Source organism: Mytilus galloprovincialis, chromosome 4, assembly GCF_965363235.1.
Source record: "Mytilus galloprovincialis chromosome 4, xbMytGall1.hap1.1, whole genome shotgun sequence".
Taxonomy (NCBI): Eukaryota; Metazoa; Mollusca; class Bivalvia; order Mytilida; family Mytilidae; genus Mytilus; species Mytilus galloprovincialis.
In genome coordinates, this window is record NC_134841.1 from 18,304,540 (window position 1) to 18,376,628 (window position 72,089).

Here is a 72,089-nt window from a genome sequence, read left to right on the forward strand (position 1 = left end):
ATATTGGACACAGATAATCCCCCAGCATATAACTCTATAAAGAGTCATTACACAAGAACGATAACAGTGACGCCACCCAAAATCGCACTTGATCTGTGTTTTATGGTATTAAGCATTGTGCAATTTGATTGAGGCAAAATTAAATTAAAAGAACGCAAACTAATTGGTGGAACGTACGTAAACGTACTTACGGACGGATAAGGGTAACACTTAATGTCCCCTATGCTGCAGCGAGTGATATATAAAAAACAGATGTTTTTTTTATACTGGAATTGTACATACCCGACCAATGCCTGACTATCCCTACGACCCCTATACGATCAAGTCGATCTTGTCTGACCGAGATCAGGCTGAGATCGAGGATATTTGATTTGGTTGAGCTAGTCGGGTAAAGATCGTGTAGAGATCGTGAATTGGTCGGAATCATCGAATATGTATTAAATTAGTGGTCGGGTTGACGTCGTGAATGGTCGAGTCAAGTTCGTGTACAGTCGGAAAGCAGTCGGGTAGAAGTCGTAAACAGGCCCGATCAAGAATTTGGTCACGCTTGGTCGTGGAAATTTGGACAATCGGGATCATCGAGTTGATCTGATCGGCAGTGTAAACCCAGCTTAAAACGCTTTCAGATTTTACAATTATATTAACCAGACGAATTACGTTCCATTGCCCTACAACTCTGGTTTACTCAGTTAAAAATGTAAATTGAACTCTAATAAATAAGTTAGATTATTATATGATTAAAAATATTGCATGAACAGTTACTTACTTCCTGGCAATTAGTCGTACATGTTGAATTTTAAATAGTAGGTCGTTTGTCACGCATTCTTATGTTTTTCAACGAATTCCTGAATAGATTTATGGGGTTTACAGACGAAAGAATAGTTTATCAAAATATAAAAAATTAAGAAAAATAGGGAATTAAAAAATAATGAACAAGTGGGTGCTAAATTATATAAAAAAAAAGAACAGAAGAATGAGTGAAAAATAGGAACAGAGACTATGGCATGCATGGAAATCATTGAATATAATTAAAGTCCACACCTATCGAGAACCTCTAAAATGTACAATGTTGAAACTTACAAAGTTACAAATCTTTTCTCTGCTCTATCGAGTTTTTGTTGTTCCCGCACCTTTAATGTGATTTTTTATTTAAAGTTGGGTTTTTTGTTAAACAATGAACACCAATATAATATTGTTAGCCAACAGTTTTTATTTGCGGGTCGTATTTCCATATTATAGAATAAAGTATTGTATTCACTAAAATGCATAACAATACCCGCAGTTGTACGGAAATTACTGAACTAATAGATTAATACGTTTGATACGGTGCTTTTTGTCCGCAATTCGCTTTTTGTCCGCTTTTGCTTTTTGTCCGATAATTTTGCTTTTTGTCCGAAACTTTTGCTTTTTGTCCGTTGCTTTTTGTCCGTTTTGCCTTTTGTCCGATTATTTTGCTTTTTGTCCGAAACTTTTGTTTTTTGTCCGTTGCTTTTTGTCCGTTTTGCTTTTTGTCCGATAATTAAGTCTCCCAAACAAAGTTTGGAGACTTATTGTTTTTGCTCAGTTCTTATTATTTTTATTATTCTTCTTCTTCCTCTTCCTCTTCCTCTTCCTCTTCCGCCACTTTAAAAAATGAACTTGTCCGCAGCGTTTCTCCAAAACCGCTTGTCAGATTGACTTAGAATTTCATAAAATGGTAGACTAATATGTCTAGGTGAGCCATCAATCTTTCGTTTGTGCATTGGGGTCTGTTAAGGGGTATTTGGGGGGTAGAAAGGAGGAAGGGGTTTACTATAGAACCCTATGGGATTTTATTTTCTAAAATTTTCAAATGAATATAACTTAAAAACTGTAAGTGATAGATACCTGCAGTCTTCAGAATTGATTATAGGACAATAAAACAAATCACATGAAATATAGGGGGAGTCCCTGGGAGTTCATCCCCACCCCCTTCAATTTGAGAACATGCTTATATTTTGTAAACGGTCCAGATCCCTACCCCTAAACCATATATATTCTTGAATGGGATGATAAAACAAATCAAATGAAATTAATGGGAGGTCCTAGGGGGTCATCCCCACCCCAGTCAATTTGAGAATGTGCTATTATCTTGTAAACGGTCCAGATCCCCACCCCTAAACTACATATATTCTTGTAGGGGACAATAAAACAAATGAAATGAAATTAAAGGGAAGTCCCTAGGGGGTCATCCCCACCCCCTCTTGTTTGAAAACTTGTAAACGGTCAACATCCCCACCCCTAAACCATATATATTCTTGTAGGGGACAATAAAACAAATGAAATGAAATTAAAGGGAAGTTTTTAGGGGGTCATCCCACCCCCTCTTATTTGAAAACTTGTAAACGGTCAACATCCCCACCCCTAAACCATATATATTGTTGTAGGGGACAATAAAACAAATGAAATGAAATAAAAGGGAATTCCGTAGGGGGTCACCCCACCCCCTCTTGTTTGAAAACTTGTAAACGGTCAACATCCCCACCCCTAAACCATGTATATTCTTGTAGGGGACAATAAAACAAATGAAATGAAATAAGAGGGAAGTCCCTAGGGGGTCACCCCACCCCTCTTGTTTAAAAATTTGTAAACGGTCAACATCCCCACCCCTAAACCATATATATTCTTGTATGGGACAATAAAGCTAATCAAATGAAATTAAAGGGAAGTTCCTGGGGCTTGCCCCACCCCGTTCAATTTGAGAATGTGCTATTATCTTGTAAACGGTCCAGATCCCCACCCTTAAACCATATACATTCTTGTAGGGGACAATAAAACAAATGAAATGAAATGTAGGTGAATTCCCTGGGGGTCATCACCACCCCCTCCTGTTTGAATACTTGTAAATGGTGGAGATCCCTACTCATAAGCCATATATATTCTTGTATGGGACAAAAAATCAAATCAAATGAACATGGGACCATATGAATGGCGAGTTATGGGAGCTTTGTTTGGGAGACTTCGTAACAGCATCCTGTTACAATTACTTCTTGTTTTGCTTTATGTCCGATATAAAATGTGTATATTTTTGGCAGGTTTCATTTTGAACTTCAAAATACCATGTCCTTTTAGGAGTTAAATACAGACCATACTCACATTATAAATGATTTGTACATGAAATTTCATGTCTTTTACAATATATCGCATTACCTCTAAAATGGCTCGAAGCCCTTATATCCTAGACCCGTATGTGTTGGTCAACAGAGGGCAAGGGGAATACTCTTGTATATCCCTAAGTCTAAAAAACAACTATTGAAAGCTGGCTAAACTAAGACATACTCCAGGTAGGCCATTATACCAGAAGAAGAGGTAGTCAAACCCTTATAAATGGCTTATAGCACTTATGTCCTGGATCTACACGAGTTTATCAGCAACGAATTAAAAGGGGCATGAGTTTCGCCGGTATATCACGAAGTAAAAATAAACCTCATTATTGCCAGCTCTTCAAACTAAGAGATTCTCCACGTTGGCCATTATACCAGAGGTATAGGTAGGCAGTGCCTCTTAAATGGTCCATGGGCCATGGCACTCATGTCCTCGACCCGTACGAGTTGGTCAGAAGAGGGTAAGGGGAATACTCTAGTATATCACACAGTCCACCAAAAATAGTGACGGCTGCCCAAACTAAGACATTTTTAGTGCGCCCTTATACTAGATGTTGGAGTAGTCATTCTCTTAAAAATGGCTCATAGCACTTATGCTATAGACCCGAACGAGTTTGTCAACAATGAGTTAAAAGGGGGATGAATTAGCCCGGTATATAACGAAGTTGAAATAAACTGTTGCCCGCTGGCTAAACTAAGAAATTATCCACGCGGGCCATAATATGAGAGGTAGAGGAAGGGATTGCCTCTATAAAATGACCATGAGCACGTATGACCTAGAGTTAGTCAGCAAAGTGTAAGGTTGGTACCCTAGTATATAATAATAAAGTCGAACTAAACTATTGCTGGATGGCTAAGAGATTCTCCGCGTGGGCCATGATACCAGAGGTACATGTTGTCATTGCCTCTAAAATGGCCTAAATCACTTATTCCCTAGAGAAGTACGCGGTATCATCAAAGGGTTTAAAAGGGAGTTGGAACCTCTGTTTACAAAGAAGTCGAAATAAATTATTGCCGGCTTGCTTAAGTACGAGTTTCTCCAAGTTGGCCATTAATCCTAGGTTAAATGTGTGCATTGCCTTTTAAATGGCTGATAAAACTAACGCCCTAGACCTGTACGAGTTTGTCAGCAAAAGGTTAAAGGGGGGATGCGATGCCTCTTTTTACAACGAAAATATAAATTAAGCAGACTGGCCTAACTAAGAGATTCTATACGCGGGGTATTATATCAGAGGATGAGGTAGGCATTACCTCTAACATAGCCATAACACGTATGTCCCAGACCCGTGTAAGTTAATCAGCAAAGAGTAAGGGGGTACCTAAGTATATCACAAAGTCGAAATAAACTATTGCTGGCTGGCTAAACGAAGAGATTCTCCACATGGGCCATGATACCAGAGGTAGAAGTGGCGCCATAGCCTCAAAAATGGCCACTTATGACGTAGACCCGTACCAGTGCTTCAGCAAAGTGTTAAAAGGGGGAGGTGGTATCTATGTTTACAACGAAGTCGAAATGAATTATTGCCGGCTGGCCAAACAAAGAAATTCTCCACATAGGCCATTATTACAAAGGTAGTGGTGGACATTGCATCTAAAATGGCCCATACTTCTTATTCCATTGATCTGTACGAGTTTGTCAGCAAAGGGTAAGGAGGGTACCCTGGTATATAACAAAGTCGAAATAAACTATTGCCGGATGGCCAAAAATAAAAGATGATCCACGTTTATCATGATACCAGAGGTAGAGGTGGGCCTTGCCTTTAAAATGGTTTATAGCACTTATGCCAGCAAAAGGAAAGGAGGGTATTTTAGTATATCGCAAAGTCGTTATGAAATATTGCCGGCTGTTCAAACTACGAGATTCACCACATGGGCCATGCTACCAGAGGTATAGGTGGTCATTGCCTTTAAAGTAGCCTATAGCACTTATATGGCATATACCCGTACGAGTTTTTCAGTAAAGAGCTCAAATGAGGAGGTGGTACCTCTGTTCACATTAAAGTCAAAATAACTGTAGCCGGTAGGCCAAACTCCGGGATTCTCTACGTGGATCATTATACCAGAGGTAGAGGTTTATTTCGACTTCGTTGTAAACAAAGGTAACACCTTTTATTTTTAACCCCTTGCAGGCAAAATCGTACAGGTCTTTGGAATTAGTGTTATATGCCATTTTAAAGGCAATTACTATATCTATCTCTGGTAAAATGGCCTACGTGGAGAACCTCTTAGTTTGGCCAGCCGGCAATACTTTATTTCGACTTTGTTGTAAACAGAGGTACCATCTCCCCCTTTTGATTCATTATTGTCAAACTCGTACGGGTCTAGGGCATAAGTGCTATAAGAAATTTGTATGGCAATGCCCTCCTCCATCTCTGGTAAAATGTCCTACGTGGAGAATCTTTTAGTGTGGCCAGCCGGCAATTATTAAAGTGTATTTCGACTTCGTTGCAAACAGAGGTACCACCTTACCCTTTTAATTCATTGTTGTCAAACTCGTACGGGTCTTGGGCCTAAGTGATCTGTGCCTTTTTTTAAGCCAATGTCTACTTCTACCTCTGGCATCATACCCCACGTGAAGAATCTCTTGGCCAGCCAGCAATTGTTTATTTCGACTTTTTTATATACCAAGGTACTTCCCTAACCCTTTGCTGACTTACTCGCTGGCTTATCCCTTATTGTAAGTAAGTAAGTTCAATAAATATAAGACTATATGCCAGGTCTTTCTGACAACCAATTACAAACAAATTGGGGTTTATCTAATGAGGCTTTTCCCAGGATGCAATTGCTCGTAGACTGTATACAGTTGACCAAATAATCCACAAATTCCGCAAAAGGATCTTTTAATTATAGGCCATGTCCATTTAGACATTAAGCAACAAAAGCCCAGCATGACCGATGCATTTGTCTTTAACATCTCCGATATTGATTCCGCGTGGCCTTCCAATTGACATGAGTGTCCATTGGTGTTCATTGTTAAACCTTTGGAGCTATATCAGTTTGTGTGGAAATTAAGAGCACGATGACCTTCCCTTGGTGATAACAACATGACCAACAACCATATCGTGTGTTACCAAAAGCCGTCAGCGATAGTCACACCGACAATTTGCTACCTTCGTGGACAAAAGCCTGGCTTTTCGCTGGATCCTAATTAACATCTAGTGTTGTCACTACCATTTGCTGTAGAGATTTAGTTGCACAACATAACAGAAACATTCTTTGTAAATACTCTATGTTGATATTTTAACATTTGGATGGTTCATATACCAATTGTAGCCGAAAAATGATAATGAAACATTTCTGTTTAATATCGATCTATTGTTGGAATTGTAAATTTTCATATTCAATTTTTGTTTGTTTAAAGATGACCATTTTAAATAAAGATTTTAATTTTTTAAAAAGCAAGTGTTAGATTTGTGCTTTTATTGCCACTCAGTTCATATAACCTGTCATTTTAGTCGAGCCTGTAACTTTTGTTGCAGAAAGCTCGACATATGAATAGTGATCCGGCGGCGGCGTAAGTTAACTTCTGAAAAGCTTAATATTTTAGAAGGTGGAAGAATTGGATGCTTCATACTCTGTATATAGATGCCTCATGTTACGAAGTTTCTGTCAGTCACATGTTCAATGTCCTTGACCTCATTTTCATGGTTCAGTGATCACTTGAAAAAAAAGTTCAGAATTTTTGTAATGTTGAATTCTCTCTTATTATAAGTAATAGGATAACTATATTTGGTATGTGCGTACCTTGCAAGGTACTTATGCCCGTCAGACAGTTTTCACTTGACCTCGACTTCATTTCGTGGATCAGTGAACAAAGGTTAGAATAAGTTTTGGTGGTCAAGTCCACATCTCAGATACTATAAGCAACAGGGCTAGTATATTCGGTGTATGGAAGGACTGTAAGGTGTACATGTCCAACTGGCAGGTGTCATCTGACCTTGACCTCATTTTCACGGTTCAGTGGTTATAGTTAAATTTTTCTGTCTTGGTCTGTTTTTCTCATACTTTATGCAATGAGTCTACAATATTTGTTGAATGGAATGATTGTAAGGTGTACATGTCTAGCGGGAAGATATCATCTGACCTTTACCTCATTTTCATGGTTCAGTGGTCAAAGTTCAGTTTTTGAGTTTTGGTCTTTTTATCTAATATTATATGCCAAAGGTCACTATATTTGGTGCATGAAAATATCTTATGATCTATATATAAGTCTCCCAGGTTTTATTTGACCATGACCTCAATTTCACGGTTCATTGCACAGTGTTAAGTTTTTGTGTTTTGGTCTGTTTTTCTTAAACTATAAGTAATAGGTCAAGTATATTTGTTGTATCGAAGAATTGTTAGCTGTTCATGTCTGCCTGGTATGGTTCGTCTGACCTTTACCTCATTTTCATAATTCATTTGGTCTTTGTTTAGCTATCTTGGTTAATATTAAGTTTATGTGGCAGTTGTAATAAATCTTTATACTTAGGGCTATCAACATAATATTAATGATGAGTAAAGTAGGCGAGACATTTCAGTGTGCGCACTCTTGTTTAAATGTGCTTATTTATCCGAGTACTGGACTGCATTCCAGTGGCTTTCATTCGTTTACTTTTTGACCAGACACAAGTTGGTTCCTTTTTCCTTTTTCCTTTTTCGATATTCAAATTTTGAAAAATAAAGGAACCAACTTGTGTCTGGTTTACTATTGTGTAAATTTTATACAGATCAGTATTTTTTCAAATGTTTTACCAATATTTTAGCTGCATGTAACATCTTGAACACTCAGAACAGCAAAACAAAATTTAGATTTCAGAAATAAATAGCCTTGAGTCATCGACGAATAGCCGATGATTTTAAGAGTTGTTTCCGTTAAAGGATGATTCCTTTTTTTTTGTGCAATACTTGCTCTTTCGGAGGCTCGAGGGTAATTTCAGCAAAAATTTTATCATTTTTGTTTTCATTACAAATTTTATTTATTACACTATTAGTTATAACTTTATGAATTGGCTCAAAAATCAACCCAAAAAATCGAATGATTTTGGCCTCAGATTTATTTTTCAAATGTTTATATCACTGTAAAAGCTCCAAATTGTCTCCCTTTAGTGCAATAATGACATTTTGTTTTGGCATTAGAATTAAAATGTCTTTTTCAACTCATCGGTGACCTATAGATATTTTTCAAATATGCTTTACGTAAACTAAACAGTTGTAAAATTAAATCGATTTCTGTAATTTAGTTCTTTTTTTATTTCGATATATATATCTCTCTATTTCTCCTATTAGTTCAACTTAAAAAAAGTACCTTAACAAAAATGGTTGCTTCTTTCGAGGGCAGATTGTGAGCTTAAGTGAACGATAACCCCATGTTTTTATTTGATTTTTCTATTTAGTATATGATAAAAGTTCATCTATAGAAAAACAAGCAAAATCCTACATGTATATTTAAAAAATAATGGATTAATACCCTCCAGTCCCCTTAACGACAAAAAAATAAATAGAACATTACGTTTAAGTATCACCTACAGTATTTTACAACCTCCATTGGTGATACATTATATTTATTTCTGCTGTTGTTTTATATAAGTTATTGTCCTGAATAAACATCTTTATGCGTTTTTGCGTTTTTGCGTTTCAGTTTTTATTGTGAAATTTCTTCAATCAGCCAAGACAAACTTTAAATTTCGCCTTAACGATGTTTTCGCGAGAAATCCATGTATTATTATCGAATGACTACATTTAATCATTGTCTAGTGCCCTAAAATGAGATTTTCCGAGACGCTGGGTTTGAAATGGGATACCCTATTTAATTTAAACAATATTTGCAATCTTTTCAAAAAGATGAAGATGGGAATTTTCGTTCCTTATGAAAGTGTTCGCAAGGAGTTAAATTATAAACTCCTTATAGGATTACCAAAAAGCAACTATTAAGGACCCCCTTGGAATAAAGATCTTCCAAGACAACGTGTTCGAGAGTTTGAGTTTAATACATGACTTTTTAAAACTTAATGGACGGAGCAGGATTATCTTACTCTTCCAGTTAACCATACATCATCACAGTTGCATTGGTTCTTGTTGCTCAGATTTTAAATTTCAATGATTTCGTCCGAGACCACAATTGTCGTCCCTTGATTTTCGTTATTAGTCCCTAGTGATAACAGTGGGTTACTTGCCAATAATTTTTATACCCCTTCCAAATTTATTTCTCCTTGTTTAATGCCTCACATTGTAAGTAGGGGGGGAGGGAGAAATTACACTGTAAAAAAATTTGGGTCCAGAATTTTACAGGAAAGTAGTGATTTGGTCCAGCTGAAAAAGGTTAAAAATTAGCACTTCGGAAGCTGTCAAAAGATTTCAAGACACCCTAAACACAAAATTGTCCATATTTTGAGTTAGACGCGATGAATTTTTCTATAATTTTGATATAATTTGTCCCAAAATTAGTACAACACACTGTAAAAGTTTCATTGAGAAAGCGCAGGTGGGATTTTTTTGATTTTCATTTATGTTCTAAAAGAAATGCACTACGAATTAATTGTGTTCTCGGACCATTTGTTTTGTGGACTGTTGTGTATCTTGTTGTTTTTCATTCAGCTGCGGCTTTGTTGGTTTGTTTCAACCCTTTTTAGTGTGATTATCCTTTGGTACACTTTGCCTCTCTCTTATATATGATATCGCAATAATTATATATATGTAAGCGTTCATATACATTTATATGGATACAATATTGAATTAAAATAGATATAATAATTAGATGAGTGAAAAAAAGAAAATGAAGTAATAATTGTACGTGTAAGGAGTTGGCATTCTTATAAAAAAGAAGATGTGGTATTATTGCAAATTTATGAGACAACTATCCACAAAAGACCAAAATGACACAGACATTAACAGCATTAGGTCACCGTACGGCCTTCAACAATGAGGAAAGCCCAGACAGCATAGTCAGCTATAAAAGGCCCCGATAAGACAATGTAAAACAATTCAAACGAGAAAACTAACAGCCTTATTTATGTCAAAAAAATAAATGAAAAAACAAATATGTAACACATAAACAAACGACAACCACTGAATATACAGGCTCCTGACTTGGTACAGGCACATACATAAATAATGTGGCGAGGTTAAAGTCTTTTACACAAGAAATATTTTAGATCTTGTTATATAGACTAATTCTTATTCATTCTGGTCGTAAGTTAGTCTGTCATCCTCAAACGTGTGAGCAATGGTGTACGTACACCAATTTGTAGAATACATGGGATATTCAAAGACTTAAACGAACGTTAAGTCTCAGAGGCATGACTTTTTATTAGTTGTTAGTGGATTTGAAATAGCTGTCAGATAACTGCGAGTACTCTCAGATCTGTTCATTGTGACTTTTTGTGTCGGGATGTATAAGTACCCGGCCACGTCCACTTGTATTTGTGTCTATCTGATGAGTTAAGCCTTTTTCAACTGATTTTTATAGTTCGTTCTTATGTTGTACTGTTATACCACTGTCCCAGGTTAGGGGGAGGGTTGGGATCCCGCTAATATGTTTAACTCCGGCACATTATTTAAATCTGTGCCTGTCCCAAGTCAGGAGCCTGTAATTCAGTGGTTGTCGTTTGTTTATGTGTTACATATTTGTTTTTCGTTCATTTTTTTACTTAAATAAGGCCGTTTGTTTTCTCGTTTGAATTGTTTTACATTGTCTTATCGGGGCCTGTATAGCTGACTATGCGGTATGGGCTTTGCTCATTGTTGAAGGTCGTACGGTGACCTATAGTTGTTAATGTTTGTGTCATTTTGGTCTTTTGTGGATAGTTGTCTCATTGGCAATCATACCACATCTTCTTTTTTATATGTTCGAAACTTTAGAATAGTTTAGAAATTTATCAAATCAAATAATCCTTGAGTGATGGTTTCGTTATTGAAATTCTAAATTGATGTTTAACCGCGCTAAATATTATATATGATAATCATACGAATAAGTCAGGAACGGAGTTATAATCTGTAATTCAATAGTTGTTGTTTGTTTCTGTATTTGTTTGTCGTATATTGTTTTGTAAATCAATGGTTTTCTCGTTTGAATAGTTTTATCATTATGTTAAATGGTGTCGGCGTTTGCTACATGTGGAAGTGCACACATTTACGACATGTTATTGCTTAAACGCACAGTTTCTTCTTCCCGCTAATAATATATAGTCACCATTTGCACTTATATGCGAATGGCCGATTGACAGTCGCTCCAAAATATTTTGCAACATTTCAGTTAAAAAAAAACTTTTTTAAGTCTGGTAATATTTTCGTCATATTTCCAACAACTTTATTTTTCTTAAATATTACAAATATAACAAACAAACAAACTTCATTTTTGGAACACTATCACAAAGTTTACGTAATACATGTGTAGCTATTTATTTAGATAAACTGTATTAATCCATACATTTCGGAATTATTTAGCAACTATATCCAAATGACGAGGAATTTCGAGGTTATTTAAGTAATAAGATTAAGGAAACTTTGGTTAACACAACAGCATTTTCAACAAAGTAGTTTATTTTTGTTTGACAAACTCGAAAAGAGGGGGAAAAGTAATAAAATGGTTACTTAAGCATTTACTTAATTTCTATCACGAAATAAATGCGTTTAATATTTTAGATACAGATACAATATAGTGCATTCGTAAATGTAAAACACTTTTTAATAGAAAATTTAAAAGAGATACATCAACAGTGTTTATTTTAAAATTGCTCTCAAGTCTGTAGGGCTTATTCCCGATTGTCCCACTTTTTTTTTAATTAAGAGCTCATATTGTCCCACATGAAAAGTTCTGACTGGTCCACATTATTTTATGAGGCGAAATGTTCTTATCCCTTGTTAGATTGTCTCTATGGTTTTGTTTCAGATATATAAGCCAAAATCTACATTTTATGCGATGCTCTTCTTTTAGACATTGCGGCCATCTTAATTATTGGGCGGGGTCATCGGATACTTTTTTGAAACTAAATACCCTAAGGATGATTTTGGCCATGTTTGCTTTAATTTTGCCAGTAGTTTCAGAAGAGAAGATTTTTGTAAAAATTAATGACGACGACGAATAATGAGAAAATGAGAAAAGCTCACTTAGTCCTATGGTCCAGGTGAGCTAAAAAGCAAAACGGACAAAAAGCAACGGACAAAAAGCAAAAGTGTCGGACAAAAAGCAAAATTATCGGACAAAAAGCAAAACGGACAAAAAGCAACGGACAAAAAGCAAAAGTATCGGACAAAAAGCAAAATTATCGGACAAAAAGCAAAACGGACAAAAAGCAACGGAAAAAAAGCAAAAGTATCGGACAAAAAGCAAAATAATCGGACAAAAAGCAAATCTCGGACAAAAAGCACCGTATCATACGTTCTCCGTCCGCGTTAAAAAATATATCGGAGGTTATGCATTTTCTACATTTAACTTGCACCTTGATGGATACCCATGTCGTCGACTTGATATCTAATTGTTCTGCTTAATAACTATGTAATAGATAAATTGAAAACTTATGCAAATGGTGTTTTTTAAATAAAACACCTCGTAATTTTAAAATTTTTGTTACTATGGTAAACATTACAGTAAGCATTTATCGCCTTCTCTAACAGGGTCCTACTAAAAAGTGCCCAGGAGCGCCCGGGTGAAGAAAAAGCGCCCGGTGAAGAAATCAACGGCCTCATCATAACAGGCTCCATTTTCCCACATAAGGAAATACATAAAGTAACATGGAAATCCCCTGATTGCAAAACAACAAACCAAATAGATCATATAATGGTACGAGGGGACATGAGGACATCAGTATTGGATACAAGAGTAATGAGAGGAGCAGATGTGTATACTGACCACTACTTAGTAAGGTCTAAGATCAGACTCAAACTGGCAAGAAATAAAGGTGACAAGAACAAATGCAAAAGAGAGAGATATGACCTAAACAAGCTAAAAAATATGGATGTAAGGAAAAAGTACAATATTGAAGTGAGAAACAGATTTCAAGTACTAGAAGAAGGTAACATCGAAGATCCAGTGTTGAAATATGAAGGTGCAGTAGAGATATACACTGAGGCAGCTAAACAGGTATTGGGGAGCAGTAAAAAGATCAGTAAACCATGGATAACCAACAATACATGGAAAATGGTTGATGAAAGAAAAGAAATTAAAAAAAGATTAGAAGGAACAAGATCGGAAAGATTAAAAGTGAGACTCAGTGAAGAATACAAGCAGAAAAATAAAGGGGTTAAGAAAAGTGCCAGAGAGGATAAAAGGAAGTGGTACAATATGATGGCTGAAGATGCAGAAAAAGCAGCAGAAAATGGCAGAAGCAAAGAGCTTTATAACATCACTAAAATACTAACAGGTGAAAGAAAGAGGCAACACACAGGAGTAAAAAGTAAAGAAGGAGAACTGAAAAGTGAAAGAAATGATATATTGAATAGATGGGTAGAACATTTTAGTGAAGTTTTAAATAGGCAAGATCCTCTTCATCCAATTTCAGAGGAAGATGTAGATATGGCAGAAATTATAATAGAGGAGATCGATCTAGGAGAATGGACAGTAGCTGAAGTTAAAAGAGCACTAAAGAAGACACAAAATGGGAAGTCAGCAGGAATAGACAGTGTAACACCAGAGCTTATAAAGGCAGACATCGACCTTACAGCAGAGAAAATGGCAGAAATATTTAACAGCCTATGGGAAGAAGAAAATTGGCCATCAGACTGGAGAAAGGGATTGATTTGTAAAATCTTTAAGAAGGGAGATATGACAGATTGTAACAACTGGAGGGGAGTGACTCTTTTACCTGTTTTCAGTAAAGTTTTCTGCAGAATGTTAATAGAAAGAATAAAGGAAGGAATAGACAAGAGATTGAGGAATGAGCAGGCAGGATTTAGACCAAAAAGAGGAACAACTGAACAGATTTTTATCCTTAGAAACATACTTGAGCAAACAAATGAATGGAGGGCAGCTTTAATAATACTTTTTATAGACTTCGAAAAAGCATTTGACTCTGTCCACCGAGAGTCTATGGTATATCATGAAGAGCTATGGAATACCAGACAAGATAATAAGAACCATAAAGGAGATATATAAAGGATTTAAGTGTTCTGTCATAGATCAGGGAGAAACATCAGAATGGTTTGAGATAAAATCAGGAGTGAAACAGGGATGCGTAATGTCAGGTTTTCTTTTCCTTCTAGTCATAGACTGGATCATGCGGAAAACAACTGCAGACAAAGCAAGAGGGATACGATGGAACTTTAATACTGTTCTAGAAGATCTTGACTTTGCTGATGACATCGCACCTCTTTCCTCAAAATTTAGCGACCTTGATGAAAAAACACAGAAATTAACAACTGAAGCTGAAAGAATTGGAATGAAACTTAACCCCAAAAAATGTAAAACTCTGAGATCCCAGCAAACAAAGAATAAAGAGTTGATAACGTTATACGATCAGAAAATAGAAGATGTAGACAAATTCACATACCTGGGAGCAGTCATGGACAAAGAGGGAGGAGGCAGTTGTGACATCAAAAACAGAATACAGAAAGCAAGAGGGACATTCCATCGCCTAAGAAATATATGGTATGCAAGAGGAATTGGCCGAAAAACAAAAATACACCTATATAAATCATTAGTAAGACCTGTATTATTGTATGGATGCGAAACATGGAAATTAACAAACATTGAAGAAAAGAAACTAAATACTGTAGAACACCAATGCCTAAGAAAGATCCTAAAAATAAGATGGCAAAGTAAAACATCGAACAAAACAGTAAATGAAATAGCTAACACCAGAAACATCAGTTGCGAAATCAGAAGGAGACGGTGGACATGGATATGACATACATTAAGACGTGAAAGAGACAACAGCTATGTAGCTCTACAATGGGCACCTGAAGGGAAAAGAATTAGAGGAAGGCCACAAACTACATGGAGAAGAACAACAGAGAAAGAAAGGAACCAACAAGGATGGACAAGTTGGAACGTAGCCAGAACAGCGGCAAAAGATAGAAAAGGGTGGAAAAACAGCGTGGAGGCCTTATGCGACTTCTGGCGCGGAGAGAATTAAGGTTAAGGTAAGGAAGGAGAAAAGGCGCCAGGGGGAAATAAAATATAGATTTTTTATTGGCATGAGATAAATTTGTGTCAATGAAATAAGTTACGCACATTGATTTTTTATTTTTTTATTTTAGACAATTATTTTGCAAATTCAGATGATAGACATTTGTAATAAAGCACATCAACAAGTATGAATGTTTCAATTTTATAACAATAATATGGATGTCAAGTTGGTTCAATATTCAACATTCAACATTCAATTTTATTTTTTTTATTTTTTTTTCTTGTTTCCATTTTCAACATTCAACATTCGATTTCAACATTCAACATTCGATTTAAATATTCAACATTCAACATTCAATTTTTTCTTTTTCTTGTATCCATTTTCAACATGCAACATTTGATTTCAACATTCAACATTCGATTTCAACATTCAACATTCGATTTCAATATTCAACATTCAACATTCAATTTTTTTTTTTTTTATTCTCTTTCTCGTTTCCATTTTAAACATTCAACATTCGATTTCAATATTCAACATTCAACATTCAATTTTTTTTTTTTTTTTTTTTAATTTTTTTTTTGTATCCATTTTCAACATTCAACATTCGATTTCAACATTCAACATTCGATTTCAACATTCAACATTCGATTTCAACATTCAACATTTGTTTTCAACATTCGGTATTCAACTTTCAACATTCGTTTTTAACATTCAACATTCGTTTTCAATATTCAACATTCGTTTTCAACATTCGATTTTTAACTTTCAACATTCGTTTTCAACATTCAACATTCGTTTTCAACATTCAACAGTTGTTTTCAACATTCGATTTTCAACTTTAATCATTCGTTTTCAACTTTCAACATTCGTTTTCAACATTCAACATTCGTTTTCAACATTCAACATTCGTTTTCAACATTCGATTTTCAACTTTAAAACATTCGTTTTCAACATTCAACATTCGTTTTCAACATTCAACATTCAACATTCGTTTTCAACATTTGATTTCCATATTCAACATTCGTTTTCAACATTCAACATTCGTTTTCAACATTCAACATTATAGTTTTCATCATTCAACATTCAACATTCGTTTTCAACATTTAACATTAGTTTTCAACATTCAACATTCAACATTCGTTTTCATCATTCAACATTCGTTTTCAATATTCGATTTTCAACTTTCAATATTCGCTTCGAACATTCAAAATTGCAATATTAAACATTCGTTTTCTTTTTTTTTTTTTTTATCTTTATTCAACATTCAACATTTGTTTTGAACTACGGTGATAAAATTCAACATTCGTTTTCAACATTCGATTTTCAACTTTCAACATTCAACATTCGTTTTCAACACTCGTTTTCAACATTCGATTTTCAACTTTCAACATTCGTTTTCAACTTTCAACATTCGTTTTCAACTTTCAACATTCTTTTTCAACATTGGTTAGTTTAAACATATTTATTTATAGTGGATTGAAAATTTTCTACCCGTAACGGGGATCGAACCAGGAACCTTTTGAGTTTGTAGTCTGATACTCTAACCTATGTGGCTATTGTATAATGGGTATGAATGGTCCGGTTCCGAGTTGAAATCAAATTTCAACATTATAGACCCAATGGGTCGGGTGTATTTTATTGTGTATGTAATATTTTTGTACTTTATTGAAATGTGATTACACATGTCACTATAATAAACATTTACTTACTTACTTACATTCGTTTTCAACATTCAACATTCGTTTTCAACATTCAACATTCAACATTCGATTTTCAATTTTCAACATTCGTTTTCAACTTTCAACATTCGTTTTCAACATTCAACATTCGTTTTCAACATTCAACATTCGTTTTCAACATTCGTTGTCAACATTTTTCTACCCGTAACGGGGATCGAACCAGGAACCTTTTGAGTTTGTAGTCCGATGCTCTAACCTATCTGGCTATTGTATAATGGGTATGAATGGTCCGGTTCCGAGTTGAAATCAACATTCAACATTCGTTTTCAACATTCAACATTCGTTTTCAACATTCAACATTAGTTTTCATCATTCAACATTCACATTCGCTTTCAACATTCAACATTAGTTTTCATCATTCAACATTCAACATTCGTTTTCATCATTCAACATTCGTTTTCATCATTCAACATTCGTTTTCATCATTCAACATTCGTTTTCAATATTCGATTTTCAACTTTCAATATTCGCTTTGAACATTCAAAATTGCAATATTAAACATTCGTTTTCTTTTTTTTTTATCTTTATTCTCTTTTTTTTTAATCTTTATTTTTTTTTTATCTTTATTCAATTCTTCAACATATATATACAACAGATATATTACATATTACACAAAAATATCACAAAGCAATGTTTTAAGTATAATCACATATATATAATCAGCACAATAATTAGAAATTAAATGTTATGACACCTTCGGTTTCTTGTACCAGAATATTATTTTTTAAAAAGTGTTTCTCAAAAACATTTCTCATACATTTTGCATCACATAAATATTCATACAGGTAAGTTATATAATGTTTTACAGTGAATTTAAATAGTCTAATAAGATCAACATTACTGTTTAAATTTTTAAGTAAATTCCTTCTTCTGAAGATACAATATCTCGCTACAGATAACATGAAATTGACAAAACTTACATTTTTTTAATCTTTATTCAACATTGGATTTTGGACTTTTATCATTTGTTTCAACATGCAAGCTCGATTTTAACATTCAACTTTTGTTTTGAACTACGGTGATAAAGTAATCAAAGACTTTCAAATTACATGTTTTATATCTTTGATAAAGAATTAATTGTTACATTTAGATATTATACAGATCACAAATTTAAATTGTACAATATAATATTACATAAAGATGGTACAAAAAAATAGATTGATTACAACATGACACTTACAAGGGAGGTAATTACTTTTAAAACTGACAAGAAAACTAGCCCGTTAAACTTAAAGTATAAATGCACAGGTAAGAGGTTTTTAGATCAATATTATTTTAATCGGAGATAATGTCGACGGATGCAAAAGTATTTTTCAATTAAACAATAAGGGTGCGTGATCTTTACTTTTAAGTTTGGAGAGGATCTAAGATGATAAGACATAACAGTGACTATCCTCTATTACAATTAAAGCATACCTATATTTTTGGCGAGGGTAGAACTAAAAGACCCCAGAAGAATTGGAAAAAAATGACGCAAAATTAATCTTGCATTTGGAAAGTTTCTTTCGGACCCTCTATAAATCTAAAGCGCAAGTTTTGTTTAATTTATTTTTTTATATTCTGGTCTCGGAGCAAAATATATAGATACAGTGTTATAGACTAAGTATTTACATATAGGATCATATAGGAACAATATCAAAAGACATATGTAGGATAAAGAAAAAAACGTGTAATCCACATGGTCAAGTGTATGGCTATGGTTAGTTTAAACATATTTATTTATATTGAATTGAAAATTTTCTACCCGTAACGGGGATCGAACCAGGAACCTTTTGGGTATGATGGGTATGGTTCCGAGTTGAAATCCCTCCCAGAGGCGGATTTAGGGGGGCAGGGGCCGCGCCCCCCTTTTTGGGAAAAAAAAATGGTTGCTTCTATAGGGAATCATTGAAGCGTGACTGGAGCGGGCCCCCTCTTAGGTCAGTCAGTGGGCCCCCACTTATGAAAATTTCTGGATCCGCCACTGCCTCCAGCTACTTTCAAGATGAAGAACAGGAATAAAAGCCCTGCTCGTTGATAATTTGTATTGTTTCCATGTATTGATTGCGATTTTGTCCCGTGTACATTTAGTCCGCATCTCTTTATTTTCTATTTAGGACCTGGACACCGCTAAATGCAAGTTTACAACTCAAATGATGTTAAAATCGGCGCAAATGAAATGCAGATCGGCGCAAATGCAAAACGACGTAAAGGTCATGTGCTTTTTCTTTTTAATTATTTGATGCCGGACTCAGAATAAAGTAGGCGAGAGAATTATATACATAGAGAATAATACATGGCAAAATCCGTATCATATGTCGTATCATCCCGAGACATCAATATCAGCCCAAGGGCCTTTAGGCCCGAGGGATGATATTGATCGAGGGTGATACGGCATGTGATACGGATTTTGCCATGTATTATACGCTTTATCATATATTTTAACAGAAGAGTATTATATTATATGAACTGTTTTCTGATCCATAGCACTGGGTTACCTTCAGTTCTACTTTTGTCTTGTTTCAAAGGCATTAAAAGAACTGCTCAATTACTTATCCGAAGCACCTGGGTTACCTTACAATTTGTGTGCTGTTGTTTTAAAAATATTTTGTTTATTATTGTATTAATTTGTGTGTTTTGTATTTTTCATAGTTGCATTTAGTGTGCCAAAAAATATGAAAACTTGACGTTCGTGACGTCACATACAATGTGAAAACTCGACGTTCGTGACGTCACATACCAAACAATGACGTCATTCAAAAAATTTACCTATTTTGAGGAAAAATTTTCTTAGGTAGCAATACACAGTTAGGAAAAAAACTTAAAATTGACACTCATAATTTTTAAACACCCTCTTTCCCCTCCTGTCTAACAAAGAAGGCTTTATATGTGTGTTATGCATGTATATACTTAAAGAAAGAGAATCTTCCATAGATTTGAGTTCTAATGGTCATAAGGGTGAAATATAATCCCTCTTGGGTGTAACCATGGCAACAATCTGCATTTCTTAGATACAAAATATAGCAAAAAAGGGGGGTGAACATGTCACAAAAGTCTCCAAAATTTGGTCTTAAGGAAAATTTCAATCAATTACAGTCATACCTTTCCTGAATCCATAGGTTTATATCTAACAAGTGGTCCCAAAAAAATCATATGCTTATCTGCTCGTTTTTCCATAAAATTGAATTGAAAAGATCGAGCGCAAAATCTTTGTTGATAAACACTACAATAATGTATGGACCTATGAACGGTACGGATAGGAAAATACGGACTGTCAATCATATAAATGGCCTATAAAACATGTTAAAAACAATCTTAATGTTCATATAAACCCACTAAGAAGGCTATATTATTCTTCAATTATCTAAAAATCAATTTTATTGTACAAAAACTTTCATATTTAAAAAATTCACAGGGGCCATAATGCGAAACTAAACTTCTAACTGTGTATTGCTACCTTAAGCAAAAAAAAAACTAAAACTGACTGTTATGTAAAAAAAAAAGAAAAAAAAAAGTAGGGGTGTGATAAAGGGTATGCGATAAAGGGTGCGCATCAAAGTTGCGCGATATGGATTAAACAGCAGGCTATTTATCACATATGCAAAACTACTGTATTTACTACTAAACATATGATAAATGTATTTATTTGCATCCCTATTTCACTTCAGATGACATATCAAACCACGGTGTTAGCATATTATTTACTATAACTGTGCACTGAACATCTCCATATAATGATTTCATTGCATTAAAACATTGGCCAGGAATTCCCATAAATTGAAGCTTGTAAATCCCGTCTTACTGTATTAAAATGCTTATGTTCTAATAATATAACATGCTAGTAAATAAAATTGTCAATTGAATTTAACCCTTTAAAAAAAAGTATTTAAACTTTGGATATTAAATGAAGAATATCATGGTAACCTTTATGTGTAAAATACAAATATGCACACAAAGAAAGAAAAATTAGTACTGAACGTAAATACATATGGTTTGCAAATCATAATTTTATAAAAACTTGTTTCTTCTAAGAAAAATCTATTCAATGGAAGGGCTTAAAACGTGTGTATGTATTTGCAAGTTTATAAGAGCAATACATCTAATCTATGTATTCATTCTGTCAATTAAAGTCATCAATAAGTTCAAGTGATTTAAAAAAAAAAAAGGTCGTATCGGATGTCTGTATAAAGCTATTTGAGTTAAGGAAACTCCGTCCTTTTTATCTCAGTGGTATGCATAAAAAGTCCTAAACCTAAGACTACTATAACACTATGGTAGTCTCAGCCTAAACTAACTAAAGTATTTCCTTAGAAAAATCTTAGATGTTAACCCCCCTAATACTAAGAAAGCGCCTAAGATTTCACTTAACTCTAAGGTACCCATTGAGTTACCTCAAATTTTCAGAAATAGTTTAAAATCAGTTGAAAGTTTGCGTTTTTAATATCGGTAATAAAATACTAACAATTCTTTTGTTTATTGTTAAATATTAACGATCATCGTGATTTTCATCAAATCACGTATAAAATAAAAAAAAAAAAAAAGATATCATAGGCATGATAGGGTGGTAACGTACTTTATTATACAAATAACGTTATATTTCCCAATCTCGTTGTTGTATATACTAGTACTGAAAAGTGCTATTTTTCTACACGCATGGAATTCATGCTACTATTTTCTTTTGTTTACTCTCTATGTGCATGTTTGCACAAATAACTTTGAATTCAATTGTAACCGTTAGTATAAAAAAAACAGTATAAAGGAAGGAAGAGATGAGTAACTTCGGGCATGCAAATGCAAAACCCTATTTTCTATGTATACTCTGGGACTATTATTATTTAGTATAATAGTCCGAAATATACTGATTTGTATCACTACTACAATATAATAGTTATTACGGTGCAATTGAATTTCCTGTCATTTATTTATCATCCAGACACGAACTTGTCTCAGAAAAAAAATACATCTCTGTACATTAACCTCAGTTATAGGTATAGAGATGTGATCTTTTTCTGTGACATGTGCTTTTGACCATCCACATGCAAGAACTTGCGGTCATCCGATGTTCAGTACTTCAGTACTTTGATTATTTTTTTATTTTGTTTTATAAATGATGAAAGAAATCAATATAAATGTTCCTCTCCATACTATCTTTTGATTTTCAGAAGCTTCTGTCCAAAAAATAGAAAACAACACGTTTAATAATTTAATGCGTCCGAAGCGCTTTTCTGGATTTACCTTCATCAGGATCGCTCAAAGCCAAACATTTGAAGTTGGCTTAAGATGTATAAGTACCGAAAATCGTTGAAGAGCTATATGTCAAAATTACCTAAAATAAATAGCCAAATTCATCTAAAGCCAACTTTGCCTGAGGGAGTTGAAACCTTAGTTTCATAATAATTTTAAAATTTATAAACGGACATTTTGATAAAGTTTGTTAAATCATGTCAGTACCGAAGCACTGACTACCGAGCTGATGATACCCTCGGGGACTGATAGTCCACCAGCAGAGGTATCGACCCAGTGATGTAAAAAATAGAAAACAACACGTTTAATAATGTAATGCGTCCGAAGCGCTTTTCTGGATTTACCTTCATCAGGAACGCTCAAAGCCAAACATTTGAAATCCGAAGATGTATAAGTACCGAAAATCGTTGAAGAGCTATATGTCAAAATTACCTAAATTAAATAGCCAAATTCATCTAAAGCCAACTTTGCCTGAGGGAGTTGAAACCTTAGTTTCATAATAATTTCAAAATTTATAAACGGACAATTTTAATAAAGTTTGTTAAATCATGTCAGTACCGAAGCACTGACTACCGAGCTGATGATACCCTCGGGGACTGATAGTCCACCAGCAGAGGTATCGACCCAGTGATGTAAAAAATAGAAAACAACACGTTTAATAATTTAATGCGTCCGAAGCGCTTTTCTGGATTTACCTTCATCAGGAACGCTCAAAGCCAAACATTTGAAATCCGAAGATGTATAAGTACCGAAAATCGTTGAAGAGCTATATGTCAAAATTACCTAAAATAAATAGCCAAATTCATCTAAAGTCAACTTTGCCTGAGGGAGTTCAGTTTAGTAAAAATCCATGATAGTTTAAGGATCTTAAAAATGTTTAAAAACTTTAACTGCAGACTTTATGTAATGTTATTAAACTGGAAGTCCCTTTATAAGTAAATTACGGGGGAAATGGGATTATTTTTTTTTTTACAAAATTTACTTCTGGATACTATCTTATGATTAGAAACATGCTTCTGTCCAAGTTTGGTACAAATCCAGGATAGTTTAAGAAAGTTATAAAATTTTTAAAAACTTTCAATGACTAATGTTTCTGGCAGAAAAACTAAGTCTATTTATAAGTAAAATACAGAAAAAATGGAATTTTATTTTTGCAAAATTTACTTCTGGATACTATCTTATGATCATAAACAAGCTTCAGTCCAGGTTTGGTACAAATCCAGAATAGTTTAAGAAAGTTATTAAAATTTTAAAAACTTTAACCACAGAGTGAATGCAATGTTTCCTGTTAGGAAAACTAAGTCCATTTATAAGTAAAATACGGAAAAATGGAATTTTATTTTCACAAAATTTACTTTTGGATATTATCTTATGAACATAAACAAGCTTCTGTCCAAGTTTGGCAGAAATCCAGAATAGTTCAAGAAAGTTATTAAAATTTCAAAAACTTTAACCACAGAGTGAATCTTTGTGAACGCCGCCGACGACACCGACGACGACGACGCCGATGGAATGTAGGATCACTATGTCTCACTTTTTCAACTAAAGTCGAAGGCTCGACAATGAGTATTGAATTTTTATAGAAAAAAACATTGTTAATTTATTTTTGAATTACTCAGATAACCTCCACATTGCACCATACAAAGGCGGGAAAATTGTTAAAGCAAATTATCGATATCTCATAAGCTTGTTCTTCAGAAAATAACATTCACGAATAATGTAGTTTCTGCAAACAATAAGGTTAACAAAAGAAGCAATTGTTTAAGTGATTCGGACTTTTTATAAAATTTTATATGGCAAAGAACTATACAAGCAGTCACGATTTTCAAATTCTTCGAAAAAGGTGGAGTTTCAAATCGAAAACGAGGTTGGTGACCCATTTTTGTGGAGCTTATTTTGAAGCATTTACATAGGCCAAAGTGAAAATACAATTTAAAGGAGATACTATTGGTATATCTGAATAGAAGGATTTGTCTTGAAGGTTTTTTACGCGCTTGACCAAGTCGTTTAAATGTCGTCGGCAAAAAGACTCGGAGAAATTAAGGGCATACGATACACTGAGGAGGTAGTGACGTTGATAACATAAAATGTTATTTTCGCGACGTCAAACTGTGACATATCGGAAAAAGATGCATTTTCGACTGATTTTTATCATTCAAAACGACATTTTGTTTCATTTTGCAGGGAGATTATGTGGATCAAATTTTATAAAACTGTAAATAGTGCAATTTTTTTTAATTTTGATAAATGTACAGCAAAAACTTGCGTTTTTTTTTTCTCAATTCATGACCATTTGATAAATATGAGTTATTTCTGAATAAAAAATGCATACATTTTTAGGATGCTTACTGTATAGAATACAGAAATGACAAATTATTTAACAAAAAACAATTTGTGTTTATCTTTTAAAACTAAAAATTTAATCAGGCAAAAAATAGCCTATATGGAAATTTTCATCAAACTTTAAATACGGGATCAAAACTGTATCGTATGTACTAAGGTGAGGTTTTGAAATTTGTGTCAAATGTTCGGACTCCTTAGGTTTTTTCCATACGATACAAGGTAACAGATTTGGCCCCATAACACCCATTTATTTTTTTCATATAACACTTTATAGCTCATCATGAAAGGTCATTTACCAAAATTTTAGAAGATTCTTAATTTTCTTTATTTTGTTTTGAGACCAAATATTACCAATGCAAATATAAGGTAAAAGTCCGAGTCAGCCTTTTCCCGCCATATTTTAAATCTCAAATATCTCGAAAAGGAGGTCCATGACCTATCAATATTTTTAGCTTATTTTTATCCTTAATTGATGCTCTACCAGCTTTTAGTATCAATTTTAACTTCTTTATTTATTAATTTTCACCTAAACTCAACTAAGTACATCCTTAAGCAGCCTCGTTTTACGCTTGCTTCAACGTTGAACCATGGCGTAAAGCGTTCATTGACTTTAACAGCACATTTTATGTTATCATGCAAAGACTGAATCGCAGACAGCAACTTTCAATTAATGCCCGTTCCTCGCAACTTCGTTTCACACTGAATCCGTTCTGTTCATCACACAGTACTTTGTTTACATCGGCGAGCCATGCATGATTTAAAACGAGTATTGAGAACATGGCAATATATTTTACTAGGCACAGACATTAATGTAATTACCCCGTATAACCCCGATACAAATGAAACCAGACGTTGACGCGTTCGAAGCGATAATTAGGACAACATTTGGAATGACAACAACTTCTAGGGCCTTTCTCGAATTTATATGAGTATATATCAATATGTACATAAGCATGTTAGTTTATATAATCAATTATAAAATGGTTGTAAATTCCAGATTTTTGTAAAAAGCGTTTGATAAAACTGCAATATGTAAAACGCACAGTCATGGTGTGATATTTTACGTTTTTTGGGGTAAACAATGGTCAATATCTCATCTTATATAAACTTTTGCGAAGCGATACTTTGATCAATGATAAACAATAACTAGTTAATTCATCTCGTCAGCTTCAAATGTTCTCTAGAAATGTAATTAAACACGAAATCGTACAAAATTAGGTCATCTCGTACTGTATCGTTCGTTCCACCAAATGTGTCAAGTTCGTTCCTCAATGACAAATAACCACTGTACAGTTCGTTGACAAAAACCGTCACAAATAAATTTCTTTTTAAGGTACTCGTGATGGCAGCAGCAACCTTTTTCTGTGTTTCTATTGTATACTGTCATTTGTCAACTTTGGCGAAATAGTAGACCATGAAATTATCAGTCATCCAAAGCAAGAATTGAAATGTATAATTAAGGGCACATCTGGAGGCAAAAGTTTACTAAAAACTCGCAATTTCCATGTTATTCCAGATGAAATCAAGTAAAAAAATAAATATATCACAGCCAATACAAATTCAATATCTCTAAATATTCACGATTTCGAGCCCCGTCAAAATGCAGTTGTTGGTCCAAGTTTGCCGAAACGACAACGACCAGACGAGCTCGTTGACCATTGTTCACCAGATTTATTAATTAGATAACCAATCTTTTATAGAATCTGATGACGGTAGGATATTTGAAAAAGACGCCCTTGAACGTTTATCGTCTATCTTGCCAAAGGTGATATTAAATTTGAGAGATGTAGGCGAATTGAATTCTTTTGTACAGTTTAATGAACTTTTGGCTGCTGGTTCCTTTCCGTTTGAAAACATTGCGTACCGTTTATTCTGTGACGTTGTACAGTGGTATACATTATCTAACACTTCATCAATGCGATACTCAGAACTTGTCAAACGATTTTGGAGAACAGGATACAAATTATTCAAAGGAAAATTTCTTCGTTTCATGTCAGGTCTAAAAAAAAAACACGGGAAATATAAACGAAGAATTGTCTGAGAGAGGAAAATACGAGCCAATGAATTCAGAGTTAAATTTATCTCTCCCCTCCTGGAGTGTTCTTGACAAAATGATTACACCCGTAAGCACGGAAACCTTCAGACCTGGGTTAATCGATACAATGATAAACATATTACACGAGAACGATCCGGACAAAATAGCAAATGTTAAGTTATGTGTTGATGGAAAAAAGATCAACTCATCTACCATAGGCAATTTAGGTGACGTAAACCTATGGGGTCATGAAGATCCACCAACACTTTCAAGTAAAAAGAAACAACTCGATGAAGACAAAAAAAAACATTGAACAGTTGAGAAATCTTTTGCAGGATATTCAAAGTGAGAAAATTGAAAGTATTTTAGATTGTGCACAGCACATAAAACCTGTTTTTATTGAGTTTTGTATTAACACTATACAGGCATTTATAGGGCATAACATTCGAGATGTGCAAAAAGCGAAAGTTGGAAAACATATGACATATGACAAAGGAGTAGGTCCGGTAAGACCTTTTTTTGGCCCCAAAATATAGCAGTTTTACAAAATTGTTAAAATGTAAACTTTTAAATATATATTGGACAGTAGAATGCTTCTGCTACATAAATATTGGTTGTTTTTGGCAATACAATGCACATATATCGAGTACTAGCACCATTAAGTCACGCTAAATTACTGAAATCTTCACAATTCTATCATTTTAGTTAAATTTTAGACGGTTTTCGTGTAAAACGAAAGTGGCCGCATTCGTGTTCATCCTTAATATTGAAATGTAAGTTGAATTTTATGATAATACATAACATATATAAAGATTTTGGATGAACACGGATGCGGTCACTTTCATTTTTGACAAAAACTATCTAAAAAGTGAAATTTTGCGACATATTTGGTAATTTTTCATATTTGAGCTTGAATCGGATCGTTTTCAATGACTATTTAAAATCAGTTAAAATCTTTCACATAAACTAATTGATTCAAATGAAATAGACACTTAAGTGTTTAAAAAGAGGTCAAATTCATTCGTCAGATGAACTTGAAATTTGAGGCCAAAATTGATCCTTACCGGACCTACTCCTTTCGTGACTGGAGAAAATCAAAATATGCTATTGTAATCAGTTCCCTAAAAACATCACTATTCGAAATATCATCTTGCATAGAAGATGCCTTAAGTTCCATAAATAAACAAGAATGCATAACAGCAGAGATGAGAGGGTGACGAAACCTTTACTGCGAGGGTAAGGTCTTAGACTTAAACCGACAGGACAAATTTTATTGTCTCCAAATCCAAAATGATAAATCAGACTTCTCAGATTCAAGTATCGTAAAACAGAGATCAGATGCATGGCATAAAATACGAAATACAGCACACGTCACAGGAAGTACTTGTAACAAAGCACTAGATCTTGAAACACTAAAAAAGCAACAAATGCACTACAAACGGGTCTTTAACGAAGAACATGTATACTGTGAAATTTCCTAGTTTTATCTATCACAACCGTTACCAAATTTTAACGTTATATGTTATTGAAACTGTCGTCATATGGGGGTGTTTTAATAATGTAACTAGGGACAACATTAAATATCGTCATTTTACAATAATCATAAACGATGCAAAGTGTATTGCATGAAATATCCATTCCGACAACTTATGCCTCTGAAGTAACATGACAGGCCAACAAAACATAACTCAAATGTTGATATGCTGACTAACAAAAATCATTCATAAACCCGAACAAGAAATAAGCGGTTTTGCAGTTATTGTTTCTTTAGCTAAAAATGATTTAAAAAAATAAATTGTGCGTTTGTATGTTTTTTTATGGCTAGTGTATTATGTGTTTATGTTTGTTTTTGCAAAAAAAAAATCTTATTTTGAAGAAATCAGCCATTTGATAAACCTGAGAGGTCAAAGTTAACGGGGACAAGACGACGAGTGAAATCTTGCATCAGTGATCCATCGATGCCAGCCAGAGGAATACGACCTATTCGCCAATTCCATCGGTTAGATGAATCAAATATACTTCCTCATGTTCGCAAAGGACTTGAATTCAATGACGAATCAGAGGATATTTAATTTTAGATCCCTCTTCTGTTATAATTTTTACGTTTTGTATTGAATGAAATGGTTCGATTTTTTTTATAGTAATCATCAAATCCAACACAACAGGAAAATGAGGTAAACGTGTAACCATCATTATGTCATTGATTTTTGTGTCATTCGTCAGGCGAAACTAAATTAGATAACTAGCATATTAAATGAGAAAAAACATTTGTAGTGCAATTTTTTATTATTATATGTACAAGTTTACAAACAGATAAATGATACTTTTGACTCGATCGCCATTTGAATTGTTTTCAACATATGCAGGACAAAAGGCGACCTTCATGAACCACTTTCCTGTGTTCCCTCAACGCGTCCAAGGACTTGTATCCACAATCACAAGTGCTACACAGGTACGACGGAATTTCTTGTTCTTTTGAGTGGTGAGCCTTAATGTGGACGTTCAGGGAATTCCTATACTTGAATTGTTTACTACACAGGGGACACTTCTCTGTTCTGATGTTATTTTGTAGATTGAGGTGTCCTCTAAAGTCCCAAAGCCGGTTAAACCCATCACCACAAGTGCTACATTTGTATCTGAATATTAATGTGTGTTTGTCCTTAATGTGGATTGGTAGTCTAGATCTTGACTGGAACATAAGGCCACAAACATGACAAAGGTAGCGATAAGTTTTACTATCACCGGGAACACTGTCCTGTTTTTGGTTTTCATGAACTCTATTTTTGTGACGTTTAAGGTCAAACTTTCTTTTGGTTTCATAAACACATAGGTTACACCTGTGATATTCCACTTCTTCTTTTTCTGAGTCAACGGACCCCTCGACTGATTCCTCCTCCATAAGATATATACTGAAATTTAAAAAAGTACATGTATTACATTCAACTCAAATAAAAACAAGATGTAATTGAAAAATTGACATGGCACTAGCTCCCAGTAACTACAACTACTCTTAAGTTAGATTGGTATTTCATGTCTTTTTGTCATATGTGTTTGTGTTTTATACTAGCATAAAGCCAAGCGCATAGTAGCATAGCCACTCGAAAACATTTTTTAGAAGGGACCAGTGGTCAGAAGGTCCCCGTAAGCTTTAAGATTATCTATTTGTTATTAAAACAAATGCTGAACTTTTTTGTAAGCACAAACCTATAAAACCTACTGTATGTCTTTTGTTGCTACCTTGCTGCCATGCTTTATTTGCTTTTGTAGTATATTTTTTTTTTTATTCCTTTTGTATATCACATAACATAACTGGACATACGGAGAAGACTTTTTTATATCAGGAGGGGGCAGAAGAATATATTTTTTATTTTCTTTACGTGGCAAAATCGTGCGAAAATTTCATTTTTCATTGTTAAACAATAATCGTTTTCCGGCATTTTACACTTCAGAATATAATTTTAATCCTGTTTCTTGTAGGGTTGCTAATTTTCAGCGTTTACCAGGCCTTTAAATTATTCCTCAGGACTCTAATCCACCCTCCCTCTTCCCGAGAAAAAAATAAAATTATTGTTGCCCAATACTAGAAAAGATTTCTAATGACAGATTGACAGGTAGCCGTCCGCTCAATCAATAACATCTGAAATTTGTCGAACTATTGAATTTCAAAATAATATACATGTTCGCATGGTTAATGAAACTTCTTATATGCACAAATGAATTGAAATACATGAAATTGGAATTTGTCTGTACAATGAGAATAATATATTGGCTTATGATGGTAAATTTGCAACGTGTATATTAAGATTTACATACAAAAATATGTTTTGAAAATATGATAAATTTGTTTTTAAAACGCAATATTGTCACGACTCGTACAGTATAAAACAGTGTAAAGACAACGAAGCGTACAGAGTTGAAAATTAAAGATGCACAAAGAGATGCACTTTTCGTTGTCTATATAGCATGTATATCTACAACTTTAAGTGTTTTGTTTAGGTAAAACGATAAGATTTTTAGAAATGTATGTTTGCAAAAGTAAAAGATGCGAGAAACTTTGAATTTATAACGATTAAAAATAGAAAACATGCTTTTACTATTGCCAAGGTCGTGCGTTTCGTTAATTTTAGCCTTTAGAAATAAAGTATTTAAAAAAAAATAGCAATACAATATAAGTGACATATCATAGTATATATTGAAGCAAAATATCATGAGAAATATTAAAGGACTTACCTTAAAATTGTAATTGTTAGTCTGTCTAACCTCGGTTGTTCAAGGCGTGCTCGACTCGAACGCGTCAACGTCCGGTTTCATTTGTATCGGGGTTATACGGGGTGATTTAACTATTACCTTTCCCAGTTCGAAACAATCATTACAGATTATATATAAAAGTTCAATGGCTGCTGTGTTTTTAATTACTACTGCAGGTATCTCATCAAATCTGGAAACAGTATATCTAATGTCAATATATATGTTCCTGATCAAATCCAATAGCTTTTTATAGTTTCACGCATGCGACTGCACTATAGTGCTCTTTTCGTGTGGTGGGTTCATTCAGCGTCGAAACGTCACGTTGGTTGTAATCGATGTCACTATTATTTAAGCTGGCATTTGGTTAGATTCCATGATTGGACTTCATTTCTAAGTGAATTATACAGGAAAAAATCGTCAAAAGTAGTATTTTATCCTGAAACTTGCATATGAAAAACTAGAGAGAGGTGTTTCAGAAAACAGACTAGTCCACTGGAAACGTCTACTATTGCTTGTAGGAAACAGATTATGGTTCGGTTTCTTCCGTGCAATATGTTATTTGGTACTAACAACTCTCAAAAAAGAAAATGTTGATACTTGAACTTGCTGAAGTCGTTTTTCTCCGCTCGAAACCGCCACCCCGTGTCAAGCATAGCCGACATCCAGCATGTGGCCTTCTACACGGTGTAATTGTACTAGGGTAGATAAATAATGAAAAGTAATATTGCAATATGTATTTGAAATTCAATTGTTTTAGATTCGTTTTGTCTATTTTACAAATATAAACGTAAGGAGTATATTTTGAAAGGTGACAAAAAAGGGGAAGTGTAACTCAAATTGTTGTAAACAACTTTCGTACATAAACTATGCCGTTATATTAGTTTTCTCGTTTGTATTGTTTTGAATTGCCATTTCGGGGCCTTTTATAGCTGACTATGCGGTATGGGCTTTACGCTTTGTAAAAGACCGTACGGTAACCTAATTTCTGGGTCATTTGGTCTCTTGTGGAGAATTGTCTCATTGGCAATCCGCATTTCATATATTCTTTTTTATATTTGAAATACACAAATTAGTTACGACCTAAAGCTAAGGTAATTAGTGTGTTTGACACTAAAGTTGTCAAGTGAAGCCATACACTTAAATGGCTCACCCCAATAAGGACCCCCGGTAGAATTTTTTTATTTTCACATATTTTGTAGATCTTTTTATGCTAAATCCAAAAATGCCAAAAAAAAGGGGTCACCAGGCTCGTTTTCCCCTCAAATTGAAGCAAAATGTGCGATTTTGACCCTTTTTCCAAACATGTCCAACCTTTCAACAATAAAGGTTACATCAAATTTAAAGACATTTCAAACCAAGTCAGTATGATTATTATGTGAGAAAACATTATAATTTAAAATTTAAACGTTAACCTTGGTTGTTTTTGACTTAAAAATCCTTTTATTTTCAGATTTATGTCTATATTTTGCATTTTCTAATTTCAGTTTAATAAGGCAAAAAATATTGGCATAATCGATTTTTCGCAAAATTTCCCCGGTAGATTTTTTTTAAAAACGGATATGTCAAAGCTATGAAATTTTCAAGCACTTTAAGGTAATATAAAAAGGGGGTCACCAGGCTTTTTAAAAAGTTTTAAAAGAGCTTTTGTTTAACCCCTACACCCCATGAGGTCTGATTTCAATTCACTCTATTAATTACTTAACTGTTAATTCTTTATTGATGGTTTTCATAAAATAATGTGTGTAACTAGATCAATGAACGATAGCTGAATATAAATGTGGTTATCGTATTACTGTTTGTTATCAAAAAGCGAAATTTTGATTATTTTGGTGAAATACGGTAATTTTGTTTGGCGCGAGTTGCTTCCATCTAATTTGGCGCTATTATCGGACTACAGGAATTTCAAGGTCGCCATTGCCGAGCAGCATACTCTGCATGATGTCTCTATTAATGACTTGCTGTCATTCATACAAAAGCCGTTAGGTATTCATCACATTCGCACGAAACTTTATTCATTACCCCTTTCAAAACTTTATTCTCTGTTCAATTTATGTTTGGAATCCACTGTTACAAACCCTCATTCAAACCAATGCAAACTTCAAGCTATAATTTCGGATATTGCAAGTCACAGACTTTTCAAGCTAGTTCGCATTGGAAAAGATGAAAAAGAGAAAAGATCTTTTCTAAATCTGTCCTTTGCCAACAACGGTCTCGATGGCGTCAACCTAGTCAATATCCTTCATCATAAATTAGTTCAATCGAAAATACCTCCTTATTTCAAAGACCAGTCTGTACCAATAATTTCTTATACCTATACCAAACCTATTGCAACTAAAATTTTCAATTACAAACGCGTTTTTCAGAATCTCGATATTGACGACTTCAAGTCTAAACCTCCTGATTGCATTTGTGCTAGTTCCCAATTCACATATAATCCTGCTGGCCACGTTATTACCGGTGACCTTAACATTGTTAATAACACTTCTCTACGAAATGTGTTATCGAAAGGTCCGAAATATCGTGAGCCTAAATCCATCAATTGGAAAGACAACTTTAAAATTTTGATGGACTCAGTCGAGGATTATACCAGGCAATGGGCTAAACGTGAAAAGGAAGACGTAGACACTCTATCCGAATGGATTAAGGCAGTGAGGTCGTTAATACAAATCAGAATTAAGAAACTGAATGGGTCCATCAATGCCCATGCTACGTCAATCTTTAAAGACCCAAATGTTGCTAAACACTTATCCGACCTCCATGATAAATATGTTGTTGTCCCCGCAGACAAAGCCCCAAATAACATCGTTTTTGTCTGTAAAAGTCACTACATTAATTGCTTGATAAACGAATTAGGTATAGACAATTCACTTGGAAACTCAACATATACCCTCACGACACTTACCAAAGAGATAATCCTGGATAATCATAGGTCTGTTCTTTGTTCCTTTGGTATTTCAACCAAAGATGAAGAACTGGATCTTCCATCACTGTATTGGATACATAAACTACATAAGTGTCCTTACAAACAACGGTATATTGCTGGGTCTTCCAAGTGCTCCACGAAACCTCTTTCTAAATTATTAACATCTATTTTATCAGCAATCAAAGACGGGCTTCAAAGTTATTGTGAAACTGCCTATTCTAGAGGTGGCGTGAATCGGATGTGGATACTTAAAAATTCCAAAGATCTTTTAGAGTACACAACTCTCTTTCATCTTGTAAGTTAACAGTATTAAAACATTTGACTTTTCTACTCTTTACACAAGTATTCCACATTCCAAACTAAAAGACAAATTGAAAGAGTTGGTATTACTTTGCTTCATAAAAAAGAATGGCCAACGTAGATACAAGTATCTTGTCTTAGGGAGGGATAAATTATACTTTGTAAAGAATCACTCTGATTCAAACAAAAAATTCTCTGAAACCGATATTATCAAGATGCTTGATTTCTTGATTGACAACATATTTGTAACGTTCGGAGGACGTGTTTTTCAACAGACTGTCGGCATCCCAATGGGAACAAACTGTGCCCCTCTACTTGCCGACTTGTTTCTTTATTATTATGAGGCTGACTTCATGCAGGAACTTCTTAGGAAGAAAGATAAGAAGTTGGCAATATCCTTTAACTCTACTTTCCGCTATATAGATGACGTTCTTTCACTAAACAATTCAAAATTTGGTGACTATGTGGAACGCATCTATCCCATCGAATTGGAGATAAAGGATACTACAGATACAGTTAAGTCGGCTTCATATCTTGACTTACATCTAGAAATTGACAATGAGGGTCGGTTGAAAACAAAACTTTACGACAAAAGAGATGATTTCAGCTTTCCAATTATGAACTTTCCATTTCTAAGTAGCAACATTCCAGCAGCACCTGCATACGGGGTATATATCTCCCAATTGATACGATATTCCCGTGCTTGCATTTCCTATCATGATTTTCTTGATAGAGGGTTACTGCTCACAAGGAAGCTATTAAACCAAGAGTTCCAAATGGTGAAGTTGAAATCATCCCTTCGTAAATTTTACGCACGCCATCACGAGTTGGTTGACCGTTATGGAATAACCGTTTCACAAATGATATCGGATATGTTTCTTACGTCGTAACTACAATCCCCTTCCCTTTCATGAATGTGACCTACCGAATTAGACTATTTACCGGATTTGTAATCACATAAGCAACACGACGGGTGCCACATGTGGAGCAGGATCTGCTTACCCTTCCGGAGCACCTGAGATCACCCCTAGTTTTTGGTGGGGTTCGTGTTGTTTATTCTTTAGTTTTCTATGTTGTGTCATGTGTAATTTTGTTTTTCTGTTTGTCTTTTTCATTTTTAGCCATAGCGTTGTCAGTTTGTTTTAGATTTATACAATAAACCCCATCCAAACTCCTTGTATATAAATATAGATTGATTAAATACATTATCCGTGTATTTTTGAAGATAAAAATGACGACAGTGGATCAACTATATAGATAAGATATGTTAAATGAGAAACAATTTGTATTAACAAGATGTGGTTTTGGTTTAATTATTCGGGGTAAAATTTTAATCAAATGATATTAATTATAAGTGGTTCAAAGAAGTAGAAAAGCAATACTACTGAATATTTACGGCTTATAAGATAAGAAATTTAAAAACGAAAGATAAGTATTTCATGTCACAGACGATATTTTTATAGTTGCTGTCCGTTAATTAGGAGCAGATAAAATAGTGTACACCTGTAAACATGTTATTGAAAGAAAGTGCATAAAGATAAAATTGAGAATGGAAATGGGGAATGTGTCAAAGAGACAACAACCCGACCAAATAAAAAACAACAGCAGAAGGTCACCAACAGGTCTTCAATGTAGCGAGAAATTCCCGCACCCGGAGGCGTCCTTCAGCTGGCCCCTAAACAAGTATATACTAGTTCAGTGATAATGAACGCCATACTAATTTCCAAATTGTACACAAGAAACTAAAATTAAAATAATACAAGACTAACAAAGGCCAGAGGCTCCTGACTTGGGACAGGCGCAAAAATGCGGCGGGGTTAAACATGTTTGTGAGATCTCAACCCTCCCCCTATACCTCTAACCAATGTAGAAAAGTAAACGCATAACAATACGTACATTAAATACTTATTTTTAATCACCAGATGTGCTTTATCTCTTCATCTAATTATTTGAGGTGTCATTTTAATCAGCACCATATGATATTAATTAAGTGGTTGAAAGAAATCGCAAAGCAATACTACTGAATGTTTGACGATTGTCATGTTAATAAGATAAGCAATCCAAAAAAGAAAAAAGAAAAAGATAAATATTTTATGTATTGATTTCAAACATTTTAATCCAATTATCTTTACACGTGCATCTACTTATAGTACCGCCTACTGGATTGAGTGACAGTTTATCTGATTAATATAAATAGGATATCTTGGAGAATTCTTACAGTTGTTATAAGCATGTATAAGCAGTGACTATTTAAAGAGGTAGAATATTCTTTAGAGAATTATCACAGACTTATTATCTAGGTGTTGGGTAAGCGTTTAGCAAAGACAAATTGCGCGTCCGTTTTGGAGGGTATACCGTCCACTTTTAAGGGTGTGACGTAACGTCCACCTTGGAGGGTAGCCTGGTGTATATATATATATATATATATAGCGTCCGCGCCTAAGCCCAACTATAGCCTCTGCACCCAAATAAGGTGTTCGTGTGAGTCATATCCTTAATTATGCATCCCCATGTCGAGTCCAACTCTGATTTCTGTGCTGAGGCCCAAATATAGTGTTAGTGTACGCGCGCAGGTCTAACTATAACGTCTCGCGTCCCGATTTCAGGTCCAAATATGGAGTTGGTGTCCCGATGTTCGCGTGAAGGCCCAAATATAGTGTTCGCGAACGCGCTCAGGTCCAACTATAGCGCTCGCGTCCGCGCGAAGGCCCAAATATGGCGTCGGCCTGTGAGTCATACCCTTAGATTTCAGAGTCAACTACGGCGTCCACGCTAAGGCCCAAATATAGCGTCAGCGCATGCGCGCAGCTCGCGTCCCGTGTCCGAGGTTTGGGGGGTCATACTCCCCCTACTATACTACTCTTGGCATTTTTATACACAATTTTCATGTAGTGTAAGGGCGCTAAATTTTGTTTAACTCCGCCTCATATTTGCGCCTGTACCAAGTCGGGTATATCTAGACTTTGTTAGTCTTGTGTGTATGGGTTTATTTTGTCTTCCTTTTTGGTCCATTTGTATTTTTCTGAGTTTAGTTAGGCGTCCATTTCGCTGAACAAGTATACATTTTTGTTTATGAGCCAGCACAAGCCTGCATTCGGTTGTGGGATTTTCTCACTGTGTTAAATAGTACTTAGACCCATATGCGGTTTTGAACTATTGACTGCTCTTTTGTCGAATTCCCGCTGAAACGTTCACGGTTTCCATTCTCTGTTCTAGAGCATAGCATATTAAAAAGAAATGTCCGTTTATAAATATATTTTATTATCGTATTTGTTTTACATCACAATTGAAAACTTTTTATAGGTTATCACACAAAAATTGTTCATATTCGTATTGCATAAATTCTATAAAAACGAATCCTCTTTCATAAATATATCAGTTATATATTTTTTCACCCATTATTTGAACAGGAGGGTGATCATTTGTGTTGTATTCAAAAGAAATGAAAACCTGTTCCTTTAAATTATTAATTGACCCCTTTATATAGCAATATGTCTAAAAACAGGATAGATTAGCGGGAATTCTAAAACTGAACAAGAGACTGTTTCCAGCAGATAATTAAAGATCAATTTGATAAAGGAGGAGTCCAAAATCCAAAATCGCTAAATGCATGGTTAGATTCAGCATTTCAAAGAATCCCATAAATTCATTTTTTGTTGAAATCAAACAAAAGTTTATTTTTGAACCCTGATTTTGGATAACTAAAGCAGAAATAAGAATTAAATTTCTTGATTAACTAAGAACATAATCGTTCAAATAATAATTTTCTATTTTCTATTCATTTATCACCCTTTACATACTGTTTGATCAATTAATGGAGATTAAGCCTTTTCCCTGGTTGAAGTTGAAAAAATGGTATAAATTCAAGAGTGACCCTTTTACAATTCTAGCCGACCGTGCAAGGGCTGTATAGCCAGTCAAGGTCGTTAAAAACTTCCATTTGTTGTACAATTCTAAATGAATAACAAAATCCTATATATCATTATATTTTTGAGTTAATTTTATTTCATACATTTTCATTGATTGAAATTTAAAAAAAAAACAAATGTATGTTGATAAAAGCTAAATGAACTTTAAAATAAGTATTAAACTTTTTCTTACCTACTATACATTTCTCGGAATGTGATTGGTTAAAAGTGCCCTCGTGGAGACCGTGTATATTTGATATTAGGTTAGTAGGGAGGCGGGGCTTATCTCATGTATACACGTTTAGTAGTGGTGTTACGTCCTTTTATTTACCATATAAGGTAGTACGGAGGCGGGGCTTATTTCAAACACGGTTAGTAGTGGTGTCACGTCCCTTTATAAAAGCAAAACGGTACATACCTGCCAACTGTCACTATTTGCGGGGGATTTCCCCCATGGAGGCTCCCAAATTGAATTTTCGAAAGAGCAATTTTGTCCACAATTTTAAACAAACATTTAATTTTACAATGAATTGAGGCTTATAAAAGTATGAAGAAGACAAAAAAAAACAACATTGCAATGTATTTGAAGGCCCCCTTGGAGTTTTTTTAGCGGTATGGTAGCCATCTTGCACGCAAAACCCCCATGGCCATTTCGAAAAGTTGGCAGGTATGCGGTACTGAGAAAAAATCCTAAAAGTTCCAACAGACGAAGAAATGGATGATTAAGATTGTAATAAATTCATAAAACACATTTAAACCTAACAAGTTCTTATTGTTGGTATCTGATTTTGTAGGATCAATGGAAGAATATAGTTTCTTAATGATAACAGTATTGAAGACTTGCTCATTTTGATAGGTCACTATTCTAAATTTCACACGTTAAGATAGTCGGTAAGATAAATTCGTTACATAGTGTGCTAGTGACCTAATACGGTATATATGGGGTCAGTAAATTCCATATGGGGATTCGAACTTTGCTCCCACCCCATATTGAATTTATTGACCCCATATATACCGTATTAGGTCACTAGCACACTATTTAACTAAATATTTTATCTCTTAGATTTCTGTTAGAGTCAGCACAGAGTATACTTAAAATGTAGAATACGCATGAAGGATAAATTCTTTGAAACCCATATATAATATTTTTAAAAATGAAATATTCGTATCACATATTGATAAACTTTTTACATGTATACCTATACTTAAATTCAATACATGGAACATTTACTGCATATATGCGAGAATCGTTTGTGACCATATGTTGTTTTCAAAATGTTTGATTTTTCTTTTCACTTGATCAAAAATTTTCCCGATGTAACGTGTAATTCAATGCATTACTTTGCAAAGTAATTGTAATATAATGCCTTTATTTACTTTGATAAATGCATGTAATTGTAATTGTAATTTAATGCATGGTTTTATCAATGTAATTGCAATATAAAGTATTACATTGCAATGTAATTCGCCCCATGCATGTTCGGTGAATTCCCGATTGTCCAACTCTTTAAAATTTTAGAGTTCTGGTTGTCCCACATGAAAAGTTCCGATTGTCCCACATTATTTTATGACGTAAAATGTTCTCAGATAAACAAGGTAAATAATGTTTGATTTGCTAAATAAACAAGAATTAATTATTACACATTTAATATTAATTTTATACATAAGTGTATTTTTTTTAAATTTTAAATCATAAGATTAATGCACATTTGATTAAAAAATATATTAATATTTCTGATTTAAGAAACATGTCTTTAATGTTACTTTTTTCTGTAAAGTTTTAAAATAAATATAGATATAATGCATGCAATTTAAAAAAAAACATAATATGTATAAACTAATCTAAGTTCTACACTCGACACGAATTTGTTGATGGAGAGATGTTTCCACTAGTTTTTGCAATTTCTCTAGGGAAGTCAGAGGACATTAATATAGTTGCACTGTTGAAGAAGACTGATAACACCCAACATCAGATTCACCTAAACCCAACAACTTTCTTTATTGCTAACGAAGCTGCTGTCTAGAATTTAGCCAGATCAGCCTTTCCAAGAATCACTATTAACGGTTGTTTTTCCAACATTTCATTGCTTTTTGCAGTCAACAGGACTATTCCCAAACTATCTATAACAGGACTTCCATCAAAAAGAAGAAGATGTGGTATGATTGCCAATGAGACAACTCTCCAAAAGAGACCAAAATGGCACAGAAATTAACAATTATAGGTCACCATACGGCCTTCAACAATGTGCAAAGCACATACCACATAGCTTAAAAAAGGCCCAATAATGACAAGTGGCGGGGTTAAACTTATTTGAAGGCCCTTCTAATAATTGAGACAGTGTTGAAACAGTAAAACATAAGAATAAACTATAACAATCAGATCTCATCGAATGGGTACAAACAGTTATACATCTTACAAAACACAGAATAAAAGTGGACGACTACTTATACATCACCAGGACAGATCTGAGAGTACTTGCAGTTACTGACAGCTAGTTCAAACTAATAAAAACTAATTAAAAAATATATGAATCTTAGACTAAACTTTGATGACTTCATATTATATTCCATGTTTGATGATACTTCAATTGTGCCTACTATGTGCAAAATGAAATATGTAAAAAAATATTATTGGCCCATGTTTTATTCCATACCTCATAACTTAAATTTATTACTAGCCTTTTATTAACTGCAATACACTATAAATACAAATTAATCACTATCAAAACAATTCCCAATTGTCCCACATTTAAACTTCCTAATTGTCCCACAAACATACATGTATTCCCGATTGTCCCACAAAATTTCCTTACATTTTTACCTGTAATTTCAAAAGTGGGACAATTGGGAAGACACCACCTGGTCCCTAGAGAAATAAAACAATAAATGGGGAATGTGTCCATGGGACACAGATGATTCCCCGCTTGTGTATCATAAACAGTTATAAAGGGACATGACTGAAGACTAGTAAAAGTGACACTACCCACATGTGTTATCGATATGAGTTTTTTTTAGTAATAAGCATTATGTATAAGTTTCATCACATGGTTGAGGAAAACTAAAGTTAAAAAACGGAAATCAACTTTGGAACGTTTGGAGGTTCGGACGGACGGACGTACGTTCAGACGGATAAGGGTAAAACATAATGCCCCATCCGTTACGGTGGAGACATCAAAATAGAGTTGTGACTTTTCAACTGCCATTGCTGTTAATATTTCAATTTCAGCCATGCTACTGTAAATCACCAGATTTCAGTCTATAACCCATTTCTGGGGGTATTGCCAAGTTCAGGTTTTTAAATATAGGTAATATGAAATGTTGCCAATAAGTCTTACAGTAAGCTCTGTTTTCATAAAACGCATTTGTACCTCATTAGTAACTCTTAAATATAAAAATCATTATTAAAACTTGACTTACATCTAGGAAAGGAACAAATAATAGTCATTACTTAATTATATATATAAAACACACACAAAAATCATGATTAAAATCTAAACAAATGTAACAAACAATTCAACAAAATAAAACACAATGATCAAAATTTTAATTAAGTTGTAAAGATGTCAGTAGCACTAAGGCAGCAACCATTTGATTTTCTGGGGGGGGGGGGGGGGTTGGGGGGGCTATGGTTTTTTTTTCTGTACAAACTTTTTTTTTCGCGTGCAGCGAAAAACAATCTATTTTTTTCGCGACAAGTCGAAAACAATTTTTTTCTTTCAATTTTAGCATTACATATAGTGGCAGCTGAGGGTGAAACAAACAATTTTTTTTTCTCAGAATCAAAAACAAATTATTTTTTTCTCCAAAAACTGGAAACAAACTTTTTTTTCCAAAAAAAACCATAGCCCCCCACAGAAAATCAAATGGTTGCTGCCTAATTGAATATTATAATAGAGAAAACTTTAAGGTTTAAGACTTGAAATTATTATCTAGAAAGGGATAACTGTGTGTGGGATATATAGTTATCAAAGGTACCAGGATTATGATTTGATACGCCAGATATGCGTTTCTTTATAAGACTCATCATGATTGTCAATGAATCAAGTAAGTGATACTTTATGTAAAAGTGTACACTCTGGCATGTTAGATGTGTAACATAATAAGATTGAACGCTTTGATATGCACATTTCATTATATATATAAGTAAAAAAGCTACCTTTCTGACAATTTTAAACAGAAATATACATTTTCCTTGAAAAATTCAAATAACAAGCCAAACAAAAAAGTATATCTAAAATACTGAGAGCCTGTATCGCTCACTTTGGTCTATGGGCAAATTCAACAAAGGACACTATCTGCAACATTGTAAACGAGAATAAAATTCATGACAAAAATCTGTTTTGCATGAATTTTCTTAGTCCATAACTCAGCATAAAACCGAGTGCGACATATCAGAAAACGGGAGCGATGAGAGATGGGTTGTTAATTAGATTTGAAATGCATGTATACTTACAATCATTCTATACACCAAATATAGTTGACCGTTCGCTTATAGTCTCTAAAAAAACAACCTTAACAAAGAACATTTAACATTGACCAATGAACCATGAAAACGAGATCAAGGTCAATTGAACCATGTCATCAGACAGACAAGTACACCTTACAACCAATCTATTATACATTTAATATAATGATCTATTGCTTCTAAAATATAAACCTAAGTTAAGTAGTTAGTTTACTCTGTCTCCGCCGCTGGATCACTATCCCCATGCAAAGCTTTCTGCGACACAAGTCTTAGGCTAGACAAAAATTTCAAAAAACTTGAACCACACACTTTATGGTTGGCTATATAGCAGTTTGACAAAAACAATTTTTATCATTTAGGAGTTTAATATTTCTTTTACCATACAACGTGATTTTTACAGTCATCATCCTGTAGTGTTATGAACCACCTTGTGATGAAAGTTTTAAATATACTATTACAAACAATATTTCAAACAAAATTCAAGATCACAGACAAAATACTAGAATTGATGTTTGTAAATAGATTAAAACTAGCAGCAATAATGTGTGTCCCTTATATGTAAATAAATCGTCAGTTATATATATATATATATACAACTTGTCTAAACATCAACCCAACAATGTTAGATCTGTAAATTTGCTTTCGCAAATTTTTGGTTCTTCCCTCGCCGGGATTCGAACCCGAATCTATACATAGGTTTACTAATACTTGAATGTAATGCAGTATTCTGGATAGGCTTGCGTATCATTGAAAATAACATATTCCACTGTAGGAGTATAGTTGGTATCTGTAGCAGAATCATAGTTCATCATTATATTATCTGTTCTCCTAGGAAGAACTCGCATTCCCCTTTGTCCATTACAAGATACACCTGTCAACACTTTACACATATACATATTATGTTCACCACTAACAGATGGCTTTGATAACCATCCTCTGGCTGAGTACGATGCATCGGCTGCAAAATAAACACCCTCACCCCAGTATGCATCCTCTGAAAAAGAACAAAAATATTTTCTCATTTTCTTAAATTATAATCAAGTTACTCCATTCATAAGTAAAACTTAATAAGGAGACTTATTTGAATGTACTTATTTAAGCAAAGGAGAGAACAGCTAAGTATGGAGTAATGGTATACTGACAATGGAGAAGAACAGCATATAGCATTTTTAATTAAACTGATTTAAAAATTGCCTTTTTTCGTCATTTTGACAAAAGTAACAATTTCAAACAAAGTCATGAAATACTTTTAAATAAAAAGGTATTTATATCATGTACATCCCGTAAAAGGTAAAAAGTTCTCAATATAACCTGTATATAAACCTTACAATCATTCAATACAATAATTATAATTGACCTACTGCTTATAGTTTCTATTAAGAAAAAACACCAAGAAAACTAAACCATGTAAACATTCACCAATGAACGATGACAGGCAGACATGTACAGCTTAAAATCCTTCCATATAACAAATACAATTGACTGCCCTATTGCTTATAGTTTTAAGAAAAATAGACCAAAACAAAAAAAACTTAATTAAGTCATAAGAAACCTCAAATTAAAAAAAAATATACATATGTTTTTTATAACTAAATGGATAGTTTTCATTATACAACTTATGTACATATACTTTTTTCTGAGGAAAATTCTTTAATGTGTCCCCATTTAGAAGAAGTTTACTTATTTTTAATACACTTTATCGCTATTTAGTCCAATCCGGGAAAAACAGTCATTTATACAACTTCCTGTTTGGGTCATGCCGCCGAAAATAGAGATCATCAGTAGAGAGCTGAGGGAGGAAAAACTTTAGAAAGCGATCATCAAGAAACTTTAATAGAGTATGATCCACTTTTTTCGAAATTAAAATTGAAGTAAAACAAGAATGTGTCCTCAGTACACGAATGCCCCACTCGCACTATCATTTTCTATGTTCAGTGGACCGTGAAATTGGGGTAAAATCTCTAATTTGGCATTAAAATTAGAAAGATCATATCATAGGGAACATGTGTACCAAGTTTGAAGTCGATTGGACTTCAACTTCATCAAAAACTACCTCGACCAAAAACTTTAACCTGAAGCGGGACAGACGGACGAACGAACGAACGAACGGACGAACGAACGAAAGGACGCACAGACCAGAAAACATAATGCCCCTCTACTATCGTAGGTGGGGCATAAAAATATTTTGTTTGGAGTATTTACAGTAGTTTAAACAGGTCTCATTAAAAAGTATCATGCAAGTGAACTGTCAATACCTAACATAGCCAGAAATTAGTAGTGGTTTTGCTAATTAATATTCATAATATGTAAATGAGAAATGTACCACGTGATAGTACTTTGAACTGGACTGGCTTGATAGGCTTGATATCATTAAAATCTTTAAAACACGGATATTATAAGTTGCCTGCACAGAGTCCTTATTTACAATCACTTTGATATTTCCGTAAAGAGTTGTCAGGCGGTCAAAATCAAAACAATGAACGTGAATTTAGTGAATTTTTCGTGCTTTCGTGAGTTTATTCTTCTTGAAATAGTGACATTTTAATTTTACGTGGGAACCTAGAGTTCAATGACTACACATACAAGGTTTGGACTTGCTTATTCTTTGGAAATTCAAGTTTCATATTTCACCCCGGCAACCTGTTTTTGTAATGACCTTGTAAGCCAATTTTCAACACGAAGTTTGCATTTGACGTTTCAGCCATTTTAGCCTGTATTTTACACTGCAATGTTAAAAGCTTCTCGCTTCGATTTTTAAAATAGCTCAGGAACCTGTATTTTTGCAAAAACAGTCACTATGTTTCGTTTAAATGGTGTATATTGTTGTGTATATTCATTTTCTGCCCCGGCAACCTGTCTATCATTTAAATTAAGATTAAAACAGACATTTTTTCAAAATTCCCTATCATTTTAATGTAATTTCCGTGACCCGTATCCGATTTCTTTAGTATAATATTCAAATAAGCAAAGTGGCGTTGATTTCTGGATATGATTCATTTATCAGGCAGCTTATGTAATGACATTTACACACAAAAACGATGTTGTTTGTGGCTTTATCTGCGGGGACAACAAAATATTTGTCATGGACGTAGGACAAGTGTTTAGCAACATTTGGGGAATTAAAGATTGATGGAGCATGGGTATTGATAGAACCATTCTGTTTCTTAATTCTGACTTGTACCAACGACCTCATAGCCTTAATCCATTGATTATTAAATAATAATGTATTATCGATGTATTTTTTGACTTAAAAATGATTTACAAAAATCTGATATTAAAGTTCATAAAGATAAATTTAAATTTAGTGTGTATATCGAACATGGCGGCTATTGTGATTTCTGTGGTCGCCATATTCGATGTACACACTAAATTTTAAAAGTTTTTTATGAACTTATCTGCTTTCTGTAAATCATTTATAAGTTATACAAGAGTGCACACGCTGAAATGTCTCGCCTTCTATACTAATCATTGATATTATGTTGATAGTCCTAAGTATAGTAAAGCTAAGCTTTAATACAACTGTCACATAAACTTAACATTAACCAAGATAACTAAACAAAGACCAATGAACCTTGAAAATGAGGTCAAGGTCAGATGAACCATGCCAGGCAGACATGTGCAGCTAACAATGCTTCTATACAACATATAAAGTTGACCTATTACTTATAGTTTAAGAAAAATAGACCAAAACACAGAAACTTAACACTGTGCAATGAACCGTGAAAATGAGGTCACGGTCAAATAAAACCTGCGCGACTGACATAAAGATCATAAAATATTTCCATACACCAAATATAGATGACCTACGGCATATAGTATTAGATAAAAAGACCAAAACTCAAAAACTTAACTTTGACCACTGAACCATGAAAATGAGGTCAAGGTCACATGACATCTGCCCGCTAGATAGGTACACCTTACAATCATTCCATACAACAAATATAGTAGACCTATTGCATATAGTACGAGAAAAACAGACCAAAACACAAAAATTTAACTATTACCACTGAACCATGAAAATGAGGTCAAGGTCAGATGACACCTGCCAGTTGGACATGTACACCTTACAGTCCTTCCATACACCGAATATACTAGCCCTATTGCTTGTAGTATCTGAGATATGGACTTGACCACCAAAACTTAACCTTGTTCACTGATCCATGAAATGAGGTCGAGGTCAAGTGAAAACTGTCTGACAGACATGAGGACCTTTCAAGGTACGCACATATCAAATATAGTTATCCAATTACTTATAATAAGAGAGAATTCAACATTACAAAAAATCTTAACTTTTTTTTCAAGTGGTCACTGAACCATGAAAATGAGGTCAAGGACATTGGACATGTGACTGACGGAAACTTCGTAACATGAGGTATCTATATACAAAGTATGAAGCATCCAGGTCTTCCACCTTCTAAAATATAAAGCTTTTAACAAGTTAGCTAACACCGCCGCCGGATCACTATCCCTATGTCGAGCTTTCTGCAACAAAAGTTGCAGGCTCGACAAAAATGCATCGATAATATACTATTAATTCATAATCAATGTTTAAAAGTCACCAATATTTGCTAATATTGAATTCCCAAGTGTTATTCGGTCATTACAAGTGTTATTCGGATATTAACAGTGTTATTCTGTCATTCGAGGTACCGTCTAAGTCTTCTTTCTCAAGTTATTATCTTGCATAATCCTTGACTGAATCCATCAGTATTTTGAAATTGTGTTTCCAACTAATGGATTTAGACTCATGATATTTCGGACCTTTTTGGATAACACATTTCTCAGGGACAATGTTGAGGTCACCAGTAATAACGTAGCCAGCCAGATTATATGTGAATTTGAAACTAGCACAGCTGCAATCAAGAGGGTTAGACTTGAAGTCGTCAATATCGAGATCCCGCAAAACGTGTTTTTAATTGAAATTTTTAGTTGCAATTGGTTAGGTATGGTATAAGTTAATTTATTACTTTCGGTTCTTTGTTCCAACAATTGCGCGTCTTAATAAGCATTAAAGCTAAAACAGTTGCATGAAGCAGAAGCACATTATTTTTGCAGTTGCACATTTTTAAATCCAATCCTCACCCACCCTTTTAAAGGCATAATATTTGTTTTATTATAATTATCAATTTATCATAATCTTATTATGCGTATATAAATAAGTTTAAAGAAGTAAAAGAAAATTCAATGTGATACTTTCTATTGCTGCCTGTTTGTTTTACGAATATTACTCAGAACCTGACAATCTATAATTTTTCGTAAAGTGTTCATGGTCAGAAATCTGGATATAACTTACTGCTGTTGTCCTGACAATAACTTCTGTTGAATCCATAGAAATTAATACTGACAACAGCTGACTCCGGTGTACCATGCCATAGTTCCTTCTCATTGTTTGTGCCTTGTGGGTTTGTTTTTACCATAAGATCTCTCTTTGCTGCATACATATGATACAAACTTAAATTTTGCACTCGCTCTATCTGTCAATATACATATAATAATATATGTCCCAAAACAAAAATTAACAAAAATATGGAACTGCAAGAAAAATTCCAAACAGAAAGTCCCTTATCGAAAGTGAATAATCAAAGAGCTGAAAGCTCTGAGGAAAAATGACGCCACTGTCTCTAATATGGGGATACGTTTATGCAAGTCTTGATTTACACATACCCTAATTAGTTTAACATTGCAACATGTCTCGTAAGCATATAACTGATATTCGTATATGTGTGTGTGTGTGAAGTGAAGATGACAACTGGCTGTATTTTTTTAGTACAAATGAATAGGTCAAGACTACCTGAATGATATCTTCAGTATCCATTGACTACTGGCTGGGTTTTTTTTAACAAATAAATACCATAGAAAGGCATGTATAGTTCGCACTGGTACATAGTCCAAACCCCTTCTCCCCACAAAATTTTATTTAAAAAATATTTTTGTTACTGTTAGAAAAGGTCTAATGAAACTCAGGTTATTTCAATTCCTGTGCGATCGTTTGCGGTATTTTCTTGGGAAAACCTGTTTTCCATCTTCAAACAGAAGCTGAAACTGCTTGTAAAGGGTTCAAGAACACTTCATGATTGTTAAAATAATTTTAATTCATTTAAAAAACAATTAAGAAACTTGTGTATGTTTTAACAGGAGGTTAAAAAGCACGTGTAAATGAAGACATTAACCGGTGATAGTCGAAATCCGTACATGACAGATATCACTATAATACGACTTTGAAAGTAAAACAGTTCCATCCTTTTATAAAGCAATCTTTAATACCTATCACATTAATGTTTGAAGGGTCTTAAGCTAATACAAACCATATTAGTCAGTATGAAACACCAAAACAGAATGAACAATAACCAATTACGTTTTGTAGTTTACAAATTCTAAGCTGGTTTATGGTTATCTTTTTTACTATGTTTGTTTCGTTTTTATCATGAAGATACTAGTTTATTTCAACTAATGCGTTGAAAAGAAACGAGAAATTTGAAATGAAAGGTTTAGTTTTTATATTTATCAGTATTAATTTGATATTGAACAGAAATAACTTATTAATATGAATGAATTAAAATTATTATTTTGAAAAAGGACGAGAGCGCCCTCTAAAATAGGACCAAGACCACAATTAATGACCCCGCTTTTCGTTGTCCAGTTCCTTTTAATTAGAGTGTATTTTTCCTTAATTTTTTTTCTTTCCCTTCCTCACTCATTTCTTAAGATTTTTTTTGGTGGAAATAAAAGAAGAGAGGTGAAATAAATGTTTGGATGTTGTATTTTAACTGAATTTGATTTGAAATGAGTGATTAGGCCAAGTGCAAAAAGGTAATATTTACAGTTTTCGGAACATCTCTTGACTTGTTACAAAATAGGTGTATGGATGTGTATTGGCTAAATTATTTGTAAAAGTGATTGGTTCAATCTTTCTGAATTTTGGATATACATTTGGACTAGGACTATACATTACACACACAAAAAATTTGACAAAGTGCATGATGCAATTTTTTTAATGATGCAAAAGGTTATAAAGAACTGATAGAGGAATTAATCGTGGTCTGTGGCTTAAGAGGTGCATTTCAGCAAATTTTGAATTTTTACTTTGGCATCTTCTCTGAATGATCTATTGGTATTAATTTGTCAAACTACATGAGAAGAAATGATTTCTGCTTTCATTTGATAGAAATTTTGTGAAAAGGTCACTTTTCAGGTTAAATGTCCAAAATGTAGCTTTTTCACTTTTTTCACAAACAGCATGCTTAATTTCTCATTTCTCTCTGACAGGTTTTTTCTGATATCTATTTGTGTTTATGGTATTTATTTCAGTTGTTTAACTTATTTGTGAACTCTGAACACAAAAAAAGTAGATACAAACATAAAAAGAGTGCAAAATGGGCTGTTTTAATAGTCTACATGTAAGTCTAACGGTCAGTATACGCAGCAGGTAAAATGTGAAGTTCTATGCACTTAAAAGTTGTATTCCTAAACAGATTGCACTGAATCTATATCAAAAACACTAATTACTGGTTGCTTAACCATTTCTGTTTCACAGATTACCTTCACTTTCTTCTGTTGGATAGATAGTGGTTAAAATACTGGCCTTTTGAGGCTGAAATTTCATTCAGGTTTTAAACAGTAAAGTTAATAAACTTTGCATCAGACCATACTGTCTACATATATAGTTGAAAGTGACAGTCTTGTTACATCCAGGCTCCATGTTTTATCATATCTAAGCACAGATTTAAGCAAAAAGAAGCATATCTCCATCTCCAATATCATTTACAATGTATATGCTTTTTAATATGCAAATGTGGGGAACGGCCTAAATTGACAACCTGTGTTTTTAAGCATGACATTGCTAAAGACAATTTTATCCACATGTGTTATGCTATTTGAAACTTACATTTCCATTAAAAGTACATTTATAACATGTTAAAGTTTTTTTGATCCCTAACAACTTTAGAAAATTGTGGAAGGTGAAAAATATTACATTTGATATAAGGTCTCACTTTATTTGAAAACCTCTATTTTTTAGCACAGGCTCATATAAAATTAACTTCTGGCCATTTTTCATCAGTCTGATACATGAAGTATGCTTTCTGTTGCTTTAAATAGATGTTAACTTATACATAGAGACATTAAAAAGTGTTAGTTTTGGTATCTTTTAGTTTTTAGAAGCTCAAATTTGATAGTTGAAATTGTTCTAATTCAACGCCACAATTCAGCACCAAAAGTTCAGATATGAAAAATGCCACATTTTTTTATTTGGTATCATATGGCTTTGAAACTTTGTTAACTGTTTTATAATATACTAAGCTTGAATCATGCCATGTTTTATTAGAATTGGTCAAGTTTTAGGCCCCTAATAGGCCCAAGACCACAATTAATGACCCTGCTTTTCGTTGTCCACGAATATAGTTCCTTTTAATTAGAGTGTATTTTTCCTTAATTTTTTTTCTTTCCCTTCCTCACTCATTTCTTAGATTTTTTTTGGTGGAAATGAAAGAAGAGAGGTGAAATAAATTTTTGGATGTTGTATTTTAACTGATTTTGATTTGGAGTGATTAGGCCAAGTGCAAAAAGGTAGTATTTACAGTTTTCAGAACATCTCTTGACTTGTCAATAGGGGTATGGATGTTTATCTTACCTCCTATATATTTCGAGGAATATGATTGGTTTAAAGCGTCCGCGTGCAAACCGTGTATATTTGATATTAGATTAGTAGGGAGGTAGGGCTTATCTCATACACGGTTAGTAGTGGAGTTACGTCCAGTAAGAAGGGGCGGGGCTTATTTCATACACGGTTAGTAATGGTGTTATGTCCCTTTATAAAAACAAAATGGTACTGAGAAAAAAAACTTAAAAGTTCCAACAGACGAGGAAATTGATGATTAAGATTGAAATAAATTCATAAAACACATTTAACAGTGGCGGATCCAGGGGGGGGGGGTTCCGGGGGTGCGCACCCCCCCCTTTATTTTTGCCGATCAATGCATTTGTATCGGGACATATGTTTTGCACCCCCCCCCCCCCTTTGCCCTGGGTGCCCTGGGTTAGCACCCCCCCCCTTTAGAAAATTCCTGCATCTGCCCCTGTTTAAACCTTACAAGTCGTTATTGTTGGCATCTGTTTTTGTAGGATCAATGGAAGTATTTTCTTAATGCTAACAGTATTGAAGACTTGCTCATTTTGAGAATCACTAGTCTTTGCACTTAAAAGTTGTATTCCTAAACAGATTGCACTGAATCTATATCAAAAACACTAATTACTGCTTGCTTAACCATTTCTGTTTCACAGATTACCTTTACTTTCTTCTGTTGGATAGCTAGTGGTTAAAATATTGGCCTCTTGAGGCTGAAATTTAATCATGCCAAGATTTATTAGAATTGGTCATGTTTTAGGCCCCTAATAGGCCCAAGACCACAATTAATGACCCTGCTTATCGTTGTCCACGAATATAGTTCCTTTTAATTAGAGTGTATTTTTCCTTAATTTTTTTTCTTTCCCTTCCTCACTCATTTCTTAGATTTTTTTTGGTGGAAATGAAAGAAGAGAGATGAAATAAATTTTTGGATGTTGTATTTTAACTGATTTCGATTTGGAATGAGTGATTAGGCCAAGTGCAAAAAGGTAATATATACAGTTTTCAGAACATCTCTTGACTTGTCAATAGTGGTATGGATGTGTATTGGCTAAATTTGTAAAAGTGATTGGTTCAATCTTTCTGAATTTTGGATATATATTTGGACTAGGACTATACATTACACACACAAAAAATTTAACAAAAGTGCATGGTGCAATTTTTTTAATGATGCAAAAGGTTATAAAGAACTGATAGAGGAATTAATTGTGGTCTGTGGCCAAAATAACTTGTTCTCTTATTGCTTGCTTATTGTACTCTATAGTCCGCCCCACTCTGGAAGGTACAATTTTGGAGAATAAAACCGGGGACTATACAAGTCTTTCTATGGACAGGTCAAGATTTGTTTTTGTAAATAAAATAAAGTATGTAAACTGGATCTCGTCAGACTACAACACTTTGTTCGAGTGTAGCGTAATACAAGCAGATTCCAGTTAGTATATAAAATAGTTAATACAAAACCGAGTCATGCCAGTGCGGTAGGCAGAAACATAATCGACTTCTGTAAATTCTGGGCAATGGTATTGGAAACATGCTGCTGATAGCGTCATTTTCCAAAAACCTAAATTTAACAATTTAAATTCTACTACAATGAAAAAGCAAGAGGATGCAATTATGAAAATATTCCTACGAGTCCACAGGACAAAAAGCAAAGTCATGATGTGTAACTACATTTTACTAGTAATGTGATGAAATAATTCATCAATTGATTGCTTTAAAAACTTTTCATCATTCAGTTTTGAATTAGTATAGTGTGTTTGTATCTACATTATATCTGTTATTTCCTCATTTTCTTGAGTCTTTTGTATCCTGTAATTACATTTCTTTTAGTATTTCTTCTGTCATGTTGCAGGTAATACATCAATCATCAAACTATGATGTCAGACTAATAAAAATAAGAAGATGTGGTATGATTGCCAATGAGACAACTGTCCACAAGAGACCAAAATGACACATACATTAACAACTATAGGTCACCGTACGAGAAAAACGAATAAACTAACAGCCTTATTTATATAAAAACAAATATGTAACAAATAAACAAACGACAACCACTGAATTACAGGCTCCTGAGCCTAAGCATTTTACGAGGAAATACACGCTTGTGAAACTGAAAATCATCACAAACAAGGTAACGTAAACAAACAATGTTAAAATGTTGAAGGCCGTACTTTAACCTATATTAATGGTTTACTTTTTAAATTGTTATTTGTATGGAGAGTTGTCTCATTGGCACTCACACCACATCTTCCTATATCTATATAAGCCATTTTTGTATACTTATAAGACATATAAGTACAATTGTCATTTAGATTAGTCCAAACCTATCTAAATATTTTATTGTAAGTAGTTTACGTATGTCACTTTTTCAGTTTGATCCTTTCTTTTACCTCAATTTAATAGTGCGTTTATTTATGGGAACGACAAATAATGCCTTCACCTAGAGCGCTTCGATCCAAAACAATTGCCGTATTTGTCCTATCGCTCAGGGTAAAATATTTGTCATAAAGGGCCAACCCGTGTTAAATCAAGATATTCAAGCCCCTATGAATTATTTCTTACTTTATCACATCTTTCCCAAAAACTGTATTTAAGTTCTAAAATCATCAAAATGAAATTGTCCTTACCTTTGTCACTTTGAATGTCTGTTTATTGAACTGTTTTACCCACTCTGGTCTTCCATTAAATACGGAGGTTAAAAACTTTTGTTCAACAGATTTATATTCTGGTGATGAGTTCAGTAGTGTTACTAGCTTTACATTTTCTGATCCTTGTTCATCCCACTCTGGTGGAGGCTCAAAACTTCCCCCATCTCCTGAAATTACAAATATCTTATCACTGCCTGAGATAAAGAGGTTCTGTTCTGCATGTCTATGACCTTATGGTCCTTAAAACAGGTCAGGCCATTAAACACATGCAGGACAATATTAGGACTTGTTTTTCATTTAACATACATGAACAAATAATTTTAACAATTAAAATTCCCAATACATTCATGTCCTATTTTACTTTGGTTTTATATGGATTGGCCAAGCTAGTTATTTTATCTATACAGATGAATATGCAAACAACTGAAGAATAGCAGCTGAATACTATTGCATGGCAAAGGCTAATTAATACCTGCAACATTAACAAATAAGGTTGATTTGATATGATAAAGGATTATATATAATTGCATTTCTAAAGATAAGTGTCAAATTAGTATGTCATGAAGGTTCAAATAAGCCATTAAATGGTGTGAAATTTAATCTTATTTACTATCATAAACATCTGATGAAAAATATGCACAAATATGAGGCAAATAATAATCAGCCAGCTTTGTAAAATTACTTCTGTAAAATTATGCAGTGATGTAAGAATTGCACAATATGAGGTTAAAAACAACTTTTGACCCCTCTGGATAGTTTATGCTGACATTATTTTTCTTCAAATCTGTTACACCTACCAAAATATATTTTTTTATAACAAATAGATTTTGGTCCAATGGTGCAGTCAATGTTTTTCGATGTCTATGTTAGTCTTCAAAAAGTTATATGCTTTGAAATTTAGAGTGAGGGTCTTGCACCGAGCACTTGATTTCATAGTATATACCTTTTCATATAAACTATCCAATTTAGCACATATTTTCAATTTGAGTAAACTTGAGTGTTTGTAAACCTGAGCTCATTAACGCAGTTTTATGTTTTGTAAATCTACTCACTAGTAACACTGATTGTAAAATACAAAAGGTCCTTGACTCCAGAATGCAAACATTGAATCTGCTGGTCTTAGTATGTATATTGATATAGAGACATGGTTTTACTACACATGTACTTCTTTACATGGTAAGATGATAAAATAAATTGACCAAAAGCTGGCAATAATTAATGTGAGGGGTGATGAATTAAAGCTGTTAACTGTTTTCAACCCACTTTGTTAACTGTTATCAGCATTTTTGCATTTTGTCAACTGTTTTTGCCAAAATCGATGTGTTGTTAACATGTTAACGGACCCCCTATTGCCCCCCCCCTCTTAAATTGCAGTAAAAGTTTTACATGTTTGGAAACATTTTTCAATTTCAAGGTAAAACTAAAGCTACATTAAATTTACAACTTCTTACACAATATATGAGCTTAAATTAACCATCATATAAAGTTCCTATCTGTTTGGTAAATAGGGATTTAATGAAACGAGGCCAATAGTCATAACATTTGCCGGGAAAGATAAAAAGATGGTTCTCTTCATGCATACAATCTCTTTGGAAAACCTTTTGGAATTAAAGAATACTTTTTGTTCGAAATTGAACAAGCACAAAGAAAGCTCCATCTGATCTTAAAGAAAGCCAAACAGGATTGAATAAACAGCTGCACCATGAGCATTATAATATGCCCGTCGCCTTTTCATGAATACATTTCAATGACTTTTCAATGTCATATCAGAAATTCATGAAAAACTAAATGGAGGTTATCTTAATAGATATAAACTAGTCAACAAAGTTTCATGATGCTCTAAGCATTCTCTGAAAACTGGAAAATCACCCCTTTTTATGAATAATATCACATACCTCTGAAACATAAAATCTAAAATATATCAAAATCAAAAGGGAGCTTAGCTTACCTCAGTAGATATAAGCAATTCACCAAAGTTAAATGAAAACTGCTGAAAGCATTTTTGAATTATTGTCTGAAAACTGGAAAATCCCCCATTTTAATCAATAAAAAAAAACCCACAACTCAGAAACGTCAAATTTGAAATTTATAAAAATCAAAAAAGAGCTCATGCATATGTTAATATATATAAACAGTTTACCAACGTTTCTTGCAAATTGATGAAAGTTTTATTGAGTTATTGTCAGAAAACTGGAAAAAACAACTTTTTTTTAATGAAAAAAAAAAAGAACTCGGAGTCTAAAATCTAAAATTAACAAGAGTGCACACGCTGACATGTCTCGCCTTCTTTTCTAATCATTGATATTATGTTGACAGACCTAAATATAAAGCTTTATTACAACTGTCACATAAACTCAACATTAACCAAAAAAACAAAACATTGATCAATGAACCATGAAAATGAGGTCAAGGTCAGATGAACCATGCCAGGCAGACATGTACAGCTAACAATTCTTCAATACAACAAATATAGATGACTTATTGCTTATAAATTAAGAACCAGATGCTCCGCAGGGTGTAGCTTTATACGACTGCAGAGGTTGAACCCTGAACGGTTGGGGCAAGTATGGACACAACATTCAAGCTGGATTCAGCTCTAAATTTGGATTGTGATTAAATAGTTGACACACAATAGGTTTCTGACACAGAATGAATGTGTTCTAATGTACTTAAAATTTTTGTTTTCTCTTAGAGCAATTCACTATGCTGTTGAATATTAATCCTCTCAAAAAAATGTTTGAAGAAATTTTCTTTTTTATTTATGAAATTTCAAATGAGAAAAATTGAACCCAATTTTTTTAATCACATCCCCTTTTCCCTTATTCCAAAACTAATCTCAATTAAAATTTCTAATGGAGTTTGCAACAATAACTACTCATTTAAATACATCATAAAATATTAAGATGTAAAAAAACTGCTTGTTATCACTGAATGGTAAAGATTATTTTAATTTATCAGTTGGTAGTAAAAAGTGAATATACATTGTATATTGTATATAACAAAGATTTAAGTTGATTCTGGACAAAGAAAGATAACTCCAATTAAAAAAAAATCTTGCTATTGCACAATATTTTGCAATTAGATATTTCTTGCTTACTATTCTGGACAAAGAAAGATAACTCTAATTAAAAAAAAATTTGCTATTTCACAATATTGTGCAATTGAAAAGACTTGCTATTGCACAATACTTAATATAATAATTTTAGATCCTGATTTGGACCAACTTGAAAACTGGGCCCATAATAAAAAATCTAAGTACATTTTTGAATTCAGCATATCAAAGAACCCCAAGATTTCAATTTTTGTTCAAATCAGACTAAGTTTAATTTTTGACCCTTTGGACTTTAGTGTAGACCAATTTGAAAACAGGACCAAAAATGAAGAATCTACATACACAGTTAGATTTGGTATATCAAAGAACCCCATTTATTCAATTTTTGATGAAATCAAACAAAGTTTAATTTTGGACCCCGATTTGGACCAACTTGAAAACTGGGCCAATAATCAAGAATCTAAGTACATTTTTAGATTCAGCATATCAAAGAATCTAACTGATTCATTTTTTGTCAAAATCAAACTAAGTTTAATTTTGGACCCTTTGGACCTTAATGTAGACCAATTTGAAAACGGGACCAAAAGTTAAGAATCTACATACACAGGTCATGACAGTTAGATTCGGCATATCAAAGAACCCCAATTATTCAATTTTGATGAAATCAAACTAAGTTTTAATTTTGGACCCTTTGGGCCCCTTATTATGTTGGGACCAAAACTCCCAAAATCAATACCAACCTTCCTTTTATGGTCATAAACCTTGTGTTTAAATTTCATAGATTTCTATTTACTTAAACTAAAGTTACTAACTTTATGGTGCGAAAACCAAGAAAAATGCTTATTTGGGTCCCTTTTTGGCCCCTAATTCCTAAACTGTTGGGACCTAAACTCCCAAAATCAATACCAACCTTCCTTTTGTAGTCATTAACATTGTGTTTAAATTTCATTGATTTCTATTTACTTAAACTAAAGTTATTGTGCGAAAACCAAGAATACTGCTTATTTGGGCCCTTTTTTGGCCCCTAATTCCTAAACTGTTGAAACCAAAACTCCCAAAATCAATCCCAACCGTTCTTTTGTGGTCATAAACCTTGTGTTCATCCTCAACCTTTATATATATTATGTATTATCATCAAATACAACTTACATTTCAATATTATGAATGAACATGAATGCGGCCACTTTCATTTAAGACGGAAACCGTCTAAAATTTAACTACAATGCTACAATTGTGAAGATTTCAGTAATTTAGCACGACTTAATGATGCTAGTACCCAATATATGTGCATTGTATTGTCAAAAACAGCCCATATTTATATGTAGCAGAAGCATTCTACTTTTCAATAAATATCTAAAAGATTACATTTTCCCAATTTTCTAAAACTGCTTTATTTTGGGGCCAAAAAGGGGTCTTACTGAACCTACTCCTTTGGCCCAGTAGTTTCAGAGGAGAAGATTTTTGTAAAAGTTAACAATGATAGACGACGGATGACGTAACCAAATGATGAGAAAAGCTCACTTGGCCCTTTGCAATTAGTCCAAAACTTGAAATTTCTTCATACACAATTTACAAGAAGTGTTATGAGGTAAATCAGAACATACCCAACATTGTAATGTTAAATGTTTTTTAGTTACCTCTCTTACACTGCTTTTAAATTGTCTTAATTGTACATTGACCAGAAAAACCTAGGCTTTCCCCTTTTTTGGCCCTTTTCCCTCTAATTCTAAACAATGTTGAGCGATAACCCTAAAAGTCAATAATAACCATCCCTTAATAATATGGAAACTTGTGGTATAATTTCAAAGAGATTCATACACTTGAACACAAGTTATTGTTTGAAAACTACAAAAATGCTTATTTTGGGCCCCTTTTTGGCCCACTAATTCCTCAACTATTGGGACCATAACCCCCAAAATCTATCCCAACCTTACTTTAGTGGTACTGAACCTTCTGGTAAAAAATCATAGAGATCCATCAACTAAAACAGAAGTTATTGTCCGGAAACAAAATGTGTCTTCGGACTACGATGAAGACGATGACGATGCAGACGACATGATACCATTATACTACGCAAAAAAAAACATTTGCGGTTGTATAAAAATGGAAACGACCCACAACCAAACCAATATTACAGTAGAAATGGAGAACAACGGACTAGACAACATACTAAATATCTTGAAACCAGATGCTCTGCCGGGCACAGCATGATACGACCGCAGAGGTCGAACCCTGCACAGTTGGGGCAAGTATATACACAAAATTCAAGCTTGATACAGCTCTGAATTTGGATTGTGATCAAATAGTTGACACAGAATAGTTTTCTGACACAGATTGAATGTAGTCTAAGAACTTCCTCCCTCAATATGATTGAGGTGTGTGAAGCCAATTTGTTTATGCATGGTCTTTGTATATCACTTTCTAGGTTCATAGCAGATGCCTGACTAGTTGGTATAGTTTTAATTGCTATTATTTAATTTAAATTGTACTTGGATTACTTGATATATGGACATTATGCATGGCAGAGGGAAAAGTGTTCACTCAAGACAGACTTGAGCTTCTCCATATGAAAATTTAACTAATCCTTAAAGACAAAGGGACTTAAACAATCCTTCCAACTGGACTGTACAAAAATTGAGAGACGAATTAGACAAACAAGGGATAAAGACATCAAGTTCTTTATCAGAATCTGTGTTAAAACAGTTATATATTGAAAATTTGAGTACAAGTGGAATAGTTATACGACTGATTCCTCCAAACAGGACAAATTCTGACAGTATTGATACTTCAGGTCCTTTGAGTGTTGAACCTGATGTTGCTACACAGAGTACAATAAATGGACAACCCTCATCCATCTTCAGTGGATATAAACAATATGTTCACTACAGAAAGGAACAAATTAATGTTGATCAACAAGCAAGAAGCAGTAATCCAGGTGAACTTCACAGTGCAATTCCAATGCAAAACTCTAACTTCAACAGTATAAATACAATGTCCACGATGTTGGGCCCAGTTGTTCAAAAAGTGTCGTTAAGCTAACGCAGTCGTTAAAGTGTCGTTAGAGTGTCGTTAAATTTAACAAATTTGTTAACTGTTGTTCAAAAAATTTAACGACAAAAATAATGATAACCAGTCGTTAACTGAAACTGTTGTTTAAGTGGTTTTCAACAAAGTTTAAATCAGCATAACTAGGATATGAACAAAGGGACTAATACTGACAGAAGTGATTAAATCAACCTTCAGTAGTGGTACATTTAAGCACAAAGTTCTACAACTAATCCTATGGATCAAGTTCGGAATATTATTCCAATGCTCCAAACAGGATCACAACAGGATTCAGTGTTTACATTAATCTTCCAGCGTACAGCAATTTGATTCGTGAGCCTCATCTTTTCAACATGGATCCCAAGGAGTGCGTTCAGATTCTTTTTCTTATGTGGGTATTATTTCTCCTATGCTTCAAAAACAGATAATTGAGGGCAAGGATATTAATTTGGCATCTCTGTTAATATATAGTACCAACATATGAATGTCCTCAATCAAATAATATTTTGATAAATGTTGTAGAATTAAATGTTTCAGGTAGGCCAGATCCTCAGTTTGAACAGAAAGTTGTCTTTGCAGGACTTATATTTATTTTGGCGTTTGGAAAATATAAAAGGGTTATGATACCCGCCTTCCCATGGCAGAAAAGCTTGCCGAATTGGATGACATCATTGATATCTGCAGGAGATAAATTTTACAATTTTTATAACATGTTCTCTGCAAGCGCTGCAACTATGTTGAGAGAAAAAAAATTGTAAGAGTAGATTGGAACAAGAGGAATCACGATATATTAAATTTGGTTACAGCTGGGGCTAGTATAAACATCTGTAAAATCTGTAATATGGCAGATCATACAACAGCTTTCTGTTCATTTCAGACATCGGGCAAATACCAGCCTCAATCTAACAAAAAATCAAGGCAGCTTTTAAAAAGCTTCCATTCATTCAGGTTCTACTTCTGACAATACGGACAGAGTTGGCAGAAACCATTTATATTCCAAGGATGAAGAGATCTGCAATAATTTCAATGGTGTCAGTGGGTGTTTTAGATCTAGATGCCTTTTTTTTAAAAGCATAACTTTTCTAAGGGTAACTCGTATACCCATTTCCAAAAAAAAAATGCAGAGTTGCATCCCCTGCATTCTTTAAATAACAAAAGTGGAGAGCAGAGTAAAATTCCTACATCCTATTTACCAAGTACCTCCCACAGTTATGTGAAACCTGTTAAAAATTACTATTTATTGAGGACGTTTCAAGAGAAGCTACTTCCCAGATCAATGTAAATAAGCTGGAATTTGAATTGTAGTACCGGAATTGTTTAGTTATCCCGACAAAAATTTTGTTAGTTATATGTAATGGTCGTCTAGGTAAGGATATGGTTTTCATACAATGATATCAGAAACAAACTTACCAACAAAGGAATACAGAAATAGTTTTTCAGCCAGGTCTAAACCCAAATCTACAAACGATTTAATATCAATTGACGTAGAAAGAGGATACATGTATGGGCCCTTTAACACCCCTCCCCCCTCCTTTTTCCCAGTATTACAGGGTAAGTCCAATAGGAGTAGCAGAGGGGAAATACTCAAACAAAAAACGATTAATATTAGATTTGTCTTCTCCACAATGATGATGAACATAAAAGCATGAATGATTTAATTAATAACAAGAATGTGTCCAAAGTACACGGATGCCCCACTCACACTATCATTTTCCATGTTCAATGGACCGTGAAATTGGGTAAAAAATATAATTAAGCATTAAAATTAGAAAGATAATATCACAGGGAACATGTGTACTAAGTTTAAAGTTGATTGGACTTCAACTTCATCAAAAACTACCTTGACCAAAAACTTTAACCTGAAACTCGCACTTTCATTTTCTATGTTCAGTGGACCGTGAAATTGGGGTCAAAAGTTTAATTTGGCTTTAAAATTAGAAAGATCATATCATAAGGAACATGTGTACTAAGTTTCAAGTTGATTGGACTTTTACTTCATCAAAAACTACCTTGAACAAAAACTTTAACCTGAAGCGGGACAGACGGACGAACGAACGGACGAACAGACGGACGAACGGACGCACAGACCAGAAAACATAATGCCCCTCTACTATCGTAGGTGGGGCATAAAAATTATTGTTCAATGTCTTATGTCAATATTGGTGATGCCATCGATATCATTTTGCGTCAAGGAAGAAACTCTTGGCTTTGCAAATACGGTAAATTCCGACCCGTTTGAAATTTGTCCTATTTCACCTAGTCAATGGCCACTTTTCTGTATAAAATGGTGCAAGATGTATTATTTCTTTGTTAATAGGTTAATTTTGGTTTTGGTTGTCATTCCAGCCCTAAAATTTTAGATCATGTGTCACAAGCTGTTTGCCACATTGCAAAGCATAACTACAAAATTTCAAACATATTACATTTGCTTGATGATTTTTTAACTATTGATTCACCATCAGAAAATGTTGAAAGAACAATGGCTATAATGATGATGATTTTTAAGAGACTTAACATACTGGTAGCTAGTCATAAAACATTAGGTCCAGTAAAATGTTTGGAATATATATATAGGTATTATTTTGGACACCAAAAAAATGGAAGCTCGTCTGCCTACTAATAAAGTAGATCACATTTGTGAGTTTATATCTAAAATGCAAAGGAAAAGGGAATGCACAAAAAGGGAAATTTTAAAGCTTTTATATCCTTCAAATTTTGCCTCAAGGGTGGTTATTCCTGACTTCTCTTATGTTTAATTACTTATTAATCTTTCCACTACTGTCAATGACAATGATCTGCACCATTACCTAAGTATGGAGTGCTGAACAGATTTAGACTTTTGGTTCCGTTTTCTCGATAATGGGAATGGAGTAAATATGTTTTACAACAAATATTATATTTCAAGTTTCGACCTGGAACTAATTTACGGATGCATCATCAAACTAAAGGTCTTTTAGTTTATTAAAAAGGGAGACTAATTTTATTCTTCATGGTCAGGAAATTTGAAATTACCATATGAAAATAAAATGCTCCGCAGGGCGCAGCTTGATACGACTGCAGAGGTCAAACTCTGAACAATTGGGCCTAGTATGGACACAATATTCAAGCTTGATATAGCTCTGAATTTGGATTGTGAGTAAATATTTGACACAACATAAGTTTCTGACACAGAATTAATGTGGTCTAATGAACTTAAAAAATAAATTTACATATTATGGACCAATATCCAAAATCTAAATACATAGATTGATTCAGCATATGAAAGAATTCCAAGAATTTAATTATTGATAATATCAAATAAAGTTTAATTTTGGACCCTTTTGACCTCAATATGTGAACCAATTTGATAACAGTGCCCAAAATTCAAAAATCAAAATACATGGTTAGATTTAGCATGTCAAGGAATTCATTCAATTTATGTTGAAATCAAACAAAGTTAAATGTTGGACCAACTTGAAAACTGGGCCCATAATCAAAAATCTAAATATGTGTTTAGATTCAGCATAACAAACAACACCAAGAATTCAATTTTTGTTAAACATGTTAAAATCAAAAGAAGTTAAATTTTGGACCCTGTAGACCCTGTAGACCTTACCGAGACCAGTTTGAAAATGAAACCAACAATTAATTAAAGTGTGAAAGCACGGTAAAGGCAGTTAATTACAGGTTATGTGTATTTTTAGACCAGTTATATCATTATTTTGCATAGTACAGAAGTGGCTTCCAGTATTTAAGATTTCAAGTTTAGTTATCTTGTACCTTGTTTATCTATGTTTATACTCTACTATTCTCACAGTATATGTTCTGTACCTCGCCATGGTACACACTTTTAAGACATAAGGGAACTTTTCCTTATTAATATTAATAGACTATTCTTTATTATTGATTATATGTGCATATTCAATGACTCCAACCCTATGAAAAGTAGTTCACAATGATTGATTAGTCAATGTAATGTGTGTATTGCAAGAACATCAAGTAACATAATATTGAATGTACATAGTAACATGTGAACTCTTTTGATGACCATATTTTTTCTAGAAACTACAAGTCTTAGCCAAATCATTTCTAAGTATAAAGTAATTTATGAATGAAAAATGCTTTGCTGAGCGCAGCCTGATACAACAGCAGAGGTTGAACCCTGAACAAAAAGGGCAAATTTGGATACAATATTCAAGCTTACTGTCTGTAATAGCTAGATTTTTTATGAAATCAAACAAAATTTAATTTTGGACCTTTTTGACCTTAATGTAGACCAATTTGAAAACAGGATCCAAAATTAGAAATCTAAATACATGGTTGGATTCCGCATATCAAAGAACCTCAATAATTCAATTTTGATGAAATTAAACTAAGTTTAAAAAATGGGGCCAAAATTACAAAAACTTAATAGAAAAGTATTGTTTTTGGTCCCTATTTCTAAACAGTTTGAGCCATGACACCCAAAACCAATCCCAACCTTCTTTTTATGGTATGTAGCCTTGTGATACAATTTCAGGAAGATCCATACACTTACACACAAGTTATTGTCTGGAAACTAGAAACATACTTCTTTTGATCCCTTTTGGGACCCTTGTTTCTCAACTGTTGGTACCATAACCCCCAAAATCAATCCCAACCTTTCTTGTTTGGTTTTCAGCCTTGTGTTTAAATTGTTTAAATTTCATAGAGATCCATTCACTTATACTAAAGTTATTGTCCGGAAACTAAGTGATTTCAGACTACGCTGGCTACAAAAACGTGATATCAATATACGAACGTATTTTTTTTGCAGTGGTATAAAAACTATCTCATGGCTTTCCTAGAACTTTACCCAATCTACATCTACATTCTACGTTGATCTGTCAAACTTGACCAAAACTCAACGCTTCCGGTGGGCGCAAGAAAAATAGTCACTTTGTAAGATAACCAAAGAATATACAAGCAAGTATAAAGTATGACAGAAAAAGAAAAAATAATAATAATAAAGCAATGAATAAAAAAAGGGGGGGGGGGGGGGGTCCCATTTGCTTTTCGTTCATCTGGCCTGAACCAATCCGGCTTCCGTGGCAGTACCAGGGAAAATGATCCCCGCCGGCACAGCTCCAGTCCATCATTTGACTTACTTGGCAAATGGGGGACTGCACAGATTAGATAGACAGTGTTGAAAGCTCCCTCTTGAAAGATACCAAGGAGGGAGCCTCAGCTATAGTTGCTGGTAGTGAGTTCCAAACTGTCAGTGTTCTCGGGAAAAAAACTGTATTTGTAGCCGTTTGTCTTGGTTGAATATTGCCGGAACTTCTTGGTTTGTGATAATCTTGTTCTCGATGACATATGTGTCGCATGGTATGTCCATAAGATCATTATCCACTTTGTAGAGTAATGTAAGCTGTAATTTAACTCTTCTGTTTTCCAATGATTCCCAGTCTAGTTCTTCTAACATGCTGCCCACACTACTGGTGTTCCTATAGTGGTTGGTGGCATAATGTGCTGCTCGACGCTAGTAGTGGTGGCAGCTTTTCTATGGGGTTCCAGGTGGTCTAAAAACTGAATACTTTTCTGGTGGGATAATGAGGCAACAGTTGCAATAGTTAAAAAAGGTCGCTCTTAATGCTTGCAGATCATGACTTTAATGTGACAATAAGAATGGTGTGACTGTAAAAGTAAAATTTATTTTAGTTCAAAACATGTACCAAAATATGATAATGAAATATGTGACACTTTGTCTCGTTAACAGATAAAACGTTTCCACAGACTTGATCCAAATGCAGCTCTAGAACCTCATCAGTGCCCAACCAATGGAGTAATGTGCTCCTGTATGAACAAAATAGATAATCAACATTTGAAGGCAAGACAAAGAGTGCATATGAAATCGGTTCAAACATTTTGAGAGATATATGTTGTGAACAATTTAAAATATGATTTCTTACATTCTATTTCAGGAGACATTTTATTTTTCTTTATAGCATATTGTTTCCATTTTTTAATACACAACAGTATTCTACCATTTAATTGTATTTATGTACGTGGAATTAAAATACAAGTATTTAAGGAATAGTTGAAAAGACCCTTTAGAATCTGACAACAGAACACCTTTGGATAGACTCACTTACATTTTTAATTCTGTCAAAAAACATAAAAAACCTAGGAATCCGACAAGCCTTAAAAGCCATGTAAGAAGTTCTAAAAATGACTAGAATATTATATCAGCTTTCTTTAAAATGTCAGCTTTGTGAACTTGAAAACCTCAATGCTAAACATATGGTTTACGGGGAACTGTCGGTTGTCATCCGAATGAAATAGAAATTTTAAAAATAAGAAAGAACAGTACTATTCTGGCCAAATTTAATTTTCGGAAACAAGTTCAGTTTAAAAAACTTCAAGAAGGGTTAAAATCTGTATAATTTCGAGTTCATTAAATAAATATCTTCAGAATTGGAATGTTCTTGTTCAAAATTCGCCAAAAGGTATTAACTTTAAAATTTAAGAAATGCTCAGAATTCAATGAATATTTTATTATTTTGGACTTCAAAGACGCTAATGTACTTACTACGTAGATTTCCAACAGCTAATACTAAATTATTGATTGAAGCAGGAAGGTGGCAAAACATTACAAGAGAAAAACACTTTTAATAATTGACAGACTGATGACGTATATCATTATATATTTGAATGCAATTTGTTACATCAAAAACAAAGAGTTATTAATTGCATGTATTTTTCAAAATGTCAAAATTGGACACAATATACTTGCTTAACACCGATCTAAATTTGGATTGTAACTAAATTTTTGACACATAATAGGTTTCTGAAACAGAATAACTGTAGTCAAAGAACTTCAAATTGGTTATATGATTTGAATTTATATTCAATTTTTGCTTTTGTTCAATACACTATGCTGTTGCAAATTCCCCCCCTCCCTTTCCAAAATCAAAGCCTTAAAGGCTGTAAAAGCAATTGCTGTCATGTTAATGTTTGGGGACTTTTATTTTTCATCCACATATATATAATAATTAAACCTGACATGAGTGTTGTCTAGTTAGAAGTAAGAAGGTTTTAACTTTATATAAATAAAAGACTTTAGCAGAAAGTCATTTTTAATATGTTTTATATTTCACAAGGAGACAACACGTTTATCAGGCTATAGTTGGGGTCAAATATACATGTGCTGAAACATATAACTCAAAAAGAAATCATCATGGATTATCCCCTGGTAGTGTTTGTAACTGGGCAATAATTTCCTTTATTGATTTAATTTTAACAATTTTCATTATTAATTTATATTTGACCATTAACACAAATGATTAAGTTAAAACATTTCAACTTTCCAGACGCAAATGTTAAAAAACGGGAAAGAAATAAAATATCTTACAAGACATAAACATGTAAAGAATAAATATAAATTTCAGCTTAATAAAAATATTTTCATAATGGTACTTTATCATCATTTTTAAAACTAAGTTCCAAACATTATTGCTCAGTTGATATACATGTATGTCCTTCTGATGCGGTACGAGCACAGGCACTTGTTTCTATCCAAAATAGTTTTATATGGATAGCCGACCTTCCTATGGATAGAAACAAGTGCATGTGGGTACGAGATAACTATAATTCACATGCAATCCCGAAAAGGGGGGGGGGGGTCATCACAGACAAACATGACATTAAATCGTTATCACTGATGTATTGTTTAGGGCCAGTTGAAGGACGCCTCCGGGTGCGGGAATTTTTCGCTGCATTGAAGACCTGTTGGTGACCTTCTGCTGTTGTATGTTTTTCTATGGTCGGGTTGTTGTCTCTTTGACACATTTCCCATTTCCATTCTCAATTTTATTATACGAACAAGAACAAACAGCTCTACGTTGCTTTGACATTTATCAATTTTCAGGAAACATTGCGAAAAATGATCTTCAATATTTCGAAAACATGTGAAATAAAATTGCTAACACGGTGGACCGTCGAGTGTCAACAAACGTAGTAGACTTGTCCACTGAAAAGACGAGGATAATGGTTTCATCTGACATTTGTTATGCATTCCCAGTTTTGATCATGATATTTAAAAAGACGTACTTTTTTCAATCTATGTAACTAGAAAATTCCAAATTGAAATATCTCTTCATCTGGACCGACTTGGCATCTACTACGTTTGGACGGGTCCATTTCATTAGTAAGCTGATCGATAAATATTACGGAGTTTGACAGAAAAGGAAAACGAACTTATTGTTATGTGTTTTCAACAAGGGTTTCGTTCCGCTAAATTATTTGCGCAAACAAAGTTTGTCTATTTTTAGATTACAGGTAATCATTTGACACTACGCATTAACCTGTGTAGTGATTTTGATTTTACGATAAATGTATGAATGAACGATAATTTTATGAATGAACAAGAGCACCTGACCTCTTAAACAAACACAAATTAAACATATAAAACCGTATTTAATAGGAGATAATTCAGTTAAATTTTCAATACTAAATCAACAACTGAAATGAATCCATATTTTGTTGAAACATCGTACGAACGGCGGAAAACGGAATCGCAGTTATAAAAATGTACTTTTTTTCACTCGGACTTCTATGTTATTTGATAGTCAAACGGTTGACCCTTTAAATTCAAAAATACATCTACAAAAACATATTCTGAAACTTCTTAAATCCACTAACGTTTTTTTAAAGTTTCAAGCTATGTATTGCATTAGAAAACATACATAGGTGTTAAAGAATGACAGACCAGGAGCCTGTTTAACAAAATACTATGGCTTGATATGGGCGGAGTCTCTGATCTGGGTCACAAAGATGGCCATACGCGATAGCATAAAAGCAATTGCTTTAAAAAACCCAATAATTTTACCCTGTTTTTTTTTTTGCTTTTGTGCAATGCACCATCCTGTTGAATATTGACCCCCTAAAAAAAAATATTTGAAGAAATTTTCTTTTAATTTCTGAAATCTGAAATGAGAAAAATTGCCCCTCTCCATTTTTTTCACCTCCCCCTTTCCCTTATTCAACAAAAATAAAATCCCTCAAGATATGGTCAGTATCTCAATTCAAATTTTTAATGGAGTTTAAAACCATAATTACCCATTTAAATACATCATAAAAAATTTAAAATAAAAAATAACATACATAGTCCTGGCTGAAAATTAATATTAATTAATAGTAACTGCTAAAAATTAATTGACAGCTTAAAATCACCTCAAGACAATCATCATTTCTTAATACATTATAAATTTACAACTGCTAAAAATAAATTGACAGCTAATCCCCAAGACAATCATCATTTCTTTATACATTATAAATTTACAAGCAGTGTAAGGGAGGTAATCAAACTGTGTTATTAAAATTAATTTGGGTTACCTCCCTTACACTGCTTTAAAATTGTCTCAATTGTCCTTTAACCAGAAAAACCCTTGTTTTTCCCCTTTTTTGCCCCTAATTACTAATCAGTTTGAGCCATATACATCCCATCCCCCTTAAGTCAATCCTAACCATCCTTTTGTAGTATGGAAACTTGTGGTATAATTTCAGAGAGTTTCATACACTTTATCACAAGTTATTGTCTGGAAACTACATAAATGCTGATTTGGGCCCCTTTTTTGGACCCTTTTTCCTGAACAGTTACGACCATATCCCCAAAAATCAATCCCAACATTCCTTTAGTGGTTGTTAAAATTTTATTGATTTCTATTAACTTATACTAAAGTTATTATCCGAAAACCATCTGTCTTCGAAAGAGGTTGACGAGTATGACGACAACAACAACAATGTGATACCAATATAGGATCAAATTTTTTTTAATTTCTGGGGACGTATATAAACCAGTTCTAGAGAAGCTTTGTTCTTTTCAAACAAGAATTTATTCATAGTTCATGGATGCCCCATGCTCTATATTCAATTGACCGTGAAAATAGGATCAAAATTCTAATTTGGCATTAAAATTAGAAAGATCATATCATAGGGAATATGTGAACTACTTTGCAAGTTATTTGGACTTCAACTTCATCAAAAACTACCTTTACAAAAATCTTTAACCTGAAGCGGGACGAAAGAATAGACAACGAACGGATGAAGGAACAGACAGACGAACAGACCCACAGACCAAAAAACATAATGCCCCTCTACTATTGGTGGGGCATAAAAATGTGGAAAACTGATTTGCAGGACTGACAGATAGACAGATAGACAGATAGACAGACATACTGAGTGCAAACCAAAAATCCCCTTTCAACTTCTGTCGTTAGGGGATGAATAAAGTTACATTAGTAAATATTTCAAACAAGATGGTTCCTACATATATATTAAGCCTCGGTCACACCTTACCAGCGAATAGCACAAACGGACGCCTAACGAATGAAAATAAAAGTTGTCTGTTGACAAAATTGTTATCCATTGATGTACTGAACGAATAAAACGGACTAGTAACGGATGCATAATGAACACACACCGGATATGTAACTTATGAGAAACGGAAACGTACCGGACAGAATGGATGTTGAACATACTTCCAACGGACGAGTACCGCATAAGACGGGCATCTAACGGAAGCGTACCGGATTAAACGGATGAACAAGATTTAGGAAAAATCAAAGGTGACAATAATAATACATGTAAATCGCATAAATATTCAAAATGTTTCTGTGTAACCAGTTTTGGTTTGTTCCTCAAAATTCCGCTAAAGGGCAGTGCCTGGCCTGAATAAGAACTGCTTGATTGTGAAGACTCTAAGATCGATTATGAATAATAAGAATTCATGAACCTTAAGAAATCTGACATACCAATAATTGGCATTTCTGACGCGAAATTTTCGATTGGCATTTATCCGTTTCAGATCCTTTCATTATCCGTTTTATCCGTTATACGTCCGGTAGAAGTCCGTTTCTCATCCGTTCAACATCCGTTTTATTGTCCATTCGTTTTTGATGCATTTTGTCATTTGATTTTGCCATGTGATTATGGACTTTCCGAATTGATTTTCCTCTAAGCTCAGTATTTTTGTGATTTTACTTTTATCCGTTAAACGTCCAGTAGAAGTCCTTTGGTGAATTTATCTTCCAGACCTCCAACGGATGTACAACGGACACGTTACGGATACAAAATGGAAACGAAACGGACGAGTACCATACAAAACGGACGTTAAACGGACATTTTATCCATTGGGCGTCTGTTCAAAGTTTCGAACATGCTCAAAATTTTCCACCGAACAGAACAGTCGTCGACGGATAAAACGTACGCTTAACGGACATGCAACGGATATGGACAGACGTCTAACGGATAAGAACGGATTGTTAAAAAGTTATCCATTAGGCGTCCGTTTGAGCTATCCAATAAGGTGTGACCGAGGCTTTACCAATGTGATTTTAACTGATCGGGCGGAGCTTGCGTATAAATTTGCATAAGGACAGTCTATTTGAAGATGTGTGTGATAAAGATGATTGCCGTTATAATTGTTATTACTGATTTCTAATCACCTACCTGTGTCACCAAATAGATATACAAAAGAACTGAGTGAACGATGCATGAATCCCCGAAAAAAGACCATTTTAAGATTTATAATGTTTGTTTGTGCTACGGCAGAGGGTATCTTAAAGTATCAGTTATTGTATTATTCTGTTTCAAACCTTTCTGATTGTGAGATTTATTTTAAACGTGATTTAAAAAATATATATAAAAATATAAAAAAATATTATTTAAACCCAATTATTCTTTCCTTAATTATGATCAATTCTGTTATCCAAGTGGGGGCATTGACTGTCTCAGAGGGCGTCACGCAAGTCATGTTTCAGTGATTCCCTAAATAATAAACAATCTTTTTCCAGTAAAAAGAGGGTGGGTGTCACCCAAAATTTCAGCCTCTGAAAGGAAGATAAAAGTATTTCAAATCATTATAGAATAACAACATATGTATATTTTGCAACTGGATTTATTAACATTTATTTGTGTCCTGGCAATATCACAAGAACCATTACTGATGAATGGTGATAGTGAAAATCGTCAATATCAAATTTGACCTCCATTTTGTCATCAGTATCAGCATATCAAAATTTGAAAAGCTTAGATTGAATGGTTCATGAGTAAATGCAACAACGTGAATGGAAACACCATTTTACGATCTTTCAAGAACCATAACTCCTGAACGGTAAAAGTCAAAATCGTCATTATTGAACTTGACCTCTATTTTGTCATCAGTAACAACATATTAAAATTTCAAAAGCTTTGGTTGAATGGTTCATGAGAAAATGCACAGACAAGACGGGAAACACAATTTTTCAATCTTTCAAGAACCATAACTCCTGAACGGTAAAAGTCAAAATCGTCATTATTGAACTTGACCTCCATTTTGTCATCAGTAACAGCATATTAAAATTTCGGAAGCTTTGGTAGAACATATGCAGTTA

The 72,089-nt window shown here is 33.8% G+C and overlaps 2 protein-coding genes across 2 annotated transcripts; one reads left to right on the forward strand and one right to left on the reverse strand.

Annotated features, from left to right (window-relative positions):
- Nucleotides 1–12,879: 12,879 nt before the first annotated feature.
- LOC143070989 (uncharacterized) lies at nt 12,880–14,193 on the forward strand. Its single transcript, XM_076245084.1, has one exon. The coding sequence runs from the start codon at nt 12,880–12,882 to the stop codon at nt 14,191–14,193; it is 1,314 nt and encodes a 437-aa protein (XP_076101199.1).
- A 28,126-nt stretch (nt 14,194–42,319) lies between these two features.
- Nucleotides 42,320–53,782, reverse strand: LOC143071529 (protein mono-ADP-ribosyltransferase PARP15-like). Its single transcript, XM_076245895.1, has 3 exons — nt 53,601–53,782; nt 47,644–47,824; nt 42,320–43,344 (listed from the first exon to the last, which is right to left on the reverse strand). The coding sequence occupies exons 2-3, from the start codon at nt 47,789–47,791 to the stop codon at nt 43,052–43,054; spliced, it is 441 nt and encodes a 146-aa protein (XP_076102010.1). The 5' UTR covers nt 47,792–47,824; nt 53,601–53,782; the 3' UTR covers nt 42,320–43,051.
- Between the last annotated feature and the right edge of the window lie 18,307 nt (nt 53,783–72,089).

Bases quoted from the DNA above. Each gene is read 5' to 3' on its own strand.
- LOC143071529 (XM_076245895.1), bottom strand. From the start codon at position 47,791: ATGTATGCAGCAAAGAGAGATCTTATGGTAAAAACAAACCCACAAGGC. The intron at 43,345-47,643 runs GTAAGTTATATC...GTTCTTTTTCAG, and splicing joins TTATTGTCAGGACAACAGCA to AGGATGCATACTGGGGTGAG.
- LOC143070989 (XM_076245084.1), top strand. From the start codon at position 12,880: ATGGTACGAGGGGACATGAGGACATCAGTATTGGATACAAGAGTAATG.